Source organism: Psammomys obesus, unplaced genomic scaffold (assembly GCF_907164565.1).
Source record: "Psammomys obesus unplaced genomic scaffold, mPsaObe1.curated_primary_1811, whole genome shotgun sequence".
Taxonomy (NCBI): domain Eukaryota; kingdom Metazoa; phylum Chordata; class Mammalia; order Rodentia; family Muridae; genus Psammomys; species Psammomys obesus.
In genome coordinates, this window is record NW_026592666.1 from 14,410,378 (window position 1) to 14,481,298 (window position 70,921).

At 45.9% G+C, this 70,921-nt stretch overlaps 2 protein-coding genes across 5 annotated transcripts in view; one reads left to right on the forward strand and one right to left on the reverse strand.

Moving 5' to 3' along the window:
• The first annotated feature begins 22,370 nt into the window (after positions 1-22,370).
• On the forward strand, positions 22,371-49,057 carry Mx1 (MX dynamin like GTPase 1). Of its 2 annotated transcripts, none has more exons than XM_055614854.1 (14): positions 22,371-22,429; positions 25,629-25,755; positions 29,800-29,992; positions 30,954-31,091; positions 31,698-31,852; positions 32,085-32,223; positions 32,689-32,887; positions 37,525-37,603; positions 38,034-38,156; positions 38,559-38,700; positions 41,935-42,093; positions 42,659-42,735; positions 46,797-47,042; positions 48,484-49,057. In XM_055614854.1, the coding sequence occupies exons 2-14, from the start codon at positions 25,657-25,659 to the stop codon at positions 48,712-48,714; spliced, it is 1,980 nt and encodes a 659-aa protein (XP_055470829.1). In that variant the 5' UTR covers positions 22,371-22,429; positions 25,629-25,656; the 3' UTR covers positions 48,715-49,057. The 2 variants fall into 2 exon arrangements, with proteins under 2 accessions (XP_055470829.1, XP_055470828.1); XM_055614853.1 differs by having other exon boundaries at positions 22,414-22,492.
• Positions 49,058-52,274: 3,217 nt separating this feature from the next.
• The window catches only part of Tmprss2 (transmembrane serine protease 2), a 37,931-nt gene continuing 19,284 nt past the window's right edge, over positions 52,275-70,921 (reverse strand). For 2 of the 3 annotated variants that reach the window (XM_055614969.1, XM_055614970.1), the window contains exons 6-14: positions 67,706-67,832; positions 64,152-64,262; positions 60,082-60,125; positions 58,393-58,561; positions 56,762-56,937; positions 55,438-55,533; positions 54,654-54,796; positions 54,119-54,271; positions 52,275-53,106 (exon numbers count right to left, since the gene is read on the reverse strand). In XM_055614969.1, coding sequence (XP_055470944.1) covers positions 53,095-53,106; positions 54,119-54,271; positions 54,654-54,796; positions 55,438-55,533; positions 56,762-56,937; positions 58,393-58,561; positions 60,082-60,125; positions 64,152-64,262; positions 67,706-67,832 — 1,031 coding nt within the window. In that variant the 3' untranslated portion in view covers positions 52,275-53,094. The remainder of the gene's footprint in view (positions 53,107-54,118; positions 54,272-54,653; positions 54,797-55,437; positions 55,534-56,761; positions 56,938-58,392; positions 58,562-60,081; positions 60,126-64,151; positions 64,263-67,705; positions 67,833-70,921) is intronic. The other variant, XM_055614971.1, reaches the window with a different exon arrangement.

Here is a 70,921-nt window from a genome sequence, read left to right on the forward strand (position 1 = left end):
TGATGAGGCTGAATGTCACTAGAGGCCTGGTTTGAAATATGCAGTATGAGCCTGGCATGGTGACACATGCCTTTAATCCTGGCACTCAGGAGGCAGAGGCAGGTGGGTCTCTGCATTGAGGAACAGAGTGAGTTCCAAGACAGCCAGGGCTATTACACAGAGATACCCTGTCTGGAAAAATGAAAGAAAGAAAAGAAAAGAAAAGGAAAGGAAAGGAAAGGAAAGGAAAGGAAAGGAAAGGAAAGGAAAGGAAAGGAAAGGAAAGGGAGAAAGAAAGAAAGAAAGAAAGAAAGAAAGAAAGAAAGAAAGAAAGAAAAGGAAGGAAGGAAGAAAGACAGGAAGGAAGGAAGGAAGGAAGGAAGGAAGGAAGGAAGGAAGGAAGGAAGGAAGGAAGGAAGGAAGGAAGGAAGGTAGCAGAGGCAGTCTGGCCATTATGCAGAAAAGATGAGAGACTTTTTCTAAGGAGGAAGAACATGGGAGAGACTGACCTCACCTGATTTTCAGCAATGTGAAACAATGACTCTCCTGGTGTCTAGTTTGTCCACAGTTCAGCCCAGTTCCTAGCAGCAAACAAGGCATTGGGCAATCTGCCCAGTGGTTAGCGTAATCCAGGGTTGAAGGTATCTGTTGTTGCGCCCAAATCTTCTTAGAGACTTTGGGAATTACTGTTAGGATTTGGGAGTTTCTATCATAAGTTTAAACATATTTAATGCCATATTCAGCAGGTCTCTGATAGATTTGAAGGCTAGCATATTTGAGTTAAGCAATCTTTGTCTCTCTTTAGTTATCTGCTCTAAATACACCTTGAAAACATAAAACAGGATGTTATGAACTATAATTATGCCATATCATCAGATTAGTGTTTTAGGACCATGTCTATCTCAAGTAGAATAAAACTTTACTTGTTTCTAGTTATTCTCTGTCACATTAGTAACAGTAAAAACAAGGCTAAAATATTTCTAAGGCAGGGTTTTGTTTTGTTTTGTGTTGTTGTTTTGAGACAGGATTTCTCTGTGTAGCTTTGGCTATTTTGGAACTAGTGCTGTAGATGAAACTGGTCTCAAATTAACAGAGATCCTCCTGCCTCTGCCTCTAGAGTGCTGAGATTAAAGGTGTGTGCATAATAGATAGAACATAATAACCAAGTGCTAACATTTAATCAATTTAATGTCTTTAAAATTAACATATCCTAACTTAAAAGTATCTTTGGAATCATGCCACATGGTTTAAGATTATCTAAGCACAGGCGTTTAACAAGTTTAGCCATAGCCTTTTTTTTCTTTTTATTAATTACAGTTTATTCACTTTGTATCCTCCCTGTAGCTCCCTCCCTCCTCCCCTCCCAATTCCACCCTCCCATAGCCTGTTTTTGACCCTAGATTTTAAAACATGCCTGAGTCTGAGAAGGGGTGAACAATAACCCATTTCTAGAGTTGGCAATACATTAGAACAGTAGAAAACAATTTTAAAATTACATTTAAATTTATTATACCAAATCTGTTGGCCAGAAAGCCTGGAGGTGAACCCCAAGCAAAGGCAGCTGGAAACAGAAGAAAAAAACCAGCATTCATTCATGCATTAAAAAACTAGCAAAGACATAAGTAGTTAGATATACATTTTAAGTCTGAATAGACCTTTATAACCTTGAAAGTTCATCATCATATAAAGAACATTTTGAACCAGGGTTGTATCACATATACAGTATGTTGTAAAAAGTATAACTTTAAATTCCTATAAAAATCCATACCAATTTAAAATGAGATTTGTTACTTTCTTAGTCTAAAAGGAGATAAAATAATAGAGAGTCCATTAAGATTAAGAGGCTTTATAATTGGTGCTTTACACCACGTGGAGCTACATGGCAGGTTGCAAATCATGTGGTCAACACAGTTGCTATTTAAAAACATCTGTGCCCAATAAGCAAATTATAAATTCTAAGAGTTCACAGTATAATCATATATATATATATATATAGAGAGAGAGAGAGAGAGAGAGAGAGAGAGAGAGAGAGCACAGAGTGCAAAGAAATCAGAGACAAAAGATTTTTAAGAGCTGGGAGGTAGAGCCTCAGAGATGAGAGGCTTTGGTAGCATAGAGCAGAGAATCTCTTATCTGTGGTTGTAAGAATTTGGAAATTTGGCATGCCAATTTTTGGCCTTTGAATGTAACTACATTTTTGTAATAGAGAGATCCTTAAAGGGAGAGAAGAGGTAGAGCACACATTTGGCTTCTTGCAGAATGACTGCAGGAGGAGGGGGAGGAGGGGTGAGTAGGTCCACATGGCCAGGCTAAGAACGAGAGGCATGTGAAGGAATAGGACTCTAAGTAGAATTTAGAACCAAATTAACAGACAATTGGAACCAAGTTAACAGACAAGTGGTCCACACATACCTTAGGAGTACCAAGAAAGCTGCTTGCTGTGGAGTGGTCACTGGTGGGAGCAGTTGTCTGCAGCAGCTCTGACCCACTGCATGCTTAGATCACACAGTGTGGGAGAGCAACCAGGCAACATCAAAAATGGTTTGGAGAAAGAAAGGAGAGTTCTTCATGGTCCACTCGATCGCTTGGGCAGAATATCAAGACCAGATGTGATAAATTTAAATGCTAGGTGTAGGAGTGTGAGTTTCTCCAGATGGAGAAAGCATCCAGATGGAGCTTGGAGGTCTGAATGGGAACACTGTCCCATGGGTGAAGACGGAAATAAATTAGTTGCCAGCCTGACCCCAGGCATCCCTGAGGGTACAGAGGAACTAGAAACAAGCCAGTACAAATTGGTCAAGTGGGTTGTCACACATTTGCCAGGGATCGAGGGAAGACACACTATCAGGCACAGTTCCACCTAGTACTAAGATTTTTCATGTGTGAGGAAGAGAGAGAAAGGAAACCATGCTGAGGGAATCTCACCAGGGAAAACATCCAAAGGATGGTCAGTGAAAATAACCAGCTATTGTAGCTTATGCTGACCAGGAAGCGGAAATCTACAAATCAATCCAGATGGAGGCAACCATGTGACTGGCAGCCATCTACAGTTAAAGAGCACATGCCATGTGACTTTGCCATTTTAAGATGATTGCCGTGTATAAAGCAACATTTAAAAAACTTTTTGTTCCTACTGAGTCCTCTGCTTATCACTGTATCTTGTTTTAGACTAAGGAAACAACAGGTCTCTAAAATATTTTGAATTGAAATGGAATTTTTGTATGATGATAAAATTTTCACATTATAAAGGTCTACTCAGATTAACTTAAAGATTTACACCCACTTATGTCTTTGTTAACTATTCAACACCAGACTTTTAGAAAAATTAAATAAGTAACAATAGATGTTTAATAAATAAGATATATACAGTTTATAAATTCCTAAGGTTTACTCAGGTTCACAGTAATATTTGTCTAGACACAAAATGCCTTGTGCCAGACTCAAGAAACAGGCCTGAATAAAACCTTTCACCATCCCTTTAGCTAAAGGACAATAAATGTTCATAGCAGTCTCACCTATGTCTCATGGTACATAACTAGATACAAAGAAAAAAATGTTTGAGGGTCTAAAAAGTGTCTTAAGATTGGTAAATGCAAGGTATAAATGTTTGACCTCCATTTAGGACTTGCTCTTTCCTTTGGGAGAGAATTTTTCCTCTACATGCACAGTTCTCCCCTGCCGCCGCCCCCCCCCCCCCCCCACATACTCGCCTACGAAAATCCTAGCGCTAGGTAAACTGTGTTTCCTACGGCACCTGTGCCCTTGGTCTCTGGCCAAAGGTGATGAGATGTTGGATCAGGTAGGACCATTTCTACTGGTTTAAAACTTGCTCTTGGGACGCCTTGACAGGTCACTGACTCCTACCCTCCCAACGGGAATAGTCCATTCGTCTGTTCCTCCAGATTCTCCTCTGGGATGTCTTCTGGAGAATTTCAGGTTTCTACACCTAGTCCCTGCTTTAAGGTCCTCTAAGTTTACACACTTCTGTAATCAAACTTGGCCTCAAATTCCTTAGATGACAGATCCAAATCAAAGCCTTTTTAATTACTGCCAATGATTGAGTAAATGAAGGTATGCTCAGGTAAATGAAGGTTCCCATGTTCAAGTCTCTACAATCCAAACCTTCCACCTCCGTTCACTCTCCCAAAAGTTTTAAATGTACGGCTAAATTTTTTTTTCTCCATAACCTATTTAACTTTATCTTCTGCCTATATATGTTTCAGTATCCTGCCAGACACAGATGTTTCTTATATCCACAACAGCAGCACCAAAGCAGCTACAAGTCTGAACTCACAGACTTCCATCAAGCTGGACCTGCACTTTTCCTCCCAGCCATGGATGTTCTTACAGACCCTGGACAGCATCAAAACAGCCTGGTCTCCGTGGACTTGGCCAGCATTTCAGCCTTTTGACCTCCCTACAGCGCCCCCAGTGTCAGCAGGAAGTAGCCAGAAGAAAATCTATGCCTGTTATTCATTTATTATTAACAAAAGGTTGGAATGGTGTGCTTCAGGTCTAGGACAAGCAGCTCCAGGTTCTCCCAGCATTCCTCAGTCCCTACCTGCTGCCTTGCATGGCTGGCAACTCTCTACTGGCAACCTTCTACCCTAAATTTTCCAGGGCAAAGGCTTCTTCTCCTACTCTTGACCATGTAATCTGGACATTTTGTTGCTATTATTTTTTTCTTTCTCTCTTACCTCCTTGCAGAGTAACCAAGAGCTGCTTCCAATGAACCTAAATTTATATACTTTTGTATTTACATTATCTTTAATTTGCCCAAGTTCCTCATTTTTAATTATAGAAAAGGGGAGGAAGGTTAGTATTTAGGCACCTGCTTCTGGGCTGCCTACCAACCTATGATGTCATTATGTGTTGCCGGCCAGGTGGCACACCTGGTAGGCGTGGTTATGTTGCTCCTTAAAAGGATCAACCCAGCCACTTTGTCTCTCTCTTGGCCTCCCTTGCCTCTTGCCCTCTTGGCTCCCTGCCCTTTTCCCTTTCTCTGTCAGAGCACCTTCTCCCTTCCCCTACCATGTCTCCCTTTCTACCTCTCTCTCTTCATCTCCATCTAATAAACCTCTTTCATATAGAATCTGCTGTGCATCTCATCATTATTTAATTGGTCCCAACAGTCTTGGCACCTAAAGTAAACCAATCATTTCAAAAGTCAATTTCCCTTACCCAATCATGTAATGCCAAGGCATGTAACTCGCTGTTTGCATTTTTTCCACTTAAAAACCTTGTTCCCCTAGACCACAGGTCCACACGCCTCCTCTTCAATAAGGGAGAATGCTGTGACCTGGCTCTAACTTGTAATAAAAAGATCCTCCTGTGTTTTGCAGTGGAGTCGATTCCTGGTGGTTTTTTGGGGAGGGGGTCTCACAAACTGGGCATAACACAACCAATCTTAAATCCAGTGAGGTTTATTAGATGGAGATGGAGATGGGGGAGGGGATAGAGAGAGATTATGTGGGGGATGCCCTGACAGAGAGAGGGGGAAAATGCAAAAGAAGGGAAGAGCAAAAGATCAAGAGAGGGGAAGTGGCTGACACATCACTATGTACCTGGCCCAGACGATGTCATAGGACACAGATACTGACGTAGGATACTGTCAGAACCCTAAAGGTCCCTAAGGGAAGGCCAGTTGAATTGCCTTCACAAATAACAAAAAGGATCAAAGAAAGAAAGAAAAAAAAGAAAGAACGAAAGAAAAAAATTGCCAGTCACTCCATGGACTGCATTTATAGTTTATTTATGGTTTAATGTTTCATTTTGATGTTAAAGAATATTCAATTAAGTTTTCAATTCAGATTTTTTTCTTTTTTTAATTTTTTATTAATTACACTTTATTCATTTTGTATCCCCCATAAGCCCCTCCCTCCTCCCCTCCCGATCCCACCCTCCCTCCCCTTTCTGCATGCATGCCACTCCCCAAGTCCACTAATGGGGGAGGTTCTCTTCTCCTTTCTGATCTTAGTCTATCAGTTCCATTCAAAATTGGCTGCATTGTCCTCTACCATGGCCTGGTAAGGCTGCTTCCCCCTCAGGGGGAGGTGATCAACGAGCAGGCCAATCAGATTATGTCAGAGGCAGTCCCTCTTCCCATTACTATGTAACCCACTTGGACACTGAACTGCCATGGGCTACATCTGTGCAGGGGTTCTAGGTTATCTCCACAAATAGTCCTTGGTTGGAGTATGAGTCTCTGGGAAGTTCCCTGTGTTCAAATTATCTTGTTCTGTTGCTCTCCTTGTGGAGTTCCCATCCCCTCCAGCTCTTACTATTTCCCACTTCTTACATAAAATTCCATTCACTCTGCCCATCAGTTGGCCATCAGGCTCAGCATCTGCTTTGACAGTCTATACTGCAGAGGCTTTCAGAGGCCCTCTGTGGCAGGTTCCAAGGTTGTTTCCTGTTTTCTTCTGGCTTTAAGAGGCCCTCTGTAGCAGGTTCCGAGATTGTTTCCTATTTTCTTTTTCTTCTGATGTCCATCCTCTTTGCCTTTCAGGATGGGGATTGAACATTTTAGTTAGGGTCCTCTCTTTTGCTTAGTTTGTTTAGATGTACAGATTTTAGTGGGTTTATTCTAGGTTGTATGTTTATATGAGTGAGTATATACCATGCGTGTCTTTTTGCTTCTGGGACAACTCACTCAGGATGATCCTTTCCAGGTCCCACCATTTACCTGCAAATTTCATGATTTCCTTATTTTTCATTGCTGAGTAAGACTCCATTGTATAGATGTACCACAGTTTCTGCATCCATTCTTCAGTTAAGGGGCATCTGGGCTGTTTCCAGCTTCTGGCTATTACAAATAAAGCTGCTACAAACATGGTTGAGCAAATGTCCTTTTTGTGTACTTGCGCCTCTTTTGGGTATATGCCTAGGAGTGGTATGGCTGGATCTTGAGGAAGTGCTATTCCTAGTTGTCTGAGAAAGCGCCAGATTGATTTCCAGAGTGCTTGTACGAGTTTACATTCCCACCAGCAGTGGAGAAGGGTTCCACTTTCTCCACAACCTCTCCAGCATGTGTTGTCCCTTGAGTTTTTCATCTTGGCCATTCTGATGTGTGTAAGGTGAAATCTCAGGGTTGTTTTGATTTGCACTTCCCTAATGGCTAATGAGGTTGAGCATTTCTTTAAGTGCTTCTCTGCCATTTGATATTCCTCTACAGAGAATTCTCTCTTTAGCTCTGTTCCCCATTTTTTAAGTGGATTACTTGGTTTATTGCTTTTCAGCTTGTTTAGTTCTTTATATATGTTGGATATGAGTCCTCTGTCAGATAAAGGGTTGGTGATGATTCTTTCCCAATCTGTAGGCAGTCGCTTTGTTTTGATGATGGTGTCCTTTGCTTTACAGAAGCTTTTCAATTTCATGAGGTCGCATTTATTGATTGTTGCTCTTAGAGCCTGTGCTGTTGGTGTTCTGTTCAGGAAGTTGTCTCCTGTACCAATGAGTTCTAGGGTATTCCCCACTTTTTTTTCTAGCCGATTTAATGTGTCTGGTTTTATGTTGAGGTCTTTGATCCACTTGGACTTCAGTTTTGTGCAGAGTGATGAGTATGGATCTATTTGCATTTTTCTACATGTAGACATCCAGTTGGACCAGCACCATTTGTTGAAGATGCTATCTTTTTTCCATTGTATGTTTTTGGCATCTTTGTCAAAAATCAGGTGTCCGTAAGTGTGTGGGTTTATTTCTGGGTCTTCTGTTCGATTCCACTGATCCACCATTCTGTTTCTATGCCAGTACAATGCAGTTTTTATAACTGTTGCTCTATAGTACAGCTTAAGATCAGGGATGGAGATACCTCCAGAAGATCTTTTATTGTAGAGAATTGTTTTAGCAATTCTCGGTTTCTTGTTATTCCATACAAAGTTGAGAAATTTTCTTTCCAGGTCTGTAAAGAATTGTGTTGGCAATTTGATGGGAATTGCATTAAATCTGTAGATTGCTTTTGGTAAGATGGCCATTTTTACTATGTTAATCCTGCCAAGCCATGAGCATTGGAGATCTTTCCATCTTCTCATATCTTCCTCTAATTCTTTCTTCAGAGACTTGAAATTTTTTTCATACAAGTCTTTGACTTGCTTGGTTAGGGTTACAACAAGGTAATTTATGCCATTTGTGGCTATTGTGAAGGGTGTTGTTTCTCTAATTTCTTTCTAAGCCCTTTTGTCTTTTATATACAGGAGTGCTACTGATTTTTTTGAGTTAATTTTGTATCCGGCCACTTTGCTGAAGGTGTTTATCAGCTGTAGGAGTTCCCTGGTAGAGTTTTTGGAGTCACTCATGTATACTATCATATCATCTGCAAATAGTGATAATTTGACTTCTTCCTTTCCCATCTGTATCCCCTTGATCTCCTTCAACTGTCTTATTGCTCTAGCAAGGACTTCCAGCACTATGTTGAAGAGATATGGAGAGAGTGGGCAGCCTTGTCTTGTCCCTGATTTCAGTGGGATTGCTTTAAGTTTCTCTCCGTTCAGTTTGATGTTGGCTATAGGCTTGCTGTATATCGCCTTTACTATGTTTAGATATGTGCCTTGTATCCCTGATCTCTCCAGTACTTTAAACATGAATGGATGTTGGATTTTGTCAAATGCTTTTTCAGCATCTAGGGAGATTATCATGTGGCTTTTTTCTTTCAGTTTGTTAATATGGTGGATCACATTGATGGATTTCCGTATATTGAACCACCCCTGCATACCTGGGATGAAGCCTACTTGGTCACAGTGGATAATATCTTTGATGTGTTCTTGGATTCGGTTTGCAAGTATTTTGTTAAGTATTTTTGCATCAATGTTCATAAGGGAGATTGGCCTGAAATTCTCTTTCTTTGTTGAGTCTTTGTGAGGCTTAGGTACCAAGGTGACTGTGGCTTCATAGAATGAGTTTGGTAATGTTCCTTCTGTTTCTATTTTGTGGAATAGTTTGAAGAGAATTGGTGTTAGCTCTTCTTTGAAGGTCTGGTAGAATTCTGCGCTGAAGCCATCTGGTCCTGGGCTTTTTTTGGATGGGAGACTTTTGATGACTGCTTCTATTTCTTTGGGGAATATAGGACTATTTAATTGCTTTACCTGGTCCTGATTCAGCTTTGGTAAGTCAAATCGATCAAGAAAATTGTCCATTTCATTTAGATTTTCAAATTTTGTGGCATATAGACTTTTGAAGTAAGTCCTAATGATTGTTTGGATTTCCTCAGTGTCTGTAGTTATGTCCCCCTTTTCATTTCTGATTTTGTTGATTTGGGTGGTGTCTCTCTGCCTTTTAGTTAGCTTGGCTAAGGATTTGTCGATCTTGTTGATTTTCTCAAAGAACCAGCTCCTGGTTTCATTGATTCTTTGAATTGTTTTATTTGTTTCTAATTGATTGATTTCAGCCCTGAGTTTGATTATTTCCAGCCGTCTACTCCTTTTTGGTGTGTCTGCTTCTTCTTTTTCTAGGGTTTTTAAGTGGGCCATTAAGTTGCTTGAATGAGCTGTCTCGAATTTCTTCTTGAAGGCACTTAGTGCTATGAACTTTCCTCTTAGCACTGCTTTCATTGTGTCCCACAAGTTAGGGTATGTTGTGTCTTCATGTTCATTGAGTTCTAGAAAGGCTTTAATTTCTTTCTTTATTTCTTCCCTGACCCAGCTGTCATTTAGTAACAAGTTGTTCAGTTTCCATGTGTGTGTAGGCTTTTTGCTATTTCTGTTGTTGTTGAAGTCCAGCTTTATTCCATGGTGATCAGACAAGATACAAAGGATTATTTCAGTCTTCTTGTATCTGTTGAGGCTTGCTTTGTGACCAACTATATGGTCTATTTTGGAGAAGGTTCTTTGAGGTGCTGAGAAGAAGGTAAATTCTTTTGTGTTTGGGTGTAAAGTTCTGTAAATGTCTGTGAGGTCCATTTGATTCATGACCTCTGTCAGAGATATTGTTTCTTTGTTTAATTTCTGTTTTGTTGACCTGTCCTTTGTTGAGAGTGGGGTGTTGAAGTCTCCCACTATTAATGTGTGGGGATCTATATGTGGTTTAAATTTTATCAATGTTTCTTTTACAAATGTGGGTGCTCTAGTATTTGGGGCATAGATGTTCAGGATTGTGATGTCTTCCTGGTGGAATTTTCCCTTGATGAGTATGAAGTCTCCTTCCTCATCTCTTTTTATTAATTTTGGTTGAAAGTCTATTTTATCAGATATTAGAATGGCTACTCCTGCTTGTTTCTTGGGTCCATTTGCTTGGAAAGTCATCTTCCAACCTTTTACCCTCAGGTAATGTCTATCTTTGTGTCTTAGGTGTGTTTCTTGTATGCAACAGATTGCTGGGTTTTGTTTACGTATCCATTCTGTTAATCTGTGTCTTTTTACTGGAGAGTGGAGTCCATTGATGTTGAGAGAGATTAATGACCAGTGGCTGTTAGATCCTTTGATTTTGATGTTGGCTGTGTTCATAAGATTGTGTGCTTGGTTGCTTTTTGTTTTGCTGTAGTAAGGTTAATTATTTCCTGTGTTTTCTTGACAGAAGCTAATTTTCTTGGGTTGTATTCTCCCTTCCAGTGTCTTCTGTAATGCTGGATTTGTGTGTAGGTATTGTTGAAATTTGTTTTTGTCATTGAATATCTTGTTTTCTTCGTCTATGAGGACTGAGAGTTTTGCAGGGTATAGTAACCTGGGTTGACATCTGTGTTCTCTTAGGGTCTGCATGATATCTGTCCAGGCCCTTCTGGCTTTCATAGTTTCTGTTGAGAAGTCAGGTGTGATTCTAATGGGTTTGCCGTTATATGTTACTTGGCCTTTTTCCCTTGCAGCTTTTAGTATTTTTTTCTTTGTTCTGTATACTTACTGTTTTGATTATTATGTGGCGGGAGGATTTTCTTTTCTGGTCAAATTTGTTGGGTGTTCTGTAGGCCTCATGTATCCTTATTGGCCTCTCCTTTAACTTGGGGAAATTTTCTTCAATGATTTTGTTGAAAATATTTTCTGGGCCTTGGAGAAGGGAGTCTTATTTTTCCTCTATTCCTATTATTCTTAGGTTTTGTCTTTTCATATTGTCTTGGATTTCTTGGACGGTCTGTGTCAGGAATTTTTTGGATTTAACATTTTCTTTGACAGATACATCGATTTCTTCCATTGTATCTTCTACACCTGAGATTCTTTCTTCCATTTCTTGTATTCTGTTGGTTATGCTTACCTCTGTAGTTCCTGTTTTCTTCCCTAAATTCTTCCTCTCACTTATTTCCTCCATTTGTGTTTTCTTTAATTTTTCTAGTTCTATCTTCAGGTCTTGAGTTGTTTTGTTTACTTCCTTCACCTGTCTGCTTGTATTTTCCTCTTTTTCTTTTAGTTCCTTCAACTCTGTCTCTTTTATTTCTTTCAGTGATTTAATTATTTCTTCTCTGAAGGCCACAAGCTGTTTGGCTGCATCTTCCCGTATTTCTTCACGGATGGCCCTAATCTGCTTGTCTTTATCTTCCTCCATTTCTTTACGGTTAGCCATGATCTGTTTGGTTTTATCTTCCTCTAATTCTTTACGTATTTTTTTTTTCCTCTATCATCCTCTTCATCAACATAGATGTAAGGTCATCTTCTTGATTTTCTTTTATGCTGCATTGTTCAGGGCTGTTCGCCCCTGGATGGCTGGGTTCTGGAGATGCCATATTGCTCTGTCTTTTGTTGGTTGAGCCTTTACGCTGACCTCTACCCATTGGGCTGATTTAGGTGTTGGCTGTTAGTTTCTGTGCTTCCTGGAGTCCTGAGGTAGGGAGTATCCCCTTGGCCGGAAGATGATTTTTCCTGAAGGAGTCCTTCTCTGCTTTTTGGTTATGGTCACTGTATGGCCAGTGTTTCTCAGGAGTTGCCACTGCTCACCTCAGGTTTATAGCCCTGAGTAGTAGCTGTGGTCTATGTTAGGCAGGGGGGGGATCTCCTCTTACCCATAGAATTTCTCAAGACAGCTGCCCCACTGCTGGGTTTCTTGTTATAAATTTAGTGTCCTACTGCTCACTAAATTTCCATGTACAGTCCTCTTGAAGATACTGCTGATTCCCTAGCTGTGGGGTTTTCTCCCAACAGGGAAACTCAGTCTGTTATCCTGGGGCGCACAATTCTGTCCGGGAAAGTGGGAGGTGCACTCAGCAAGTCTCTGGGCCAGAGGCTGATTGCTCCGCTCTGGACCTGGAGAATGTGCACCTAGGTTGAGTTGGTGCCTGGGGGCACTGCTCTGGTCTGGAGGCTGGGTGCCTCACTCTGGACCAGAAGCTGTGTGTCTCTGGGATGGCGGCTGCAGGCACTGCTCTGGTCCAGACACTGTGGGTGCAGCCCTCTTGAAGGACCAGGGATTCACACAGTTTTGACAGTCTAGCTAGGGATAACTGGTTGATCCTTGGCACAGTATCTGAGGGCTGCTGTAATGGCTCTCTGGCTTTTGTAGGTCTGAGGATGCAGCTGTGTGTCCCAGTGCCCCAGGGGAACTCAATAATGGCGGCAGAGCACAGTGCTCCTGCCTGCACTAGAGTCTGCGTGAGTCCAGGAAGTGTTTTGGTGCTGGGTGTCCTAAGCGTTAGAGCTGCTGACCCCCTCCGCTGGGGGTTTCCTCCTGCCAGAGACACGCAGTCTGGTGCCCTGGTGCCCTGGTGCCCACAGTTCTATCTGAGGCGGCGAATCAGGCTCGCAGGCAGGGCTCTGTGCAGGCGCCTGTGTCCCGGCTCTGGGTCCGCGCTGGCTCTTGGGGCACCCGCGGAACCCGAGTCTTTTCCAGGGGATGTCTGGGTAACCTGAGGTTGGTCCCAATTGTTTCCTGCTCCGTGGGGTTATCTCTCGACTGGGAAATCCAGTCTATGGTGTTGTGGGCCCACAGTTCAGTCTGGGACCGTGACCAGATCGCGCTGGCGGGTAGCTCTGGGCTGGCGACCAAGCGCCTGGCGGAACGGGGATCTCTTCCGTGGTTTAGCCGGGTGAGTTAAAGCTGATTGAATCCCCCACCGTGGGGTATCCTCTCACCTGAGAAACACAATGACTGTGTTTTATGGCTACGAGTTCTGATTGCTGGTCACACCAATCCTGCTGTGCTGCTCCTCAGTATGAGAGTCCTCCAGGCGCCACCATCTTGCCCCGCCCCCCCTCAATTCAGATTTTTAAGGCTCAAATTTAACAGGGATAAAGTTATAAAATCCTAATCTTATAAAGGCTATTAACTGATAAACTGTTATGTAATTCATTTAGTGTCAACCTTTTTTAATCCTTCTGAATATGTTTTCAAGGTTAAGCCTAATATCACAATGATCCTCAAACTCTTAAGAGATTTGCTGAATATGGTATATAAAATGTTGAATGAGAAAGCTTCCCATTATAGAGAGAAATGCTCCTAGCAGGAACCCTATAGTCTACAAAGAAGGTAGATGGAGAATTAAGACAACTTCACCTGAATTGTGGTAAAACTAGCCACTGGGCAAAATTTTCCCATGCCTCACTTGTTGCCAAGGCTCTGCCAAGCTGTGGACACTTTGGGGTTCATTGGCCTACTTTGCCTGGTCAAAGTAAGGTCAGTCCCTCAAGTTCCTTCTCCACTGGAAAATCTCTCAGACTTGGAGCTGCCGGCCAAAGACACATGCTGCTTTGTGTCAGTTGAAGATTAAATGTTGTCCTGTGTGATAGCTAAAGACCTACGACCATGCTACAAACAAAGTCATCAAGACCATAGGAGCCTAGGACAATCATCTAGATAGTGGGTAAGTCAAGGCCATTTTAATTGATCCATAGGCCATGTCTATTGTACCTCTTGTTATAATAATGCTTAAGATTCCATACAACAGATTTGGTATGAAGGAGATTTATTGTGGGAAAGAGGGAGGGGGAGAGAGAGGAGAGTGCCCATGACAAAGAGAGAAGGAGACAGAGAGGGGAGAGAAACTGAGAGTGTAAAAGTATAAGAGAAAACGAGATAAGAGAAGCTGATGGGCTCTTTTTATCCGGCACACACCTGACGTGCACCTGGTGGCAAGTGAAGACAAAGCTGTAGGCTAGTGGGACCTGTCTACCACCACCTCTTGCTGTAATTTATCCTTTCCAGATCGCTGACATTGACTGACTAAATGTAGCTTTAACAGCAGCAAGCTTGCCAACTCCTTCCCCAAGGCTACGGCTGCCTTCTCTCTTCCTATGTAAAATCCAGCCTCAGGCCTCACTCAGCTAGGTCTCCAGCTAAGAAAGAGAAAGAGTTTACATGCTACCATGCTTTGAAATGAGATACTCACAGATGCTTTTAACATAAAATCATGTTTGGGTTCCCAAGACTTTACTATGACTCAGGTGGAAGTCTACTGCCTTGTCTACAGTGTGAATTACAAACAATGGTAATGTTACTATATCTAAAACTTTTATCTCTTTTCATGAACTTAAAAAAATTCTTGTAAGCTTCAGGGACTTGAATCCACCTCTTGCAGCTCAAAGGAACTCCAGATAAGTACTCCTAAGTTTCTTCACCTTCCTATTTCTGAGCTTGGGATTTCTCCCCTTTTCCCTGGGCTTGGGACTTCCCTCCCACAACTACCAGAACCATGGTCTTGAAAGTTTCAAATGCACATCCTGGATAAAAAATTTCCTGTAACTCCTTAACTTAATGCTCTTTCCCTCATCTATCTGTCCCAGCGGATTTCAGATCAACTATAGACTGCTTCAGCAGCTTGCCTGCTCCAGGTGGTCCCTTAGAATATGCACCCGAGAGGCTCCAAAGCAGCTAGCTAGCCCTATGGTCTAGACTCACAAACTGCTCCAGTGTGCCTGCACTTCCCTAACTCAGACAGTCCTAGAGAGCCTGGTCAGCAAGTAAATCAGCCTGCTCTTCCAGGCCTTGGCTAGCAATCCAGCTTGGGCCCCCAAAAAAGCCACACCAACTGAGAGGATCTGAGTAAGTCTATTTTGAGAGTGGGCCTAAAGCCAGGACAAAGTTCTTGCTACCCTTCTCCCTCTAACTGTCACAGTGCTTAATTATGCCCGAGGACTTTGCCCGAGGACTTTAACTGAGAAGCCACTGAGGGTGGCAAGGTATTGATAAAAGCCAACGCCAGAATGATTTTTGAATGCTGCTTTAATCACACAAATCACACAAATATCTAAGAGTTGCAAAGCACATTATACATCTTATGGGGAATACAACCTGGCCACAGGTACGGGCTCAGATACTTTGCTTCCAGTGTTGGTATCTTCTTGCTCCCAGAACTTCGCAGTTCCAGCTGGACCTCTGACTCATCTTCTGATGACTTGACAGGCCTCGGAGCTTCTCTGCTCAGGCCGGGCCTCAGATGTGAAGGAAGCTTCGGTTGCTCAGGAGCCGCCTTCCAGGGCCAGTCTGATAAGGTGGTCCTTTCAGAACCAGTTTGTTAAGGTGGTATGGGCTTTTCAAACAGCCATTCGGGAATTGGCTGGTTAGTGGTGGTCTCTCGGCGTATTCACCAAAGAGTCTGGCCTGCCGCACCTGAGTGGGCTCTGGCTCCAGTTTTTATACATTTTTCAGGGCATAGCTTTAACTTATCATTCTTTCACCACCGAGACTGAGGTAATTTGGGCTAAGGCCCTACCACCTGGCACTTCGGCACAGCGGGCTGAACTCAACGCCCTAACTCAGGCCCTCCGGATGGCGGGAGGTAAGAAACTCAACGTTTATACTGACAGCCGCTATGCCTTTGCCACTGCTCACATCCATGGGGAGATATATCGGAGAAGAGGGTTGCTAACCTCGGAAGGAAAACAAATCAAAAATAAAGTTAAAATATTGGCCTTGCTTAAAGCATTGTTTTTACCCTCAAAACTGAGCATCATCCATTGCCTCGGCCACCAAAAGGGAGACAGCCGAGAAGCCAGGGGCAACCGCTTGGCGGGCGTAACTGCCCGAGAAGCGGCGATGCGAGGAAGCCCAGGTACCTCCCAGCTCCTGGCTATAAAACCGGCCGAGGCAGTGGTCCCCTCCATTCAGGAATTCCCCTTCCACTATAGTGAGGAAGATCAGGACCTCCTAAAAGAAATGGGGGCCACTTACAATCCCACGCTAAGACTCTGGACTTTCAAAGAAAAACCTGTGTGGCCCCTGCAACAGACTCGTAACCTGATCAAATACCTCCACAGACTGACTCACCTTAGCTCCAGGAAAAGAAAAACCCTCTTAGAAAGGGAGGAAAGCTCCCACTATTTGCTGGGGAGGGATAAATTTCTACAGCAAGTGGCTGAAGAGTGCACAGCATGCGCCCAAGTAAATGCAGGACGCCATAGGGTAGGCCCGGGGACCAGGATCCGGGGACATCGCCCCGGCACCCACTGGGAGATTGACTTCACAGAGGTAAAACCTGGACTCTATGGATATCGGTTCTTACTGGTATTTGTGGACACCTTCTCGGGATGGGTAGAAGCCTACCCCACCAAACATGAAACTGCTAAAGTAGTCACCAAAAAGCTTCTGGAAGAAATCTTCCCCAGGTATGCCCCAGGCATTGGGCTCTGATAATGGCCCTGCCTTCCTCTCCCAGGTAAGTCAGTTAGTGGCCAAACTGTTGGGGATCAATTGGAAATTACATTGTGCATATCGTCCCCAGAGCTCAGGGCAGGTAGAACGAATGAATAAAACTATCAAGGAGACCTTATCCAAATTAACGCTGGCAACTGGCTCTAGAGACTGGGTGGTCCTCCTCCCACTGGCCCTATACCGGGCCCGGAACACCCCGGGCCCCCATGGACTCACTCCTTTCGAGATCCTGTATGGAGCCCCACCACCGGCCGTTAACTTCTTTGATCCCTATATAGCCTCCTTTGCTGACAGCCCCTCTCTAAAAGCTCATTTGCAGATTGTCCAGAAAGAAGTCTGGAAACCCATCGCTGCTGCATACCAGGAACAGCTAAACCGACCGGTGGTGCCGCATCCGTTCCAGATCGGAGACACAGTTTGGGTCCGCCGACATCAAACCAAGAACTTAGAACCCGCTGGAAAGGACCATATACTGTGTTGCTAACAACCCCGACGGCGCTCAAGGTCGACGGTATCGCAGCGTGAGTACACGCCTCCCATGCCAAAGCAGCTCATCGCGACGCAAAGCAAGATCAGACTCCAGCCTCCTCATGGAAACTCCATCGCACCCAAAATCCACTAAAGATAAGACTGGCTCGGGGGGCCCTAATAGGCTTATGTATCCTTCTGGGCATGAGGACAGCACTGGGGTCTCCACACCAGATTCACAACTTTACCTGGATTATTAAAAATCAGGCTGATGATATAGTTAACTCCAGCTCTCAACTCGGAGTCTTGCCACATTGGCCTACCCTGGAGGTTGACCTCTGCGCCCTTGCCCTTGGGGCTCACCCCGATTGGGGAACGGCAGAGGTCCTTTACAGTCCGGGATCAGCCACCCCTCAGTTACCGGCACGCCGTCCTATAGTCCCCGGCTGCCGCAATGATATTGAAAGAGCTGACTTACATGGCCAGTTGGGGATTTATATTTGCCCAGGAGCTCATAGAAGCAAGGGTCTCAATTATAAATGTGGATGGGCTAATGATTATTTCTGTGCCTCCTGGGGGTGTGAGACCACTGGGGATACTTACTGGCAACCTTCCTCCAGCTGGGATTACATAATTGTTAAAAGAAAAGACCGTGAGCCTGGTGCGACCCCCAATCACATCCCGGACCGTTTAAAACAACGGTGTCAAGCCTGGGGAACTGCGAAAGGGTGGTGCAATCCCCTAAGTATTACCTTTACCGCGCCTGGACAGCAACAAGATTGGGTTAGCCGGGGTTTCCAATGGGGCCTTAGGCTCTACATGGAGGGAAGAGACATGGGGCTTACCTTCCGGATTCAGCTCAAGAAAACACCCCCGGTCACCCTGCCTGTGGGGCCCAACTCGGTCTTACCAGACCAAAAGCCACCCTCTCCTCCGAAGGCTCCATCCCAGCCCCTAACAGCCCCTAGTGCTTCTTCCCCTCCTACCTCGCCAAGTACGAATGCCACCCACCGACCTCCCAGACCCGGCACAGGAGACAGACTTCTTGATTTAGTTGCAGGAGCCTTCCAGACGCTTAATTATACAGATCCTAGCAAAACCCAAGAATGCTGGCTATGCCTGGTCTCAACTCCCCCTTACTACGAAGGGGTTGCGGTGACGGGAGACCTTGTAAACTACACCACACCCCCAACATACTGTGCTTCGACCTCCCAACATAGGCTAACTCTATCTGAAGTGTCTGGCCGGGGAACTTGTATCAGGTCAGTCCCCAAAACTCACCAAAAACTTTGCAACTCAACCTCCAGGATCCACCCAGGCTCCTACTACCTAACGGGCCCCAGTGGGACCTATTGGGCTTGCAGCTCCGGCTTAGCGCCCTGCGTACCCGCATTAATTCTCAACCAGAACTCTGACTTTTGTGTCCTCATTGAGCTCTGGCCTAAAGTTGTCTACCATGAATCTGAATACGTCTACAAACATTTTGAGGGGATCACCCGGTACTCTAGGGAGCCTGTATCTTTAACTTTGGCCTTAATACTAGGGGGACTCACAGTCGGGGGTATCGCAGCCGGAGTAGGGACTGGTTCTGCTGCCCTGGTAGAAACTACTCAGTTCCGACAACTGCAACAGGCCATGCACACCGACTTGCAAGCATTAGAAGAATCAGTTAGTGCTCTGGAAAAATCCTTGACCTCCCTTTCGGAAGTAGTCTTGCAGAATAGAAGGGGGCTAGATATCCTCTTCTTACAAGAAGGAGGACTGTGTGCAGCTCTAAAGGAAGAATGTTGCTTTTATGCTGACCATACTGGATTGGTAAGGGATAACATGGCTAAACTCAGAGAAAGACTCAGACAGAGACAGCAATTCTTTGAGTCAGGACAGAGCTGGTACGAGAGATGGTTTAGTCGGTCCCCCTGGATCACCACCCTGATCTCCTCCATTATGGGTCCCCTAATCATAATTCTCCTGATTCTACTAGTTGGGCCTTGTATCCTAAATCGGCTAGTTCAGTTTATAAAGGACCGGCTCTCCGTCATACAGACGTTAGTGCTAACCCAGCAGTTTCATCAACTCAAGCAGCTGGAGATGGAGATTGACTCTCCCTAGACCCCTAGAATGAAGGATTCCATTCTAAGCTAGAAAAAAAAAATGGGGGAATGAAAGAATAAAGCCCTAGCATAATGCCGGCAACACTATTTTGCAAGACTGAAACGGTACAAGGTCAGAAGCAAGGCAGGACAGATGTCCAACAGCAGGATATCTGCGGTTGGGCACCTGGCCTATGAGGGGAAACGGAAAGCCCCTGATAAAAACACTCTGGGTACCCGAGATAAGGGCCGGGTACGTGACTCGGCTCACATCTGCCTTCCCGCCTTCCCTGTTCCGGGTACATGACGCAACTATGGCTTTGTTCAAACCACCCAATTAGATCCCTGTAACTATACTTCTCGCTTCTGTAACCGTGCTTCTTGCTCCTGAGCCCTATAAAAACCCGTCACCCCTACTGAGAGGCGCGCAAGTCTTCCGAAAGGCTTTGTCGCCCCGGGTACCCGTGTATCGAAATAAACCTCTTGCGGCTTGCATCCGAAGGCTGGTCTCGCTGTTCCTTGGGAAGCGGGGTCTCCCCGTCTAGAGAGACTCTAGCGGGAGTCTTTCAAACATGTGCCTAAAACTTGAAAATATAAGTTATAAGGCAGTTAAAGAAACATAGGTTACAAAGTTAGTCTGATTCTTTCAGGCAATTGAAACCTTGCCCCTCCTGGATCTTGCAGAAATCACGGCAGGTATTGGGGACCTGGACAGCAAGAGCGGCCACTTCACTAACCTTATTAACTTTCTTCCCAGTTTATCCAGGACCTCCAGCAAGTAGCTCAGACAATACTAACTCTTGAAGAACAGATTGAGTCACTGATAGCAATAGTACTTCAAAGCCAATGAGGATTGGCTCTCCTCATGGCTGAAAAAGGTGGCCTTTGCCACTTTCTCCAAGATGAATGCTATTTTTATGTCAACCAGTCGGGTATAGTAAAAAAACAAAATCCAACAACTCCAGACAGTTCTACAGAAGCAAAGAGAACAGCTCAAGGCCTCTAACCCTTGGGCCTTTGAGAACTCCATATGGAAATGGATTCTTCCCTTCCTCACACCTCTTCTGCTCATCTTTCTGCTTTTGATTTTTGCACCCTGCTTTATAAGCTTCTTCTCTATGTTCCTCCAATAACAAATCCAAACAAAATCCCTAACCAAACCATCAATCAGTTCCTCTTACAAGATTATGAACCTCTGGCCACAGAACCAAAAACCAGGGACCTTCCAATCCCAATCTACTCTGATGAGGCCCAGCTGTACCCCAAGAATGATTGGCAGCCTTAGGCAGGTCCTTGTTCCACCATTCCCAAGGCTAGCCACTGATCTCAGTCCAGCCCAGTTCTTCCCCCTATGTCTAGGCTTTCTCTTCTTTGCCACGCCTTCTTCTTAGGCTTCTTTCCCCCCAGCACTGACCACTAATCATATAGCTGTCCCTTCAGGCATTGTCACCTCCCTAAGGCACTTCCCACTGATTCCAGATTCCCTTCTGCTTCCTGCTGGGCCTGAGGCCTGAAACAGGCTTTCGTTTCTCAGAAAAGACTGAATTAATTTCCCAGGAACCAGAGAAATGAAACTGAAACTAAGCCTGAGCTGACTGAGAAACACAAAGGGAGGGGGAGTAGGAGAGAGAGAAGGGAGGGAATAAGAGAACAAAGCAGAGCATGGGGTGACATCATCTTAGTCAGTGACTCTGCCTTCCCCACACAGGCACTCTAGAGCCACAGAAACATTGTATGCCAGGAACCATGCTTGATCCCCCTGGCAAGAGCCACCAGCAAGGACCTTGTGCTAGCTAAGGACCCTGCCTCAGCCTGGGGACCAAGATCAAGACCTTGTGAGAGGGGTCTTGTTGGAAGGACCCTGCTGTTTGAGATGCAGTCCTCCCTTTCTGAGCAGTGTTAGATGGAGGACTCCCTCTCCCCCACCAGGGCTTCCTGCTCTCTGCCCGACCTCATCTGGACAGTGTCTTTAGGCATAGATACCTCTAACCAGGAATGGCACATGGCCTTTGACACTGTTCTCTGCTAGCTCTCCCCTCCCTGAACCTATAAGATAATTAGGTACTGTGTTCCCATTCATATGATAGGACCATGCTATGCTGTTCAGTGCAAACAGGTATCCTTGGAGTGCCTAGTTCCATCCAATTATGTACACATATCCTACGTGCCTCCACCCACTCTCCAAGGACTATATAACTTTTGTTCTCCTCAATAAAGTTGAACTATCTCTCTGAAATGGTTCCCAGAGGTCATTTCCATCATGCTTGCAGCCTTCAGAGCACTGCATTGTGCCTTTTGCTCCTCCTGCCTTCACGGGCTGTAGCCAATAGCCCCCACACCAGGGGAGGGCAGAGACACAGGGTCTATTGTTAGTATTTAGGCAGCCTGCTTCTGGGTTACCTAGTAACCTATGATGTCATCCTCTAGGTAGCTGCACCTACCAGGCATGGTTCAGCTGCACAGGAGCTATAATGGACCCCTGCCTCTTACCTCTCTCTCTCTTGCTCTTGGTCCTCCTCTCTTCCTTCTCCTCTCTGTCGGGCACCCCTCCCCTCCCCCTATCATGTCTCTTTCTCTCTCCTTCTCTCTCTCTCCCCACCTCCATCCAATAAACCTCTTTTATATAATATCTGTTGTGCATATCATTATTTCATCCACTCTTTAGGGGACACAACCAGACCCTGGTGTCTGTCCTGCCAGTTCCCAGGGCAGGCAGCTCAGGGAAAGGGCTGCAGCAAGCAAGTTCCTGGGCTCTGAGGAGGAAAGACACTTGCTTCCCTGAGCTGGAGCATGTTCTCTGCAGAGCAGTCTCTGCTGTGAAAAGTGGAGTAAAGTGCAGCAGGGCCCCTGTCCTGCCCCGTTTCTCCATGAAGGCCAGAGCCTGTCATGCTCACCAACCTTGCAGAAGCAGTGTGCTCAGCCCTCAGGACCTGCTGCCATAAGGTGGCCAGAAGGGCTGGCAGGGTTCCTTGGCGATTCTTGGGATGGTTTGTTTCTGGCCCTTCCTGGAGCAACTGGAATTGTCCAGAGAAAAGTGAAAATTAGTCTAGATTTGTGTTCAGCTGAGAGAAGGTCTGGCTGTTGAAGCAGAAGATGCAGCACAGAGCTGGGCAGGTCCTGAGGGAAAGGAGGCGGCCATCCCAGCTAGTGTCCATATAGCAGGTTTTGGTGGGTTGAGTGCAAAATATGCAATTTCTGGACCTTAGGACCCAGCCAAAGGCCCCTTAGGTTAAGTTTCATTTCTGATCTCAGTTTGTGTGTGGTGGGGGTGGGATGGAAAGCAAATTCAGGTCATTTCACTAAGTTTCAGTTTTCCCTTGGAAGGGGCGGAGTCAGCACTGCTTAAAAAGGCCTGAGCCCGGGCAGCTGCACACTCTGTCTCCAAACCAGGAGTGGTGAGTACTGCCCAGGATTCTGTGCAGGGATAAGGGATGCCTCCCGGTTCTTTGTAGACCCTGGTGAGCAATGCAGGGAATTTCTTGGTGCTATTACGGTAATGGGGACAGTGACAATTTGTGTGTGATGTGGTTAGTGGGGGTGGGGTAGCAAGCTTAGACAATCTCCTACATTTCAATTCTCCCTGGGAATGGGTGGAGCCAGCACCGTTTAAAGAGACAGACACTCTGTCACTAAGTGGGAGACTGGTGAGTATCACCCAGGACCTGGGGTACATCTTGTAGCTCAGGGCTAGGGGATGTCTCAGGTTCCTTGTAGATCCTGGGGGGCACTGTGGGACATTTCTTGGTGCTATTAAAATAAGAGGGTCAGTGACAGCGCAGGTGTAGCTGCTAGGCTAGACATAGTGCCCCACCCAGCTGCTGATTCTAAAGGCAGTCTGAAACAGTATTTCTGCTAGGAGGCAGCAGGAGAGGCTGGGGTCCTAGAGGTCTCCCAGGTTTGGGGCTAAGGCCTAGGTGAGAAGTTCCCTGCTGCATGGGCCAGGAGCCAGGGGAAAGCAGATGGAGGTCTCCTGTTAAGGATGGGAGGAAGCCAGGAGACCCAGGGGCAGGCTTTGAAGTGCAGGCAGGAGCCTGCTTTGGGGCCTTGCTGGAAAGGCTGATAGAGAGGATCTGTGTGGAGAAAAGCATTTGTCTAGGGTCTTCCCAGTCCCTAGGCAGGAGATGCTCTGAGTAGTCTGAAGACCCCTACCTCTGTCAGAGTTGAGGGTGTCCCTCAGACCTTAGATTCTCAAAGGCTCAACTGCAGGGGTACCTGGAGGGCAAAAAGCTGGGAGAGGTAAAGGCTCTGAGTCTCTCTGCCATTTTAACACTCTGATGGACCTGGGAAGGCTCCCACTCTTAGGATCTCAGAGTTTTTCAGGACAGGCCTGGTAGGGGCTTGTTAGGGGTTGTGACATTAAAAGGATCTGAATTCTAACCCCAAAGTTGTCTGAGAATGCATTCCCAATAGGGGAACTCTGACACTGGAATCTTTCTTCAGAATAACTGATAGATGGCATACAGAGTCCACAGGCAAATGCTTACTGCTTACTGAAAAGTAGAAGCATAGCCAGCCAGCCCGCCCAAGGACAGCAGGTATGAGCACAGGCCTACCTGGGCAGGAATGCTGTTTACTTGTGTGTGCCTGACCCTGACCTTTAGGTGAGGGAGGAGCCTGCATGCAATGTGGTGGGGCTGCCCTTAAGGTCTCTGTGCAATGGGATCTGCAGTGGGAAAGAGCTAGGAAGTGAGGAGACAGGAGCCAAGGATGTCCTGAAACTCCCCTGAAAAAAACGGTTGATGTAGTGCTGGGAGCAGCTTCTGCTTGACTGGACCAAGGTCCGGATGGGCAGATGCACCTCGGGTTGACAGTGCAGCTGGCTGCCCAGAGCACAGAATGAGCAGAAAAGGGTGACCCTTGAGGTTGCTCTGCTGCTGAGATCCACCAAGTCTCAAAGATGACTCAGCAGAATTGTACATGCTTATGATTTGCAGACAGAACATGGGGGTTTAGATCTCAGAAAAACAAAAAGAAAAGGAACAGGCTCCCTAAGCCCTGTTTTGACTGGTCACTAGGAATCTCTGCCATGGAACACAGGCCTGGGGACCAGTGGTATTCCTTGATTGTACAATGAGCCTAATCTAGACAGTCATGGATCAATAGGTGAGGTTCAAGCTGAGAGTAAGAAAGTGTTCACTCTGGAGCCTGTCTCAAAAAAAAAAGCACCAGATTGATTTCCAGAGTGGTTGTACTAGTTTACGTTCCCACCAGCAATGGAGGAGGGTTTCCCGTTCTCCACAACCTCTCCAGCATGTGTTGTCACTTGAGTTTTTGATCTTGGCCATTCTGGTGGGTGTAAGGTAAAATCTCAGGGTCGTTTTGATTTGCATTTCCCTGATGGCTAATGAGGTTGAGCATTTCTTTAAGTGCTTCTCTGCCATTCGATATTCCTCTACAGAGAATTCTCTCTTTAGCTCTGTTCCCCATTTTTTAAGTGGGTTACTTGGTTTGTTGCTTTTCAGCTTCTTTAGTTCTTTATATATACTGGATATTAGTCCTCTGTCAGATAAAGGGTTGGTGATGATTCTTTCCCAATCTGTAGGCAGTCGTTTTGTTTTGATGACAGTGTCCTTTGCTTTATAGAAGCTTTTTAGTTTCATGAGGTCCCATTTATTGATTGTTGCTCTTAGAGCCCGTGCTGTTGGTGTTCTGTTCAGGAAGTTGTCTCCTGTGCCAATGAGTTCTAGGCTGTTCCCTGCTTTTTCTTCTAACTGATTTAGAGTATCTGGTTTTATGTTGAGGTCTTTGATCCACTTGGACTTTAGTTTTGTGCAGGGTGATAAATATGGACTATTTTCATTTTTCTGCATGTAGATATCCAGTTGGACCAGCACCATTTGTTGAAGATGCTGTCTTTTTTCCATTGAATGGTTTTGGCTTTTTTGTCAAAAATCGAGTATTCATAGGTCTGTTTGTTTATTTCTGGCTCTTCTATTCGGTTCCATTGATACTCCTTTCTGTTTCTATACCAATACCATGCAGTTTTTATTACTATTGCTCTGTAGTACAGCTTGAGATTGGGGATGGAGATACCTCCAGATGATCCGTTGTTGTTCAGGATCATTTTGGAGATTCTCCATATAAAGCTGAGAATCTTTTTTTCAAGGTCTGTAAAGAATTGAGTTGGTATTTTGATGGGATATGTGTTGACTCTGTAGATTGCTTTTGGCAGGATGGGCATTTTCACAATGGACCTTTTGTTTTTAATATTTTTATTTTATGTACATTGGTGTTTTGTCTGCATGTATATCTGTGTGAAGTTGTCAGATCCTGGAGTTACAGACAGTTGTGAGCTGCCATGTGGGTGCTGGGAACTGAACCCAAGTCTTCTGGAGAGCTCTTAACCACTGAGCCATCTCTCCAGCCCCAAAGATTTTATTTATTTATTTTGTGTATGAGTTGTCTATTTGCATACACACCTGCACGCCAAAAGAGGGCATCAAATCGCAGTATAGATGGTTGTGAGCCGTCTATATATGTGTTTTCTGGGAATTGAAGTCAAAACCTCTGGAAGAACAGACAGTGCTCTTATCAGCTGATCCATCTCTACAGTCCTTTCCAGGGCTTTCTAACTTATAATCCTCATTTACATAGAGTGCCCAATTGTAAGAAGAACTAGAAGATGGTTCATAGCACAGAAGAAAGCAGAGGCCCTGCTTCAGACACCTCATGCATTGACCTATTGATCAATGGAGACACTGGCCCAGGAGAGAACAACCAGGTATGACCCATGTCCGTCTGAGGGCTGCTGCTTCATGTCATACCCCCTGGAGATGGGGATCTTCCTGGGGCAGGATGCACATGTGTGTCTTCTGTTCACTTTGCTTGTGCCAACATGAGACCAATGGCCCTCTCTTGTCCTTCACTGAATGTGTCCAGGATGCCATCTTTGTCTGGGAAAGGTGGTATCATTAGGGCCCCAGGAAGTGATGTGCTGCCCCCTGCCCATACAACCTGTTGGGACTCACTGCGACTACCTCCTGGAAGAAGCCACTTGGTGTCTATTTTCAGAGAGTTGAGATCCAGTGTTGCTGGAAATCAAACCTGGAGTCTGGAAGGAGGCCCATCAGCATGGTCCCACTTTGACCCAGTCACTGTCTTGTCCCACCCCGTGGGACTCAGTTATTCGTGGGGGCGAAGGGGGTCAATCCTGAAAAAGATGGGGGAGAGAGAGAAAGGACACAAGCAGACGGTTGCCGGTCAAGTGTCAGCTTTATTGAACTTTGGTGTTTCTTTTAAAATGTGGTTTTGGCAGGGCGGGGGAGAGGGGCGAGAAAGGGAAGTAGTAGTGGAAAACTACCAAGACCCTTGGTGGGAAGTTCCCAAGGCTAAGAAGGTGGGTTAAAGAGTTACAAGGCCCGAAGATAACATCGGTGGTCACATCGGTGGTTACGGATGTGTCCCAAAGCAAACAGTTTTGGGAACAATGGGTTGTAAGAAGCTATGGCCTGCTGGCGCCCGGTGCTTATCTGGCAGGTCAGGCCCTTAGGAAGGGTCCCAGGGCTTTGCTCCCAACACTGTCTGACGTTGGGACAATCTCCCTTCAGCAGAGACATTCTGTCTTCACATTGGGATTCTCAGCATGGCTATTGAAAAGAGTCAGTACAACTGAGTTGTTACTAAGAACTGTGTTGTCATTCCCTTTTTGGGACATTGGGCAGCGTAGCTGCCTGTCTAAGTAGAGCTTAACACTTTAAAAATCAGTATTAAGAACAGTGTCAAAGGTCACAGGCAATGAAAAGGGGCTTTGTCTCTCCATCTCCCTAAATCACTGTTTGTATTTCCTTCTTGCCAGGTTATAACCCTCAAAGTGAAGGGCAGAAGGAACTCAGACCCAATGTATCAGTCAGCTTTTTGTTGCTGTGATCAAGTTCCCAACAAAATCAACCTGTAAAGGGGAAGTTTTATTTGGTTCACAGTTTCAGAGATTACAACTGATTACAAATAACAATTAGGACTCTTTCAAGGCCCTGTAATTGGAATGAGCTAATGGTGAGACGAAGTTAAATTATATAAATGCAGGTTTATAGGGATCAGAGTGGGAGGGGAAGCCAGAAGGAGAGAGAGGTACATAGGTGCAGAGAGAGGAGTGGGGAGAGGAAGGGAGAAAGTGAAGAAGAGAGAGCAGGAAGGGGGAAAGGGTGAAGGACCAGGAGGAAGCAAAATGTCTGAATTATATAGTGAAGGACCTCTGGGAGAGAGGAAGTCCCACCTGTAGGTAGAGTGGAGAGTATGCCAGTCACACCCTGAAGCAGGTATGGCTCTAACAACAGCCATGCCTATTAGGTGACATTGGTCTACAATGCTGATGTCTAATGTCTGGGGTCCAAGTTCATTTCAAAGCCATGCAGCCAATGATGTCTACCGACCCTGTAGTCCCCAATTCTTCCAATCCCACCAAGAACAACCAGCTAGGAACCAAACCTTCACAAGGAGGTCTTTGGGGGTGCTTCATATCTAAATTCATATGTACTCACACCCCATGCTTTGGGAGCAACTGGCCTTTTCTGACCAGGAAACAGGCTACCTATGGTCCCTCAGCACAACTTCTAGGCAGATAGGATCTGATTTTAGATTTCCGTGTTTCCAGGCCTGCAGTAGCAGCGTAGCCTCCTCCTCTACACCCTCAGACACAATGAGTAAGAGTCCTAGTGCTGGAGCCACCTGCTCTAACAGGCACAGGTGTGCTCTGTTGGAGGATCAGGTGAGATTCTTGCACCTCTTGGGAGCACAGTTGTTGTTAGCAACAAAGCCCCAGGAACCCGGTGCACCGCTGCTGCAAGTCCTGGGGTGTGGAGCACTGTTGCTAAAATCCTTTCCCTGGTGGAGACAACATATGCATCTCCTTCCAAGGCCCCAAGGACAAACCAAGGTGAACGTGAGTAGGTTTATTAGGCTTCCTTGCAGAGCAGTAGGGAAGGGTTTACAGCAGGAATGTGGTGTCCTTAAAGTGACAGCAGAGAAAGGTCTGTATCAAGGCTGTGTGGAGGAAGTTCCCTCCCCTTACCCCTTCTCACATAATATCCTCTGGCCTTCCCAGAGGAACAAGTCCATGTGCAATTAGAGCAGAACTGCACACAACTGGGAAAAGTGGGCACTCTTGAAAAATTCCATGACCCTTTCCACCTTCCTCCTGTGAAGGAAGGTCAACAGTCTACAGAGCTGCAAAGGAAATGTTTATGTGACGGTGTAGAAAGCTTCAGCACAGGCTACAGCACAGGGAGCAGCTTGGGGAGAGACAGGCACATGGGACTGAAAAGCAAGGCTATGGTTGCCCAGAGCCTGGGGCAGAGGGGCCTGCTGGAAGGAGAGTGCTGGGTAGGAGGTGAGGTGTGTCCTGGGCCTGGCAATGGTTGTTTCCTTCACCTGCGGGTGGGGGCACCTGTACATTACTTTATTGCTCTTTCTATTTTATCAACTGTTGTGAATTGATGGTACAAGGGCAGGAAAACAATGTTGCCAGGACTCAGACTTCCTGCTAAACACCATGGGCATGGTAAGGTCTCAGACCCAGCCACCCAGCTGGTGTCCTGGGCATGCTCAGTGGAGTCAGACCAAACTGGCTAAGGAGTTCTTGTCAGTGTCATCTGTGTTAGGCTGAAACCCAGTTATCTTAGTTTGGGTTTTCATTGCTGTGAAGAGACACCATGACTAAGGCAACTCATATAAAGGTAACATTTAACTGGGGCTGGCTTACAGTTTCAGAGGTTTAGTCCCTTATAACCATGGCAAGAAAATGGCACCATGCAGGCAGACATGGTGCTGGAGGTGCTAAGAGTTCTACATCTTGATCCAAAGGCAGCCAGGAGACTGTCTTGACGCAGCCCCTCCAACAAGGCCACATGTATTCCAGTTTGGCCACACCCACCTCCTCACAGTGCCTCTCCCTATTACCAAGCAGCCAAACACAGGAATCTGTGGGGGCCTAACTTATTCAAACCAACATACCAGTATCAATCCTTTGTCAGATATATGCTTTGCAAACGTTCCCTGGCTAATGCCCTTTTTCTTTGTGCTGACTTTATGAATTTTTGTCTTAATTGTTCCTTTTGAGTCATTTCTAAGAAATCAGGACCTAACCCACATTTGTAGATTTTGTGTTGTTTTCAAGAATGTCTATTTTTATATCTTTTCCACCTAGGTCTGTGATGGATCATGAGTTAATTCTTTAGTTGCTCAGTTACATTATAGCCAGACCTCAGCTTTCCCTCCCTCCTTTTCTCTAAACCCTCCCCTTTCCCCATCCACTTCTCCATTTCTCTTCAGAAAAGGACAGGCCTCCCATGGGTATCAACCAGCCATGGCATATCAAGTTGCAGTAAGGCTAGGGACCTCCTCTTTTATTAAGGCTGGATGAGGCAACCCAGTATGAGGAAAGGGTACCAAAAACAGGCCACAGAGTCAGAGACAGCCTCTCCTCCCACTGTTAGAAGTCCCATAAGAAGACCATGCTACACAACTGTAATTTGTATGCAATTTGTGCAGAGGGTCTAGATGAGTCCCATGCAGGGGTCACAATTGCATGCTCCATCACTGATAACCAGGAGTATGTGGCACCTGCTTGGCCATGCATAGTAACATGGATCCTGTCTCTTTCACCATCAAGAGAGAAGAATCAAAGCTTTTTTATTTCCTCAAGTATATTTTTAATAATTTCTCACTGTTTGGGGATTCTAACAATATGTATATTGTTCTTGAACTCTGTTGGCCTTGCTGGAGCATTTCCAGGAGAGCATGTCCTCACTCTCACTTTCCCCTCATCTAGGACTCTGTGAACAATCTCTGCAGGCAGTATGAGGAGAAGGTGCGACCTTGTATTGACCTCATTGACTCCTTGCGGGCCCTGGGTGTGGAGCAGGACCTGGCCCTGCCTGCCATCGCAGTCATCGGGGACCAGAGCTCAGGGAAGAGCTCTGTGTTGGAAGCCCTGTCAGGAGTGGCCCTCCCCAGAGGCAGTGGTAAGAGCTCAGTGCTTATTGCCTTGGTAGGCCGTGGCGCTGGGATTTCAGAGATAGCAACAGATATCCTCCAAGTTCTGCATACACAGCAAGATGGAGATCAAGGCATAGCTTCCCATGAGGTCTTCCTGTTTGGCTTTCCTCTGTGCAGGCTTCTCCCTCTCACAAAGTCACCAGTCTCAGTGGTTAGGGCTCTGCCCGCAATGCTTCTCAAACCCTTTATCAGCCTAAGTGACTCCTTTCAGGCTCTGTATCCAAAAAGTCACTGCAGGTGTTGGGGCTAAGGATGTGTGCTGGAGTTGGGGGACCTCTCAGTCCAGCGCATTCTCCTATTTTACATTTTGTGAGTCACTTGGAAGCAACAGTTTGTGGAAGCTCTGACTGAATGGTTAGGTCCCTAGCCCCTTCCTTTGAGGTGACTGCTCCCTTCAGAGACGAGACTGATGTCCAGGTTAGTGTTGCTACTTAAACTCTATGGCTGAGAGAGCTGTTGACCACTCAGGGAGAGGACAGAGCCAATGTGGTTCAGAGACCCTGGGAAAATGCTGTGGATAAGGCAGGAGTTAGAAGGAGACCAAGCAGGGGTGTGATGAGGTGGCCTGAGGGACACAGTGACTAGGATGTGTAGGGGCTAATAGAAGGTGTCAGGCATGTTAAAGGTCTCTCCTAGGTCCCCATGGAGCTGAGGGGACCACAGTGGGAGGAACTCTCCCAAGGGCTCCTTAGCTACTAGGCCAAGGGGTTGGTAGCTTTTACCCCAAATGCATAAACATGACCGGGGTTCCTATTCCCAGAAGGAGGCCTGAGGTCACTCTGGGCAGGGAGCATCAGAGTGAGGCCAGATGTTTCCATTCACACACTGCTCTGATAAGTGTGTGAAGGTGTGAGCATTTTTAGCCTAAGGCCCCATACTGGGCTGTGTGCAGCCGAGCACTGGATTATCACAGAGCTCATCGCATAGGTATTGTCACCAGATGTCCTCTGGTGCTGAAGTTGAAGAAGCTGGAACAGGGAGAGGAGTGGAAGGGCAAGGTCACCTACGGAGATGTTGAAGTGGAGCTCTCTGATCCTTCACAGGTGGAAGAGGCCATCAACAAAGGTGAGCATACTGTTTGTCCCTTGTTCTCTGACAGCCTGTCAACACTGTACCTGGAGTCAGAGGGGAAGTGCTGAGTCATGCTGAGTGCTGAGTCAGCTGTCAGGACCTTGTTCCAGCTGAAACCCCCTCAGACCTGCTGGCACCCAGGACCCCTGGACAGAAGTAGCTTTGCATTCCTTCTCTGTGGCCGTGGCACAATTCCTCACAGAATGCCTTTTTTCTCTCCTGATTTAGAATATTTTGTCCTTGGTCAACTTTCCCTATAATACTGGGATATTATTGTGATAGAGACAAGGGGTGACAGACAGGAAATAGAATGCCACATGAAAGGGCCAAAAGTAAGACATATGGACCTGCCCCAGTAACCTACTTACTTCCTCCAGTGTGGTTCCACCTCCAAAAGTGTCTAGAAGCTCAAAATATAACCAGCCAAAGACCAACCCAAATGTTTAGTACAAGATCCTGAGTTTGAGGGGAGAGGTGTCACTGCATAGCTAAGGCATGCTTTCCCAGAGTTCCAAGGAATAAGATCCCTTCCATCTGCCTTCAAGTCTCACTATGCTACTCCACCAAGCTTGACCATGCTATCTTTTTCCTCCTTTCCAGGTCAGAACTTCATTGCTGGGGTAGGGCTGGGGATCAGTGATAAGCTCATTAGTCTGGATGTCAGCTCCCCACATGTCCCAGACCTGACTCTGATTGATCTGCCTGGGATTACCAGGGTGGCTGTAGGCAACCAGCCTGTAGACATAGGACACCAGGTAAGACTTTAGACTCTACTCTGACACATACTGCTGCAAGAGGCACTGGAGTATGTCAAGGGCGGGGTCTTAAGATGGACCTTGTGAAGGTGGGAATAAGACTGGATGACCAGCATTCACTACTGAGGGGTGCAGTCCATGGAAGCTAGGGCCTGAAGGAAATGGATGCTCAGGACCATTTCACTCTTGATCCCATCTTCATAACAAAGTGTCACTATCTCATTTCTTACAGATCAAGAAACTCATCAGGACATACATCCAAAAACAAGAGACCATCAACCTGGTGGTGGTCCCCAGCAATGTGGACATTGCTACCACAGAGGCCCTGAGCATGGCTCAGGAAGTGGACCCTGAAGGGGACAGGACCATAGGTGAGGAGAGTGGAAGATAGCAGTGGTGTGTAGGTACAGGTGGGACAAATCCCTTAGATCCAGATGGACCAAGCTTAGGGCATACTCAGGATCCCACTGAGAGAAAAGGACCCCTCATCTTGTCTCCCTGGTAGGAAAGGCATGAGGAACCAGAGGTAGGCAAGCATGGGCTGAAATCACGAGCTTAGGAGCCATGATAAGGTCCATACAGAGTGAAGGATGAACATTCACTGCCTCTCTGGGTGGTGGCCAGATGTGCAGGGGAGGAGTCTGCGGCTGATAGAGGGCTTCGTGTCTTCACAAGGCCACCTGCACATGTCTCTGTGGGTGGGTTTCCACCTCCATGGGTTTTGTATAGACCTTGTCTACCTCAGTCAAGGGTGGGTTCCTGGTATCCAGTGAGAGCTGCATTTCCTGCTATATTGGGGCAGTGTGTGTCCTCTGATTTCAGTGTCTGTCCTTCAGGGATCTTGACCAAGCCTGATCTGGTGGACAAAGGCACTGAAGAGAAGGTTGTCGATGTGGTGCGGAACCTGGTATGCCACCTGAAGAAGGGCTACATGATAGTCAAGTGCAGGGGTCAGCAGGACATCCTGGAGCAGCTGAGTCTGGCCGAGGCTCTTCAGAAGGAGCAAGCCTTCTTCAAAGAACACCCTCATTTCAGGTGCCTCTACCGTAATGCCCCATGCAGTGAGAATTGCTGGACAAGAGCAGACCTAACATGAGAGGTGTTTGTGTAAAAGCCTGAGGGCAAGTGCAGCTTGGGAACCACTGTAGAACTTTCCTGAAGAAAAGCAAAATGCACAAAGTAGTCCTTAAAGAGTAATAAGTAATGAAAAAGAGGAGGGGACTTGCCAAAGTACCACAGTCAAATGGCACAGGTACCAGAGTCACAATTAGAGCAGAGCAGAGGAAAAATAAGAGACCCAGAACCCAACTGTGCCTTTGACATGTCATAAAGGCAGTACTGAGCTGTGCTGGGTGTCAGTTTAGCATCCATGGTAAGAATGACTGTTCCATATCTGCAGAAATTATGCCAGGCCCTTGCTTGATGCACTACATCCAGGCAGCAACGGGCGAGACAGCAATAGACACAGGTGTAAGAGCTGGGCTTCCAAAAGCACCTGCTAATGAGGGCTTAAAAACCCCACCAAGACTTTTGGAACTCTAGACTAGAGAAACATTCTCCTTGAAAAGAAAAGACTGTCCTAATCTTAATGGGAACTCTTAGATTTTTTTCTATTTAGAATGATGATGGCTGTAGGTGTGTGTGTGTGTGTGTGTGTGTGTGTGTATCAGCTTTATTAGGTTGAGGCAAGATCTCTCCATTCCTAGCTTCTCCATGACTTTTGTCATGAAAAGGATATTGGATTTTTGTCAAAGGCTTTTTCTGTGTCTAATGAGATGATTTTAGGGTTTGTCTTTGAGTTCATTGTGATGGATAATATGAATTGATTTACATATGTTGAACCATCCCTACATCTCTGGATGAAAGCAATTGGTTGTGATGAAGATTAGATATGGTTGCCAGTATTTTATTGACAACTTTTGCATATTTCTTTATCCAGGAGAGTGGTCTGTAATTTTCTTTTTTTGTTTTGTTTATATCTGGTTTTGTTATCAAGGTAATACTGGCTTCATGGAGGAGAATCTGGGAGCTATTTATTTTCTATTTCATGGAAAATATGAACAGTGCTGATGCAAATTTCTTAAAGGTCTGATAGAATTCTGCAGTGAATCCTTCTGGTCCTGGCAGTGTATTTCTTACTGCTTCAATCTCATTCCTGATTAAGAATCTGTCTAAACTGTTAATTTCATCTTTGCTTAATTTTGGTATGTTGTATGCATCTAAGATTTCATCCATGTCTTTTAGGCTTTTAAGTTTCAGGAAATATAGATTTTTACAGTATGTCTTTATGAGTTTCTGCACTCCATTTAAATCTGTTGCAGTGGCTGTCTTTATATTTCTGATTTTATTAATTTGTGTTCTCTCTTTCCATTCTCTCTCTCTCTCTCTGTGTGTCTCTTTTGGCTAATTTGGCCAAGGATTTGTCAATCTTGTTTTATTTTTTCAGAGAACCAACTCTCATTTTATTGATTCTCTGTGTGTTTTTTCAATTCTATTTCTCTGATTTTGATTATCTCTTCCAATCTTCTGTTTGGTGGTGGTGTTTGCTCTTGATTTTCCAAGGCTTTCAGGTGTATCAGTAAGTTATTAATTTGTGCTATCTTTGATACACTTATGCTGTAAATGTTCCTCTTAAGACTGCCTTCACTATGTCCCATAGATTTTTATATGTTATATTTTTATTTCCATTCAATTTTTAGATTTAAAATTTCTATTTATTTATTATTTTGGTTTTCCAAAGCAGGATTTCTTTTCATACTCTGGCTGTCCTGAAACTTTGTGGATCAAGCTAGCCATGAACTCAGAGATCTGCCTGTCTTCAGCTTCCAAGTGCTGGGATTAAAGGCATGTGCCATCACCACCCAGAAAATTCTTGAAATTTTAAAATTTCCACAGTTCTTCCTAATGCAATCATTATCCAGTAGTGTGTTGTTCAGTGTTCTTGAGTTTGTGTATCATCTGTCATTTTTATTGCTGTTGATACATAGCTTAGTTCTGTTGTGATCATATAGAATAAGGATGTTATTTAAATTGTCCTATATTTGTTGAGACTTGATTTTGGAGAAAGTTCCATAGGCTGCTGAGAAGAATGTGTATATGAATATTCTTTAGTGTTTGAGTAGAATTTCTATAGATATCTGTTAGGTCCAATTTTTTTTTTGTTTTTATTTTTGAGAAAAGGTCTATCTGCTGTCCTGGAACTCACTATGTTGACCAAGCTGGCCTCCAACTCACAGAGATCTGCCTGCCTGAGGAGTGCATCACCAGGCAAAGCTCCATTTAATCTCTGACATTATTTAACTGAAATGATTCTGTGCTTAGCTCTTGTTCAGATGACCCTTCTATTAATGCAAATTGAAATAAAGCTGTAGTTTTACATTTAATAGAATTTTAAAATGAAATTGGTAGCCCTGCTTTTTAGTATCTGTATGTTTAAGATTGTAGTATCCTCTTAGTAGATCATTCCTTTGATAAGTATAATGTGCCCCTCCTTATCAGTTTTAGGTTGAAGTCTACTTTATCAGATATTAGAATAGCTAACCTGCTTGTGGCCTAGGTCAATTTTCTTATTATGAGGTTGTCTATCATTGATAGTAAGCTGTGTTTTCTGGAGGCAGCAAAGAAGGATTATGTTTTCAGAGTCAATCTGCTAGTCTGTCTTTATTGGGGAACTGAGAATTAAAATTCAGCGTTATTATTGATGGATGTGTGCTAATTCTTCCCATTGGTTTTGCTCTGTTAGGTTTGGTTTTGGTTTTTACTTTGAGACAGGGTTTCATTATGTAGCTCTGCCTGTCCTGGAATTCACTGTGTAGACCAGACTAGCCACGACCTCACAGAGATCTGGGTAGTACCATGACTGGCTTTGTTTTTGTTTTTATGGTATTCTTTGACCACTTTTGATAGACTATCATGATGTCCTTTTCTTCAGGTCCCAGTATTTCTTTCAGGATCCTTGGTAAAGCTGGATTAACAGCCTTAAATTCCTTAAATTTGGTTTTATCATGGAAGTTTTTATTTCTCCATCAATTTTAGTAGATAGCTTTGTTGGGTATAATAGTCTGGGTTGACAGTTGTGCTTCTTCAGAACTTGCAACACTTCTTTCCAGGCCCTAATGGCTTTAAGACTTGCCATTGTATGCAAGCCTTTAATCCCAGCATGTGGGAGGCAGAGGCAGGTGGATGTCTATGAGCTGGAGGGCAGCCTGGTCTATTGAGTTCCAGGACAAGCAGGGCTATGTAGAGAGACCCTGGTTCAAAAAACCCAGAGCAAAACAAAAATTTTCTTTGTTTCTATTCTACCACAGTTTGTTTGCTTGTCTATCTGTTTAAATAAATTGACCACTGTAGAAACTGAAGCTTCAATAAGAGTAAGATGTCACTTACAGGCAGGAGGATCTCTTACTCCCTCATGCCTTGTATCCTAAGGCATAACAGTATACTGTGTGAACAGATTTTGGTAGTACAGGAATAGTATAGCTTCATCCTTTAAGAGCTCATGGCTTAAATTCTTTCTTGGGGTAGGGTGTATCTCCATACACATCATACATATGCAAATAAATGTCAGTGAATTTGTGTAAAGACCTGAATCTATATGTAATGTATTTTCTTGTGTATTATGAATGTGTGTAGCCTATATGGAAGGATGTATACTAATATCATACTAATATGTATTATGCATGCATATTACAGGTACTTTCCAGGGTACTGCTTGAGGTTTTATAATAAAGACATGAGACATCTATATATAAAGCTGTACAAAGCTGTTAGCCTGTTTTCTGGGGCAGTCCCTCAGCTAGCCATCTAGACTCAACTGGCCTTCCCTGCCACTGTGTTTCTACTACTTGGCTCTTTCTACTACTTCCCTGTCCTGCTCCTGATCTCCCTCTGCCCCTGCTCCAGCCTCCAGCTCTTTATTCATTAAAAAACACACTCCTTTTTCATACCAAAAAAAAAAGCTCTTAGCATAGTGGGAGAAGCTCCACAGCTTACTCACTCTGAACCAGTCCACAACAGGACTATGTTCTTGCCTATACCACAGTGTTTTGGCCAGACTGAGGGCCATGTGACATCCCCCACAGCAGCTGTTTTTTTTAACATGGTAATTTCAGAGAATCATCTTTATGGACAAGTGAGGAAGTAACAAACATTTATATATAGAAAGCAGGTATTGTGGCCTACAGAAATGACAATACAATATGTCCTGCCAGCATCTGGAACTGTACAGCAATTAACAGTTGCGAATTCACGAACACACCTTCATATCTAGTTGATATGATATGTGTGGGGGCAGGTCACTCCAGGATGTGTGTGTGTTTACTCACATATCACACATGGAAGGATGTGTTGTAAACTTGTGTGTGTTCATGTGTATCACGCATGAAGGGGACATATGTGCTATGATAACATACCTGTAGCTGTGTGTACATTTTTTGGAGAGCATATTTTACTGTGATTATTGCGTGAGCTGAGGGGGACCATTGCAGCCCAATGTGGAGCTAGCTGAGCTGATTCCCTACATCATTCTACAATCCCATCTCTGAGTATTCCATGAGCATCAATCTCAAGGTACCTATTCACTGGCAGAACCCAAGCTGGCTCCTACCTCCCACAGCAGGCTGCAAACATGCTCCTGCACAAGTCTGATAGGATCCTCTCTCCTGTTCCCTCAGAATTCTTCTAGACGAAGGGAAGGCCACAGTGCCCTGCCTGGCAGAGAGACTGACCACGGAGCTCATCTCACACATCTGTGTAAGCCGGGTTGGCTGTGTGTTCCTCAAGCTGAGCTGGGACTGGGACAGTTCTAGGCACACAAGCTGGCCAAGAATTCTTTGCACAGACATGTTGTGTTGGGAGTTGGTGACTCTAGCATCAGGAGGCTTTGTGCTGGTTCCTGCTGCTGTCATCCTTAGGTTCTGGGTGGCATGGCTGTAAGTACCTCATTCTGGAGTTGATCATGAGAGCTTGAGTTCGAGACAGGCTCTTCATACAGAAGCCAAGTTCAGTTTTCTATGGTGGAGTCTGCATCTCAAACTGTCTTAGTTCTCCACATGGGAAAATTGTCTCAGGATTTCAGAATGTTACCCACTTATGGTATTATGGTGACTTTGTAGAATAGGCTTGGGGCCCCTTTGCATTCCAGTCTATATTTCTATGTTCCATTTACCTCTTTCCATTTCAGAAATCTCTGCCTTTGTTAGAAAATCAAATAAAGAACTGTCACCAGAGGGCAAGTGAGGAGCTGCAGAAGTACGGTGCAGACATACCAGAAGATGACAATGAAAAAGCCTACTTTCTCATTGAAGTGAGCATTGTCCATTGTTCTGGGCATGATGATTGCATCACTCTCTACACAGGAATCTCTGTCTGGTGCTCTTCAAAACTCATGCCTCCAAAACTTATGGAGATGCATTCTGACCATTTAATGTTAAAAAAAGGAGTCAAGACAGAGACCATGGTTGAGTGTAGGATAGAGATAGGGGGCATTTTTCTTTCATCTACACTGAGATAAGAGTTTGCTCTGAGGATTTCAAAGAAGAGGGGTAAGGGAGATATTTCCTACTGCAAAAGTCCCTTTTCCATACTGTTCTGCTGGGCTCATGAGGATGAGGTAGCTCTCCTGCCTTCAGGGGCACAAATGTCCTTTTACCACCTTGACCCATGCTTGAAAGATTTCTGCTTATATTGATATTTTTCTTCTTGACAGAAAATCAATGCTTTTAACCAGGACATCATTGCCATTGTACAAGGGGAAGAGAATGTGGGGGAAGGAGAGTGCCGCCTATTCACCAGGCTCCGAAATGAATTCTTGTCATGGAGTAAGGAGATTCAAAAGAATTTCCAAAAAGGTGAGTATCTTGGTCGATCTGTGTTGCCATTCTTAGCAGTCTGACACTCTACTGTTATAGACAATAAAAGTCCATCACTCACAGTTCTCAATGCTTGGAAGTCCCAGGACAAAGCACCAGAAGAAGATGAGTGTCTGATGGAGGGCTCCCTCTCTGCTTCCAAGATGGCACCATCTAGCCTGGTTCTTGTGAGGAAGATAAGAACCAGATTCCTATGGCCTCTGTTCTGAGAACACACATCACTGTATAAGGATGGGCCTATCATGTCCTGGTCACTTCATAAAGGCTCACTTTTCAATATCAGTACGATAGTAATGAAGTTCTACTTATGAACTTGGGTAATACATCAGATAGGGAACTGACAACAGACCAGAGAACATAGACATCAAAGTCAAACGGTGAACTACGGAGTTTTATTGGGTTTACTTGTAGGGCTATGGGTGATCACAGGCACAGAAATGACTCAAAGACAGCTATATCTTCAAAGCCCACGTGAGCATAGATGATGACCCATGAAATCTGGATCATACTGCATAGCCTGCAGGCAGCTAAACAGATTATACAGTGTTATTTCTTGGTAATTCAATTGGTCTGAGCCTCTACCAGGCAGCTTGACTTGTCTATGCTTCTTCCAGGCAGCCCAACTTATCTGAGAGTAACTCTCAGCAGTCCCTATTGTTTATATACACTTGAGAAGGAGGCCTAGTGATTCTCATCCATTTCAGGGACTTCCTAAAGTCACTGAGTTGTTTACTTCCCGAGCTTCCCAGAGGGATGTAGTATTTCAATTCCCTTAGAAGCATTCTGGTTTTTGTTTTGTTTGTTTGTTATTGTTTTCACCTCCTTTCTAACATCCTGTGCCTTATGGTACTTCCCTCCAAAATGGAAAGTTCTAATCTTGGAGGGAACTGCTGCCTATCCAGGGCCTTCAGCCTACAGCATCTTAATGTGTTTCATCATGGCAATGAGAAGATAATATGCAGCACTCTACCTCTGCAGTGTCCCACTTCTACATCTTCATATCTTTAGAATCTGAAGCAAGGAAAAGTGTTATAAATCTGTTTTTGATCACATTTCATTGTTGCTATGAATGATGTGAATTCCAAGGGACTTTGCCTTCCTTGAAGGGGCTCGATGAACCAATCAGAGGTTCAGACTAACAGATTCTCTTGCTTCTGAGTGGCAGATATAGAAAGTGGAATGTTCTGTCTCTGCAGGCCACACATGGAATCCGTCAGTCCCTAGTGGAGGCTGTGGCAGATGTTCAGGTTGGATAACAATGTGCTTTTGCAGAGAGACTTATGAGACACTTATTTAAAGGCTGTGACTCTATATCCCCACTGTGCCTACCATTTCTGCTGTGCACAGCACTACTAAGTCACTGAGGCCAAACACCATAGACTCTGTAGTGCGTCCTCACTCCAGGGAAGAGCCTCTGTCCCATTTCAAAACCGCAGAAGTGTCTGCCACTACATCTGAGAGAGCAGGGCCTAAAGAACAGAATATGAAGCAGCTTTACAACTCCAAGATGCAAGAACAAGATCCAGTCAGAAAATGGGCAAAGTACTGTAAAAAACACTCCAAAAAGGAAATACACAGATGACTAATAAAACATTTAAAAGATGTATGACCATTGACCACCAGAAATTCAAATTAAAACACAGGGATAAGTTGTGTCCCAACTCCTAGGGAAATTAGAATCCGAAAGGCAGATACTGGCTGGTGCTGGAGAAGAGGCAGGGAGAAAGCAAGCCCCGGTGCACTGATGGGAATTGCTGTGGATTGCAGGAGTCACCCCTCTGAAAGCTGAACACACACTGTGCACTTCCACTCCCAGTGGGAATTGGAAAGATGTCTACAGGAAATAGACAACAAACAAGTCCTCTTGCCTTGAACCTGACATCTTCTCCCCATGTCTTCACAAATCTTCTCTCTAGGTATTTCTATGTCCTTGTCAGTTCCTGTAAGGGCACAGACTCAGTGGATTAGAGACCACCATAACACACTCCTCTATATGCAGTAAGTTCTTCTAAAAAGATCACCTGTAGATAGTCCCACCCTGAGGTGCTGAGTGGTTATCCCACAGCACAAGGATTTTGAGGAAGGCAATTCATCTCTTAGCATCACTCAGTGGATTATTTCAACCCTCACAGAAGGAGTGGAGACAAAAGGTGCAAGGCTAATGAGCCTGGATGACAGGATGCTGAGTGAAAACCATCAGTCACAGGGGCCTGGATCATGTAATTCCATTTCAGAAGCACCTAGAGTGTACAGATAGTATAGACAGGAGGCAGAGCACAAGCTGCGGAGCTGGTGAAGGAAGAAAGGGAGGCACTAATTAACTGCTGGTGAGAGCAGTGCTTCCATGGGTGTCTGAAACTCTGCAGAATCAAGGATTAGGCTGTAGAGCTTAACTTCAACTCTCTGGATATATTTAGAGTCTTGTATATTGAGCTGATCTTTCTTTTAATTAAAAAAGTGTTCTTTGGAGACTGGAGCAATGGCTCAGTGGTCAAGAGCATTGACTGCTCTTCCAGAGGAAGGAAGGCCTGCTCTTCGGTACTCACATGCTGAATCACACAGCCATCTGTAACTCCAATCCCAGGAGATCTGACACTCTTCTGGCCTCTGGAGGCCCTGTGTAAACAGGGTACATACATACATGCAAGCAAAACACCCATACACATAAAATGATAAAACGTCAATATGACCAGTTCATCAGAGAGGCTGAGGCCATCTGAGTCTGCTGCCCACTTCCAGTAAGAGGGAAGAGGAACTAAGTATTTTGTCTCTCAGGAGGGGGTCAAATTGCATTGGGGACATCCAGGTACCTACTTGCCCTGTCACTCCTTGCTGAGGAGTGCCTCTCTACCCACCCAGCTCATGATGCTGTCTAAGGGCCACAGGGCTTGGTGAGCCATGTGCTCTGGCCCTTCTTCTATGGTCTAAATCCAGCTGGATTCCTAACCCTGCACACTCAAGGTCTTTGAGGCCGTGTCTTCCTCTGGTTCCCACCTGTTGGGCTCTGCCATGGTCTCTCGCCCTTGATTGTGTCTCGGCTGAGCGAAGCAGTGTTGAGACTGCATTCTTCCCTGTAACCCTGAGTATTTTTCAGTTTGCAGACATTTCTTTGCTTCACTTTATTTTGGTAAAATCAGAAAGTCTGAATGGGTTTGTTTAGAAAAATCTGCAAGAGCGCTGTATAAAACAACTAGCTGTCACCTCCTGCTGTAGGTTATGACGTTTTATATAATGAAGTCTGGACATTTGAAAAGCAGTATCGTGGCCGAGAGCTGCCAGGATTTGTGAACTACAGAACATTTGAGAACATTATAAGAAAACAAATCAAAGCCCTGGAAGAGCCAGCTATAGAAATGCTACATAAGATCACTGGTGAGTGCTACACTGGGTTGCTGCTGAGTGCAGTACAGGGTCTCACAGAGGAATGCTTTTACTGCGTTCGGCCATTTTATTTCTAGACCTCACAGCATCTTCCTGGGCTGGTTCTAGGTAGGTGGCAGGTTTTCTGTGCTCGAGATGACGTTGTGGTATTCAGGAATTTAGTCCATTCTGACCCAGTGAGCACAGGGATTTGCTCTCAGAAGGCAAAGTCACCTAACCTCTTAAGCCCTTAGCTTAAGCCTGTAAAGGGCACAGCCAGAGTCCTTCATGCAAGATGATGACCACCCTTCTGCAGATATCTATCTATCTATCTATCTATCTATCTATCTATCTATCTATCTATCTATCTATAAATATAGATAGATATGGAAAGATATAGATAGATACAGGTATTTGTGAAGCCTGGCTGTACCTCCCTCTTCATTGGGCAGGGAGAAGAGAAAGGAGAGAACAGGAGAGCACACACATACCTCATCACCCCTGCCCTGCTTTTGCATCTATGTGAACACATCTTACCCCTTACCATGTTAAACTCTTTTTTTTTCTCTTCAATCAGAAATGGTACGAGTCGCCTTTACAAGGGTTTCTGAAAAAAATTTTCAAGAGTTTTTTAATCTCCACAGAACTACCAAGGTAAAACCAAACATGTATTTTTTTTTATTTATTAAAATTTATTCACTTTTTTTCTTTTTTTTAATTTTTTATTAATTACACTTTATTCATTTTATATCCCCCCATAAGCCCCTTCCTCCTCCCCTCCCGGTCCCACCCTCCCTCCCCTTTCTGCATGCATGCCACTCCCCAAGTCCACTGATGGGGGAGGTTCTCTTCTCCTTTCTGATCTTAGTCTATCAGTTCTCATCAGAAGTGGCTGCATTGTCCTCTACCATGGCCTGGTAAGGCTGCTTCCCCCTCAGGGGGAGGTGATCAACGAGCAGGCCAATCAGATTATGTCAGAGGCAGTCCCTCTTCCCATTACTATGTAACCCACTTGGACACTGAACTGCCATGGGCTACATCTGTGCAGGAGTTCTAGGTTATCTCCACGAATAGTCCTTGGTTGGAGTATGAGTCTCTGGGAAGTTCCCTGTGTTCAAATTATCTTGTTCTGTTGCTCTCCTTGTGGAGTTCCCATCCCCTCCAGCTCTTACTATTTCCCACTTCTTACATAAAATTCCATTCACTCTGCCCATCAGTTGGCCATCAGGCTCAGCATCTGCTTTGACAGTCTATACTGCAGAAGCTTTCAGAGGCCCTCTGTGGCAGGTTCCAAGGTTGTTTCCTGTTTTCTTCTGGCTTTCAGAGGCCCTCTGTAGCAGGTTCCGAGGTTGTTTCCCATTTTTTTTGTCTTCTGATGTCCATCCTCTTTGCCTTTCAGGATGGGGATTGAACATTTTAGTTAGGGTCCTCTCTTTTGCTTAGTTTGTTTAGATGTACAGATTTTAGTGGGTTTATTCTAGGTTGTATGTTTATATGAGTGAGTATATACCATGCGTGTCTTTTTGCTTTTGGGACAACTCACTCAGGATGATCCTTTCCAGGTCCCACCATTTACCTGCAAATTTCATGATTTCCTTATTTTTCATTGCTGAGTAATACTCCATTGTATAGATGTACCACAGTTTCATTCTTCAGTTGAGGGGCATCTGGGTTGTTTCCAGCTTCTGGCTATTACAAATAAAGCTGCTACAAACATGGTTGAGCAAATGTCCTTTTTGTGTACTTGCGCCTCTTTTGGGTATATGCCTAGGAGTGGTATGGCTGGATCTTGAGGAAGTGCTATTCCTAGTTGTCTGAGAAAGTGCCAGATTGATTTCCAGAGTGGTTGTACAAGTTTACATTCCCACCAGCAGTGGAGAAGGGTTCCCCACTTCGTTTTGATTCGCATTTCCCTAATGGCTAATGAGGTTGAGCATTTCTTTAAGTGCTTCTCTGCCATTCGATATTCCTCTACAGAGAATTCTCTGTTTAGCTCTGTTCCCCATTTTTTAAGTGGATTACTTGGTTTGTTGCTTTTCAGCTTGTTTAGTTCTTTATATATACTGGATATTAGTCCTCTGTCAGATAAAGGGTTGGTGATAATTCTTTCCCAATCTGTAGGCAGTCGCTTTGTTTTGATGACGGTGTCCTTTGATTTACAGAAGCTTTTCAATTTCATGAGGTCCCATTTATTGATTGTTGCTCTTAGAGCCTGTGCTGTTGGTGTTCTGTTCAGGAAGTTGTCTCCTGTACCAATGAGTTCTAGGGTATTCCCCACTTTTTTTTCTATTTTAATGTGTCTGGTTTTATGTTGAGGTCTTTGATCCACTTGGACTTCAGTTTTGTGCATGGTGATAAGTATGGATCTATTTTCATTTTTCTACATGTAGACATCCAGTTGGACCAGCACCATTTGTTGAAGATGCTATCTTTTTTCCATTGTATGTTTTTGGCATCTTTGTCAAAAATCAGGTGTCCGTAAGTATGTGGGTTTATTTCTGGGTCTTCTGTTCGATTCCATTGATCCACCATTCTGTTTCTATGCCAGTATCATGCAGTTTTTATAACTGTTGCTCAATAGTACAGCTTGAGATCAGGGATGGAGATACCTCCAGAAGATCTGTATTTTTAAAGCACAGTGAATATGATGGTAGAGAATAGGTGTTTTGGATTGAGACTATTTCTGCTTTTCTGTGCTTGTTTGGAAAAGGCTTAAGCTCCTGCTTTAATCTTATTGATGAGATTTCTGGTGCTTTTTGGCTAAAGTGGGGGCAGGGAGAGGAGGGAGAAGTAGGCAGGATTCAGAGATGAATGCTAACACATGTCGGGGGGCGGGGCTCGCAGGCCTGTATTCAGGAAGACACTTCTGACGTTGAGTGAAAGATGTCAGATGTGGGGCTCAAGGGGAGCATTGAGATAAATTGTGGGAAGTAAGACATTTATTAAAAGAGTTGTTAGTGTCATGGACAGACAGACAGACCACCAGTAGCTCTGAGGAAAATCAGACCCCAGGGCCACAGGCACCCTGGCAGGTGTCTGAAGAGGGATCAAACCCACAGAACAGCCTCAGAGTCCCTATTTAATAAGTCTCTTAAAGGAGGAAGGTTTTATAACCGTGCAGCCAGGCTCTCTGATACCCCAGCAGGCAGAAGGGAAAGTAATGAGGGAAGGGAATCGTGGCCACTAGTAATCACCAGATAGCCATCAGTAGCCTGTTGATGTCCTTTGATATGTGTGATGTGTCTTTAACAACTTATTTCCCAAGGTGAGAAATCCAGGCATCTGGAAGCCTTTTGGCTTATTGGGCTAGCTGATACTCTGTGAGGTTAAGGAAGAGAAGAGCAGCTGGACTCTAAGGGCCAGAGTAGCAGTGTGTGCTGGATTCTAACAGTGAGGTGCTAAGTATGAAACTGTGTCTGCTGAGAGGGAAACACTGCAAGGGGAAAATGCCTCTACCTCCACAGGGACCGGCATGGCCAAGAAACTCAGCACCTGCCCAGGCAGACAGGTCCTGCACAGGTGGCTATTGGCTCTGCCGTTCTCCAGCCTGGGCTACAGCTAGGATGTCTGATGGGCCTGTTTCCCCAAAACAGGAAGAGTGAGGCCTCCCTGGAAGGTGTGGTAAATGGGAGATGCATCTGGGGCACAACCAGCTTTAAATAGATTTCCCCTGAAACGGTCAGGTCAGGATGCACTCTAGGTGAAGGTGGTCCTCTATGACTGTCCTGAAAGCCCAGGACATGACACCCATAGAATGACTGACCTTAAAGCAAGCCCTTCTAATCTGCACATTCTCTGGTGGAAGCTACCTCCTTACTGTAGATATCAAAGCTGCTCAAACAGCAAGGAGAGTGGCTGGGTCAGAGATGAAAGTCCATACATGTCCCCAGCCCTTGCCTAGCTGTATTCCTTCTCTCCTTGTTGTGATAAGAACAACTTGATAAGGGTTTATTTGGACTCATGGTTTGAGGGGGTACAGTCTATTACCCTGTACCCTGTACCCTATCCAGGAAGACAGGGAAGTAAGCAATGTGAGCAGATGGTCACTTTGCTCTGTTTGGGAAAAATAGATGAATGCTCATGTTCAGAAGCCCAAACTATAGGATAGCACCATCCGCATTAGGCTGGTTCTTCCATCTCAGTGAAACATCTCTGGAAAAACCTTCTCAGACATGCTCAGGGGCTCATTTCCCTGAGTGATTCTAAATCTACTCAAGGAGCTGGAAAGATGGTTCAGTGGTTAAGAATGCTTATTGTTCTTGTACAGGTCATGGGTTCAGTTCCCAGTACCCACATCTGGTGGCTCCATTCATTTGTAACCCCAGTTCCAGGGGATTCCAGCAACTTCTTTTGGCCTCTGTGGGCACTTACATGAATATTATATGCACAAACACAGGTAACACACACATAAATAAAATAAAGAAACAAATCTTTAAAAATAAAGATGGACAAGTGTCAAGTTGACACTGAAGATTGACCCTTGCAGAAGGGGGCTACACACAGCTGGCTCAGGCTTCCCCTAGTTTCCACCTTCAGTTCAGGAGACCTCTGCATAGATGAGCTGAGCAAGGGGGAACAGAGACTATTTCCAGGTAATGACTGCTTTTGTGTCTTCCAGGTGACCAGACTCCATGGACCTGCTGCGTGTCCTGTGTTCTTACTCCATGGTAAGCATTTCTTGATGATTGTCGCCTTGTGCTTCTCTGTCCTTGCAGTCCAAACTTGAAGATATCAGATTAGAACAGGAAAAGGAAGCAGAGAAGTCTATCCGACTTCACTTCCAGATGGAGCAGATCATCTACTGCCAGGACCAAGTTTACAGGGGAGCCTTGCAGAAAGTCAGAGAGAATGAAGCTGAAGACGAGAAGAAGAAGGCGAAAACCTTTACCGCCTCTCAGTCCCAAGATTTGCAGAACTCATCCATGGCTGAGATCTTCCAACATCTGAATGCCTACCGCCAGGTAAATGTGTGAACACATTTGAACTGGGTTTCGGGCTGCTTGTTCCCTTTGTGTGTCTTTCTGTGTAAGCTATGAGTCTGCAAGGAGGCTTCAGGACAGCTCTGTCCTGCAGCTCTAGGGGAGACTCTTTTATGGCCCATGTGACTCTGACTGCATGACTTAGACTCTCAGAACATCAGTGTTCTTCTCTGTAAGATGTGGTTTCCCCATCCTGAGAACAAGTGATAGCTAGGGGGCCATTAGCACAGTGATGGGGTACCATGCATTCATCAGGTGGAAGCCAGGTCCCAACACCTGTTTGGTGGACCACACATGATGTATAACCCAGGTACAGAGGGTCCTACTCAGTAAGAGCCACAGGGACCTGGAAACATCATGGTGACCCTATAGTGTTCAGACCTCTGTCCTAATCACTGGCTGCTAGAACCAGCCTTGTCATATGTCCAGTCCCCTGGCTCCTGGATCCTATGGCCATATACCTGTAGATATCAGGTTTGCTATATGTCTCTGGGACTCTGACAACTCCAGGACCTCAACAAGTGGGGTAGCAGAGTTTTTCTCCTTCCTGTCTGGCTTGTTTCTCAGAGTGTAATGTCTTCATTGTCCCTACAAGTCATAGCATTATCAGGGCTTTTTTTCGTCTGCAGACAACATCTATTCCTTTTTGCTAAGGCCGTATTCCTACCCAAGGCAATCATGACTGGCTACCTGGGGTCTCTGTGCCTTCTATGAGGCCCCTATCTCTGTACCTCACTCTTTCCCACTGTCATTTGGAGATAGGCCAAAACCCCGCTCTCTGTGGTCAGAGAACACATAACCTGTGTCCTGCTATGACTTGAAATTTGTGCCCTACCTGTGACCATGCACTTGCCTGGCATCTTCTTATTCTTGTGTTTTATGACACATCTATTACCATCTCCAGAGGGCTGTGGTCATGGTATTCTTGTATTCTAAAGAAGGAAATGAGTACCACAGAGGCACCTTGCGAAACCACCAGCATGTGTCATATAACTGAGAGTCATCCTGTCTCAGGACGGGGAGAATCGGGCTGACAGCTAGGAGAGGATAGAGCAGGCGGAGACTGACTTTCTTCAGCAGTTCATTTAGGATCTGCCTAGCCCTGCTTCCCTGCTGCCTACAAGTCTGGGTCTTAGGACAGGCAAGCAATGCTCTGAGCAGAGGGGTCAGCCATTTGGAAGTGGAGTTGGGATGTCTGTGGAGTGTGTTCCATTACATATTACTCTTTTCCATTGAAAGTCCATTTGGTAGTCAGAGAAATGGATGGAATCCAGAGCCTAGCTGCCATCTTAGACATGCTTTGCCAGGACACTGAGGGGCCTGAGGGAGGCCTGTATCTGCCGGTCTCACTACTCAGAAATGACATGGTAAGCTCAGGTTCCCTGCGCCTCTCCCTGAAGCTTTCTGTGTCTCCCTCTTCTAGGAGGCTCATAACCGAATCTCCAGCCACATCCCTTTAATCATCCAGTATTTCATCCTGAAGATGTTTGCTGAGCATCTGCATAAGAGCATGCTTCAGCTCCTGCATGAGAAAGATTCCTGTAGCTGGCTCCTGAAGGAACACAGTGATACCAGTGAGAAGAGGAAATTCCTGAAAGAGCGGCTAGCAAGGCTGTCCCAGGCTCGCCGCCGACTAGCCAAATTTCCTGGTTAGTCTGGCTCTGTCCTTCCCTGTGTCTCCTGGACACTGATTCCGGGACAGAAGAGCTTCTGCCTTTCTTTAATCCCCTGGCCTGGTATTGGTGTAGCAGTCAGATGGAAAGGGGAGCTCTCTACTCACTCTGAGATGAGGAAGAGGCTCTCCAAACATAGGAATTAGAAGGGTAGAGGATGCCATTTTTCTCACAAGATAATGGCTTCCCCCTCAGTATCTTTTCTACCTTGCCCTCTACCTTTTCAGAACCCTGCTTTTGTATATCCTCCCAGGAACAAGTATCTGATGAACAAATGGGCCATGGTTTTGAGAGCTGCATCACTAATAAACTGCTTTTCTCTGACTCATGTTGAATTGGAGGAATTAGTGGTGGTAGTTTTGAAGGTTAGAAGATACACAGAGTAGGTCCTGTTTGGGAGGGCACAGGGTGGCTAGTTAACTCTGCCCAGCTCCCACCTGGGAGCTGTGGCTATGCAGCTGGCCTCAAGGCACCCCCTCTGCATCCTTCCATCCCCCTCCACCCCCAATCCTCACCCCGAAGCAGGCAGTTCTTGAGGTCGTCAGTTTTTCTGGATGTCTATAAAAAGAAGCCTTTGCATACAAGAAGGATGCTAGGTAGACAATGGCCACTGCCTATGTATAATTCCCTAGCCTGGGCTTGGTGACAACAATAGTCCTTCCTAGTGCTGGTTGACTGCTTGCCATTCTCATGGTCATTGGAGCTCCCAGAGACTGACTATGAACTGGAGCTTGAAGTACCTGAGCCTCTCTCATCAACAGAGGATTCTGGGAGATTAAGGTGGGCAGGATGTGTAAACTCTCACTCAAGCCAACAGACGTGACCTCTGTCTCCTGAGAGCCTGGTACCTGAGGAGTTTTCCATGCCCAAGCCCAGAGGGGTAATATAGAGGGGCATTAGTTTCTGATGGACCAGAAATAGAGGCATCCAAATATCAGGTGGACCTTGCCAGGCTGTACTGGTTTCCTGGATATAGAGAGAGGGTGAGGGGACCAGGTGAGAGTCTGTACTATAAAGAAGGAAGCTTATGGGGAGGTAGCCTGCTGGGTGTGGTTCTCCCAGAGGGCCAGCAGGATGTTCCTTATGGGCCATAAAGAACAAGTGTCTGGACTCTATCTCCATGATCAGAACCCAGAGTGAGGCCCATGGGATCTCTCTACAAGATTCTAGCAGCGGGAGAGGCTAGGCTCAGGCCAAAGCTCATCAGTGCCTCCAGGATGACAATCATGCCCAAGCTATTGTCACTTGTTGTGTACCACCTGCCTGACATGGTGCTAGAACTTGTAGTTTATCTTCTCCTGGACCCTCAATCCAGGAAGGAAGAAGCAGCTAATGGGAACATGTTAGGGAAGGTTCGTTCAGGCTGAGCTATGAGGCTGATGGATGTGGCTTCAGTGATGAGGGATCTACAGGGTATATTAAATATAGTGATTAGGGACAGAGATGGCACTCACTCCATTGGTAGAGTGCTTACTAACACCCAGGAAGCTCTGGGTTCCACCCCCAGTACCACATAAAACCAGGTGTGGTGATACATGACTGTGATTCTAGCACTCTGGATATAGGAGAAAGGACAAGGTCCTCTATCCACATATCTACATATCTACATATCTATCTATCTATCTATCTATCTATCTATATCTAATTATCTACCTCCTGACCTACCTATGTAGTCTGAGGCTATCCTGGAATACAGAAGGTAAGACAAGAGAGAATGGTATCACAGCAGAAACACACGACTGCTAAGAACCCAAGCAGAGTGACTTTTAGCTGTTTTGTAGATCACATCCACCCTTCTCCTGTCCATAGTTCCATCTGCAGGGAAGAGGAGTGAACATTGTCAACATGAACCATCTGCAACTTTGGGAAGAAGCCACAGGATGCAGATGCTGAATTCAGTGTAGGCCAGGGTTGCCTGAGGATGTGGGAACCTGGAGCTAAGCACCTCCACATGACAGCTGACATAAATAATCTTTACCAGGTGCCTGATCTGCCCCTTTCCAAGGCCAAGGGGCTGTGAGCAAGGAATGAGGGTGAAGTGGTGGTGATAGTGATGCTTGGAGTTTGACTTTGGGGGCTGTGTTCAGGTCAGCAGAGGCAGCTGAAGCCAGAGAATAAGGAGCCAGATTAGAACAAACTGCCAGCCTGTTAGTGGTAGTGCACACCTTAAGTTCCATCATTTAGGGAGGCAGAGGCAGGTGGATCGCTGTGAGTTCAAGGCCAGACTGGTCTACAAAACAAGTCCAGTGCAGCCTGGGATACACAGAAAAACCTTGTCAAAAGAGAGAGAGAGAAAGAAAGAGGGAAAAAGAGAAAGAGAGAAGAGAGAGAGAGAGAGAAAGAAAGAGAGAAAGAAGAAGGCAGAGGACAAGCAGAACAATGCATTAAGGGGCTGAGAGAAGCCAGGTTGAATCAGGAAAGAACCCAACTGCACTGCACCCCCTGCGCTGACTCCCAACTGACTTTCCCTGCGCTGCTCTTAAAGAGCTTCTCTTTCCTGTGCTGTTCTTGTGAGAGTTGGGCATATCCTATCTCTGACCCATTCTGTCAAATTCTTCTCTGATTCATCACTTTGTTTGTCCCCCAATTAGAGGTAACTTTCAAGCATGGTTGTTTTCTTCTACTTTCTTAAAGATTTGTACTAAGATTGTGTCTGTATTCCAGCCAGAGAGATTAAATGTGTGTGGCATGCCTGCATTCCAACCAGATCACACAGACCTAGGCCTCTGGATGTGATCCCTTGCCAGAGCAGCCATGTTCATGGATTACAATTCCTCTATAGTGCTAGGCTAGAGCTCAGATACCATCTCTCTCCAACCCAGCAGCAACACTACCACCCTTCCCAAACTAGGAACTGTAGCTTGGCCCTGCCCCTCGGGCACAACTACAGAGCAAATGAATAAAGAAAAAAATTATATACTTTATTCATATATTTCACAGTGGAATCTCACAGTTCAGACACAAAGCAGGAAAAAAAACAAACAATAGCACAGACAGGAGAGCTGAGGAGAGGACATATTCTCACACCTCAAGGTGCTTGCACATTTACTCTGAAAGTAGGTACCATACAGCATTGCATCTGAGAAGGTCCCTAGGGTGCTGCTCCCAGAGGAAGCATGAGGGAATTTTCCACAAATGGAATGGCAACCCCTCCCTGAGTAGGAGACCCTCCCCAGTAAAGATAGAGTCTCAGCCATGACCCATCCACTGCCTTCTGGAGAACCAGACAGAGGGAAGGAGGCAGAGCATCACCATAGGTAAGACATTCATTCTTCATATTTGGTAATTCTGGCATGGTATACCCAGGGCTAGAAGAGGACAGAGAACAATGACCTCTTCTTTTTCATCTTTGCCCCAAGCTGGGAAATTGTAGCCTCATCCCCAGTTGACAGAGCAACCTAACCATCTGGAGGAGGTCTAATGTCTGAGGCACAATCACACAGTCCAAATGAAGGTGAGCTCTGAATTCCAGACATTCATCCAGGCTAGGGCTCCAGGTTCAGTGAGGTAGTAAGAGAAGAAACATGACCCAGAAGCAAGGTGACTGGAATCAGTGCCCCTGATTCTGACGGACTCAGCCTCTAGATGTCTAACCAAAAAAATGCAGGCTCCATCAGGTACCAGGCTTTTCCTGTTGCTAAGGCTAAGAAGTAAGTTTCAGGCTCTGAGAGGCTGAGAGAAACAGTAGTGGGGAGCCAAAACACAGAATTAACCACACTGTGTAGAGCTCACCCAAGAGACAGGTAGCCAAGAACATGCCATCATTAGCTTCTTGCTCTGAGGGTTCCGCTTAGGCCCTCAGCCTGGCAAAGGCTCTGTCACCCTTGGAAGAGGGTGTCATGAAAACATGCAGGAGAGCAAGCCCTTTACTCCTAGCCATGTTCACCCAGGCTGTTAATGAAATCATCATAGCATGACCAGCCCAAACTGCACAGGAGATCTGGGCCACAGGCTAGGGAGAGGTAGCTCTCTCTCAGGGTGTCTGTCCCTGGGCCCCTGGCCTCCCTACTCTTTCTCAGGCCATCAGGCTACTCAGAGGTCACAGTCCTTACTCATCCAAAAGAGGCCTGAGCATGAGCCAAAAAGGAATCCTACGAGAGTGCCACTCTCTTCTGCACTTGGCCCTGTGTGCCCAAAGCCATTGGTATCCAGACTGATGGGAGCTGCAGAAGTGGCCTGGGGGTGGGGCGCTGAAGCCCGCACAGGATCAGCGAGCACAGAGAGTCACTGTTTAATAAAAGTGAAAGGCCCTTTGAATCATCTCAAAAGGTACATTGTTCAGGGAGTTAAAAATCAGCCCCTTGGTTTTCTTGCAGAAGGATGTCGAAGACGAAGGCAGTCAGGGACAAAGGCCACGTGGATTAGCTGTTCGCCTGTGCAAACAGGAAGAAGAGAGGAGGTTACTCACCTAAGACAGACGAAGCTGTATTTCCCCCTGACAGTGTGAGAGATCCAGAGTCTGAGCACTGGCCTTACAGACTTCTGCAGCTGAGCTCAGGCCACAGGTGCAGAAGCACATGGGCCTCTGTCCAGAAGCCTCGATTGGCTCAGACCACGACCTACCTCAAGATGTCCCTCATGAGGTGCTCCATTCTTACCTGTGGTATCCCCAACCCATTCAGCACTCTCCTTCCTCAAGTTCATGCTGAGCAGCCTTCAGGCTTAATTGCTCAGACCCCTCCATTCTGCCACTCCCTCCAGCCTCTTCTTTGTACCCCTCAGCATAGTCTGGCTATGTGTTCTCAACTCTTCCTCTGCCAGGAGAGGACTTCCCTTCAAGAGGGGACATACTCTTTCTCTAGGAACCCCTCCTAACGAGTCCATTTCTAAGCAGACCATCTTTCCCATCACTGAGATGGAAGAGGCTGGAGCTCCAAAAGATTGTTTTGCTGAACTAGGAGAGTAGGACCACAGGAACTCCTGGGCTTGTTCTTGCTACGCAACCTCCCCTGGACCCGGGCTGGGTCTCTCCCCCTCTGAACATGAACACAATGCCCCTCAAGAAACCTGTTTGAGGAAGACTGCCATTCTGACTCTTCCTCACCTAAGTATGCAAGTGAGTAAAGGCTGGTTGGGTGCCTGGCTCTGCTGACCCCGCGCTAAAATGTGGAGCCAAGATTGTTCTCTGAGTTCAGCTCTGCCATCAGCACTAGAAGGAAGGCCAATGAGTACCCCTCCCCACATGTATGCAGGCACCATAGGCTCAGGAGAGCATACAGAGGGGTTGGAAATTCCAAGGGATGGGGGCATCTGGAACAGAGGGGTGAAAGGTGCTCCAGGAGCAGCTCAGGCCATGGAAGTGTCTGCTTCCTGCCAGGATGCACCACTCCCAGAGCTGTGACTTGAATTCAAGGAAATGGACAGCCCAGGAGTTGAGGAAGTTACCCTCATTTGTTGATAGATCCAGTCTGTAAATACTGTCACATTCCCGTATACTCCAGGTCTGTATGCCTTGGCACATCCTGAGCCCCAGCTTGTGTCACCAATCAGCCACCAGATGCCATTCTTCAAAGTAACCAGCGGCCCTCCACTGTCTCCCTGGGGAACACAGCAAGTTACTGAGAAGAAAAACACACCAAAATACACTGGCCACCATGAACTATGCAGAAAGGACACAGAGTCTCTGGACATGAGAGGGGGTATAGGTCTGTCTCCCCAGCAGAAGTCAATGGTCACAGAGACATAATCCAAAAGATGACACTGGCCCATGCCAGCTAGCTGTTAGCAAATGCTTGGCAGAACACACCTCAACTACACCAACACTTGCCAAATAAACACTTCTCTGGAGAACATAGTGTGTGCAGCACTGGCTTCTGCCAGAGGGGCCACCCCTCCCCACAGCTGTTCCCAGCTGGCCCTCTGTCCCTGGGAGATATCTCTGATCCCAGCACTCAAAGGTTGAATAAAAATTCACAATTACCTGACAAGAGTCGACAGAGCCCTGCAGGAAGCCGGCACAGATCATGGCTGGTGTGATAAGATTGTTGTATACGTATTTACTATTACATTTGGAGGGTTCGATCAAGGGTACCATGGCAGCATTCAGCACGTCCGAGGTCTTTCCTAACAACAGAGGCATCAGCCAGCAGCTCTTTGGGCATCTTCCTCAAGAAGCCAGCACTCCATGGAGATGATCACACACCCTCTCCCTCCTCCCTCCCTGTAAAGGTTAACACTGACTGACAGGATCTAGAATCTTCTAGGAGACAAACCTCTGAGCATGACTCTGAGGGAACAGCTAGAGTGGGCAAACTGAGGAGGGAGAATGCTCTAAGGAAGTGTGGCACCATTCCACGGGTGGGTCTCAGGCTGAGTGAGCTTGAGTCTCAGCATTCACCTCTCTGCACCTTCACTATGTATGCGTGACCAGCCATCTTCTGCTCCTGATGCCATGCCCTTCCCACACTGATGGACTCCACCTTCAAACTGTGAATACTCAGTATTTCTTCCCTTGAGTTACTTGTGTCAAGAATTTTGTCACAGGAATGAGATAACTAGTATATTCTCTTAGTCCACCACAATACCAAGCCCTCTTTCTATGTGCTAGGTAGGGCTAATTTGATGTTTTCTGTTACTCAAATGAGAAAAGCAAGGTACATAGCTTAGGTACATTGTCGAAAGTCACTGAAAAACTGAATTGGGATCCAAATGAAGAGGTCCTACTGTGGAATCAATGCCCCATCCTGTGCACCCCGAAGCCTCACCTTTTTCATAGGTCGCCCCCCACCCTGAAATCCAGCACTCCTGGGCTAGGTCCAACATCATTCCTGGGTTTGGCAGACACACTGGCTTCACCACATCTGTTTAAATAGCAAAGGGTGAGTTATCCAGGCCTAGAGGGCCTCTGTGAGAGTCTCTCCTGGTTGTCCCATGCAATTCCCCTGCCCAGACAGCTAGACCTGGACCTCTCCTTCACACCCTGGAAGGCCTACTTCTTGATAAGTAAGGCAGATCCTCATTTGCTACTCATATCTGAAATTAAGCATTACAGCACAGCACACAGGCCTCCAGGTGACAGAGAATAGAGAGGACTTGTGATCACTGAAGCTGACAGCTTCAGCTTGTCCCAAAGCCACACCATCTCAAAGAGCTGCCATTTTGTGTGTGAGTTGCTCCCCAGCTTGAATATAAGCAGTTCAGGAGAGAGGAAATCTGTTATCACTTGTAGATTCTAGAATATTCTGTGTTATTGCATGGATTAGGAAGAGGGTAATCAGAAGCTAAGGAAGGGACTTACATACACAAAGGCCTGGATTCTATCTCTCAAAAAACCAGACATTATAGGCATGGTGGCACATGCCTATAATCCCAGAGCTCATGAGGTGGAAGCAGGAGGATCAGAAACTCGAGATCGTACATGGCTACATAGAATGACCAACCCAAGCTACAGAGCCCATTCTCTCTCTCCCCAAAATCAAAATGCATTGTATACATTATCAAAATCTCAAAAAAATGAATTCTAAAGTATATTTTTAAAAAAGAAAATAGTTTGAAAACAGACTATTCTTTAATGGAAGAATTTATTAACGTTCTTTTTAAAATATACTATTACCATTTGAGTGATTCCTATATCCTTATAAAATATTGGAGGAAACACATTTTAAAAAGCTATGAGTCTACATTTTAATTTTAAAGTATCTTGCTTTTAGAACATATTTGTTGAAAAGAAAAACAGTTGTCTTGGGAGGGATGGCTTAGTGGTTAGGAGCACTGGCTGCTCTTCCAGAGGACCCATGTTTGAGTCTAGCACTCACATGGTGGCTTACAACTGTGCCAGGCAATGTGGCACCTTCTTCTGACTCCTGTGGCCACCAGTCGCACAAGTAGTGCACAGACATACTTGTGAGCAAAACACCCATACACATGAAAGTTTAAAAATAACTTAAACATTGTCAAAAGCAGTCATCTTTACAAATTATCAACCAGATGGCCTCACCCCACAGGAACACTAAGCCAATCTTTGAAGCCAACTCCGACAAGCGCAACTAGGAAGTGCTACTGCCCTCTAGTGGGCTGGGGCTCACATACCATTAAACGCCAGAGGCGTCTGCAGCTTCAAGAGAGCGATGTCATTATTCTTGGTCTTAGAGTCGTAATCTGGATGGGAAATCACTTTTTCTACCTGGTGTCTACTTCCATAGAACATGAGAGTCTGTCTTAAAATTCCCACGAATGCTGTCCAGTACCTTGGGCTGCTGAGGGGTCTGAAAGACAGAGGGACAGCACCTGGAAACCGGGACCACCGCTAAGAGGTGGTCCCTTCAATCTTTCAGACACTTGTGCTGAATCTGGGGCGGAGGGTAACATGACCACCCCAAGCCACAGACTGAGACTGCGCAGGAGGCTTCCCTCCCACCTTCCCACAGCCCCCTGATGCTCATTAGCTCCCTGAAGGCTCTGTTCCTTCTCCTGTCTTCTGTACCAGCCCACAAGTAGGGCTGGCACCCTTCTGTGAGACTTAAAATCATATTTCTGACAAGACTGGGTCTCAGTAATCTTAACATGCCAGAGCATTTACCGAGACACAGTGAGGGCTTAATAACTGTGCACCAGTGAACTTGGAGTCTAATACCAGTCCTGTTCTTCTTTCATCTGGGGTTTTCTTTGGGATTTTAGGAAAATTTCAGCTACCAGAGGGATCTCAGAATCTGGGATATAAGAGGAAGGAAAGAACACTCCCAGGTAAGATGGCTTCCCTAACTTCCTAGCAGTGCTGGAAGGAGGGGGAGGAGAAGGAGGAGGAGGGGGGCACTCCTATGTGGTGCACCAGGCTGAGAGACACTGAGTCACCTGTCCAAGGCCACACAGCCAGAGAATGGCTGGGCCAGGAGCTGAGCCAGGCTGAGCCTCACTTAAGACAACAAGTGCCCCAAATCTGGCTAATAAAGAAGGTGTGATATGGAAATGTGGTACACCCCTGTACTCCGGAGCTGAGGTCAGCTGAGCCACAGAACAGAACCTTTGCGAAGGAAGGGAAGAAAGGAAAGAGGTGGAAGAGAGAGAGGGAGACGGATGGATAGAAGAAAAGAAGAGAGGGAGTGATGGAAGGGGGAAGGAGGAATGGCAGGAGGGAGGGGGAAGCATAAGGGAGGGAGGGAAGGAGAAAGGGAGGAAATGAGGGAGGAAGGAAGGGAGAAGGAAAATCAGAATGGGAACAGTGTTTTCCAAAAGAGCTGATACTACACAGTATGGCTGTCCTCACCCTTCTTGCCCATCTGTAAGAGCAATACCAAAACTGAGGGTGTCTATACAGAGAACCTACTAGGGCAGTGTGAGGTTGTCAAAGTGGGCTATGCCCTGAGATAAGCATCCAGGAGAAATAAGACTGATAGAGCAGTCTGTCAGAACTTGTAGACAGAGTAAGAAGACAGCAGCTGGAGCACATCCAGTCACAGTGCTGTTGATAATCATCCCTATGCCAGGCTGGGATGCAGCAGCAAGCAGGAAAGACCATGGGCACATTTGTCTGATATCGGGTGAGGCTGTGCACCTGCAGGGCATACGTCCCCCACCCAGCAGCAGTCACCCCATTACACATTGGGCATAGGCGCTTCCACACAGCTTGGCATGGGTTACACGGTGGTGGAGCCATACTGCAAACCCAGAGTCTGGGCCTTATGACTCCACCTTATTATCCCAGACCTCATAGGAGGACATACTCTTCCACACAGTGGGCAGCTGTCACAATCCACTCAGGGGTGATGATGGAGCCTCCGCAGACATGGACTCCTTCAACGTGCAGGCTGACCTGCCAGGGCCAGTCTCCAGGTGATGCAATGGATCCACCCACAATCCTGCTCTGACGTCTCACTGAGCGAATCCCACAATCTGAGGGTGACAAGCACATGTCGGGTTACAGCCAACAGAGCAGAAAACACCAGGACTAGCACAAAGCCAACCATATGTGCTCTGCTCAGCAGTCTTTCTCTGGCCTCACCAAGTAGTGGGGCATTGGAAGGTGATGCTTGCTGCTTCTCTTTCCCTATTATTGGGATTCTGAATAAGCAAGTGGCGGCTAGATGCTCTCCTAGGTTCCCAAGGGCCACTCCTTCCCTGGCTCGACCACAGGCTAATTCTTACTGCAACCTGAGCTCATCAGATCTCTGGCAGGATTGGGAAGGTCCCGGGTAACAGGTTTCTCAAAGAGATTGATATACTCAGCCTCCCATCCCCAGACTTCTGAGCAAAGAAGAGAGAGGTAGATGAAGCTGAGAGTGGGTGAAGAGGACAGTGAGGACTTCAGTGGTGGTAAAAAGGTGAGATGAGAGGAGGTGAGGTCATGTGTGAGGTAAGTGAGGAGGTGGGGCCTGAGCAAGGAGGTGGCAGCAATTGGGGTGAATGAAGGTTGAGCTCCCCCCCCCCAAATAAGAAACAGATGTTCTTTGCTGACCAGTTGTTTCACACAGAGGGAGACCTACTCCAGGGTGAGCCTGGCCCGAAGGTGGGGGTGGGGTTCTAGAAACTTCACAGGTGTGGGGCAAGTTCTCTGTTGAGAGACATCAAGGAAATATGAGAAGTAGATGTTGGAGACTTCCTGATATGCTGAGGTCCCCAGGCTAGAGACTGGTGTAGGGTACTAGCTGAGCAGGTACATCTCAGCACAGGACTCTGGAAGCATCCTGTAAGCATCTCCTGCACCGCTTCAAGTGACTAAGAACCCATGAGGCACATGTGGGCAAAGGGCTGACAGTTATGCTCTCCTGGCTGCGCAATAGCCACTGGGGACCTTGAGCAGACTCAGAGCTCCTTTGCGAAAAGCTGGGCTTCAAGTCCCAAGTTTGGGTTGGCCATCTATACTTACCTAGTGTGTGGGCCCATGAGTAGTTCACACACATGCACGTGCGCACACACAGAGGAGAGAGAGAGAGGGGGGAGAGACAGAGAGAGAGAGCCCATTTAGCCATCATCCAAACTCCTGAGTGAAGGTAGAAGGCATGATGCCTGGTGGTAGCTCTCCTCAGGAAGCTGTGTACCCCAGTAGAAGACTACACAATACTGTTCTAGCTTTGGCCTAGGCCAGGTTACTGCTGCAAAAGCTTCAGGCTCATACACAGCTTGCCAACTATCTCTCTGCTTCATGGAGAAGGAGCCACTAAGGTCCCCCACTCATGGTGGCACCTAAAAACAAGGCCTGTCAATGTTCAGCCATCACCTGCCCTCAGTATACACTACAGAGCAGCAAAATTCCAAAACAGAGATCCTAGTGTGAGCAAGAGGCCCCTAGGCACATCCCTGATGGCTCCTGGGTGCCTTCCCTCACCATGTCCCAAGACCCAGGGACACTTTCCCAAAGCCACAAACTGGATCCTACTCAGAAGCAGGGAAAAGCACCCTTGGGAAGTACTCACCTATGCAGCGCAAGGAAACCACCATACCGGATGAACAGGAGTCACTGGAAAGAAGGGATGTTGGTCACCACAAGCAGGGAGACACTGGTGCCCTCTCCTAGTGTGGCCTCCAGACTATCACTAATGACCCTACCGATGTGACTAAACCTACACGGAGATGGTGGCAAAGAATTGGCACAGTCAGAGCACCAGGCTCCAATGCAGCTTTGGGCATGATGCTTACTTTCTCTCTGCCGCTTCCCAATAAGAATAAGAAAATATCCAGGTTGATTCCTGGTCTGCATGTGCCAAAATCTTAAACCTTTGGAGCCCCTACATGATACCACACATGGAAACTTTCACACCTAAGCACATGTGAAGTTTCACAGACAAACCATAGTCATGCTAGAATGTAACAACCTTCATTTTATGCATATAAGATATACACAAGAGCTAGAGAGATGGCCCAGTAGGTAAGGGTACTTAGCCTCAAAGTCTGAAATCTCAGTTCAATCCCTGGAATCCACATGGAGAGGACTAATCCCTCTGACCTCTCCATGTGTACCATGGCAGCACCTCCACCACATACACAGACTAAATAAATTTCAATAAACAGATGAATACATGAGATATATGAGTTCTGTCCTTGATTCAAGTCCTAGCCCCAAGATGTCTCATACAGGAGTACTGTAAAAATCTAAACTCTGCAGGGGCACAGGTGAGCCGGCCCTAAGGGCGTGAGTGTGGGAGAGATGGCCCATCACAACTTGTCTGCCATGCGTGGGTGAGGGAGAGATACCCTTCCCCATCCCCTTGCCCCTTGCCACCTACAGCCCTGGGGTCATGAGAGAGACCCTGGGGTCATGAGAGAGAGAGAGAGAGCTGGTTCTTCCCATCACCAGCTGTAGCACCTTGGGAGAAAGGGCTCTGCACCTTGCCTGGGCAGCATAATAGAGCTGTGGGCATGGGCACATGTGAGCTGGCCCTGAGGGCATGACAGCAGAAGAGCTGGCTCTGCCCCTTGCCAGCTGCAGCACTGGGTGAGCTAACTGGGCAGCGCTGGAGAGCTCTCCCTGGCGGTGTGGGTGCAGGAGAGATGGAGGGCTGGCCAGCTCAGCTGCCACCCAGTCCCAGCTCCAGAGTCTGGGTTGGCACACCCCAACATCTACCCCATCAATGAACTTCTGGAGCACATGAAGGGGCCAGTCCTACAGATCCAAAGCTGTGAGCTCTCCATGACACAGGACAACAACAGAATATCTAAGAGGAGTCCTGGTGAGGTGCCAGTATTGATGGAGTAGCAGAAGCCAGAGACCTCTTACCAGATTAATGAGTTATTGCAATGAGCATTTGCAAGTAAGAAGTGTGGACAAAAGAGTATATTATGGGACACCCTGGGACATGCTACAGCTGCCACACCAAGAATTTTTTTTTTTTTTTTGAGGGCAAAGTTGCAAGGGTGGAGGGCAGGTACAAACAGATGGGAAGATGAGTGGACTGGGGAACATGATGTGAGATTCACAAAGAATAAAAAAGTTAAATAAGAAAATCTGAACTCTGAAATTCTTTCTGCCCCCACCATTTCAGACAAGGGGGTTCAACCTATGGCACCGACTAGGATGGTGGTGTGGGGTGAGGGCACAGCTGCACCAGTTGTTGCTTGTCTCTGTATAATTTAAAATCCCCCTCTAGTCTGGGTGTGATGGAAAACCCTGAAATTTCAGCACTGGAGAGTCTGCAGCAGGAGGATCACCAGTCCAGAGCCAGCCTGGGCTACATAGCAAGGCCCTGTTACAAACAGATGAGCAGCCATCCACTAGTACCATTAGGAAGTGGTCTGGAAATTTCTGATTTCCCTGGATGGGTTTACATGTAAGCCACAGATGGTAACAAAACACAACAGTCACTTGGTTGGGAGTTAGACTTCCCATGCTGTGCATGAGAAAGAAATACTCAATGCATTCCAGCCTATCCACACTGTCCCTGGTGCACAGAAGAGGCCACAGCCAGAGGCCCCAATGGCATCACCTGCCAGGTATGGTTCTTTGGAGAAGTGAGAGCCCTCCCATCAGTGTCCCATTAGAGCCCTGGGTAGATGAGCCTCACGTGCACCAGCTCACTTCACTGTCACTCATGCGCACACTGAATGGGGACATTTCCAACCTCTCAAATGAGGCAATCCCATCACCTGTCCTGCCTACCTTGTGCTCCCACCAGGGTGCCAGCTGGGAAGCCTCAAAGAGGGAGAACTGGAAAGAGGGTGCCTCTGCATCATAAGACTCACTAAAGCCCTGGATCAGAACGCACACCCTGGGTGCTTTGTACTGGGCACACAGGCCATATGCACCAATGAATGCCTCTGCAAATGCCTCACTTGAGCTTCTAGACGTCTGTGTATCAAGCTGTAGAATGTTACTGTAATGCCTCATTTCTGTGTATAAAATATTCAGGTTTAATTGCAGAAAACGAACCTGTGTTAACTTAAACGGACCTTTTTAAGTTATATTGTGCTACACAAACAAACCGCATCCATCTGATTCATATACAAGTTTGCTTCAATCTTTAAATCATATGCATACCGAGGAGCTCTTTGAAGATAAATTCTTCATGATCTGTTATCATTCAACACTCCTTTGTGTGTATCTCATAGTCCTATATACCTGGGGTCACATACAATTTCCTCAGGTGCAAGGGGTCACAAAGCCCAATCCTAGACAAAGCTTTCCTGTCAGCCTGTAGCTGGGAAGGGCTTCACCTAGGCTGATGGCCTGGGCCTAACCCTCCTCTGCTGTGCTCTCTTCTGCACCAGCAACCTGCACCTCCTCTCTCCTCCCTTCCACACTTGCTGACTCTCCTAGGCCTGAGTCCTTGTGGGAGATAAAGAGCCAGTCAACTCACAAAGAGCACCATGCCACCTGTGCTAAGCCCAGCTCTGTGCATGGAACACCTGGCAGGCCGCTGCTCTCCAGCAAGGCCAGTCCTGCCACATTTTCAGGGACAGCCAACCTAAAGCAGACCATCCTGGCTGCTACCAGGAAGATAAGCCACTCAGTTGAGAGATGGAGAGAGTGAGTAGTTCTCCAGCCCTGACACGCAATACCTGACAGCTGGCCCTAAAGGCAGCTGAGTCACCTGGAAAAGAGCAATGAGGCCCTGTGGGAAGAAGTCTCTGCACAAAGACATCATGGGTCCCCAACATCAAAAACATCCAGAGAAGAGCAATGGCCCTGTAAACTCACGCACAAATGATGGCTGTCTATGCCCCCTCTAAACTCCCAACAGCTCAGCCATCAGCCCTATAATCTGTTGTTTGGGTAGAGCAAATGTTGTAGCCACTTGCACCAGAGCCATTATCCCATGGCATTCCCTCACTGCCAGTCATGGGTTGAAGCCAACAGCCAGAAAGTCTCTTGGACTTCTGGTGCCCAATGCTACAGTGTCATACGATTTGTCCCTCTGAGCTTATGCCACAGAATTGGCCCCAGAGTCTGTGCTAATGGTAGTGAGAAAGCAGGGACTTGACATAACTGTGGGTTCCTTGAAATTAAGTCATGGAATGGGGGAGTCTTTGTGACAGACTATAGTGGCTTCATAAAAACAAAAAGAGAGGACACACAGGGCTTATGTTCCTGACATGCTGAGATGTGGCTCTGGGACCTTGTCAGGCCATATGGATCTTCTATCTGTAAAAGCATGAGTCAACAAAACCAAAATGCTTTTCTCTATAAACAGACATTTTGTTATAGTAACAGAAAGCCAACATACAGTCTAGCACAGTAGAAGTATCTCCTAGGGTCTGGTGAATAAACAAACAAACAAACAACAACAAAAGTCTATTCTCACTTCACAATGTTAGCCATTACTAACAGCAGCCCGGAAAGTAGAGATTGAAACCAAAATGGCAAAGTGGCAAAACAGCATGTATGTCCCAGATAGTTGCTGAGAATAAACTCATGGTGGCTGCAAGTCTTGTTTCTAACCTCCACCAGTGTGAAGATCGCTCCAAAACCCCACCTGGAACACAGGATGGCAGTGTCTGTGGGATTTCCTCATCCTTCACAAATTCTGCAACTCGAAGGAGCCCTCCGTACCTGTGGTAGAGTTTTCTATAGAGGTCGATGCTGCCTGCGCTCACATTCAACTTCATAAAGCTCGTTGCCCCACTGCTGTCTCGTATGCCTTTGCTAGAATGAAAACTGTTCCTAGAAAAAAAGACCGAAAATCTTACTGAAAACAGTGCTTTGGGCATAGCCGCTCACAGAGTACAATCCGCATCATAAAGCCACCCTTGGATGATGTCTGCAACAGCAGGAACACCTGAGTACTCTAGAATCAAAACCCAGGTTCAAGTTCAGCTGTGTGAAAGCCATTGTGCAGTCCAGAAACCTAGACTTGCACAGTTAGAGTCTCCCATCAACAGTGTCTCAGAGCCGAGGTGAGCTAGGGCAGCAGGGTGTTGAGGGCACCCAGCTGCACGCTGTCTAAGAAAATGTACAGTCTGCCCCATTACAAAATCCCCAGCTGGCTCTGGGTACGGAAGAATCGCTACCTACCCCAAAACTCTGAGTCACAAGATGAGTCACCAGAGGTCAACACTGAGCATCTTCCTCAATTGCTCTCCACCTTATTTTTTTATATTTAAAAAAGCATTTTGTAATATACGTGTGTCTACCTGCATATATATCTATGCATCATGCATGTGCTTAGTGTTCTCAGAGGCCAGAGAAAGGCACAGGAACTGGATGGTTGTGAGTGGTGGTGTGGGTGCTGGGGGTTGAACTTGGTTTCTCTGCTGAACCGTCTTTCTAGTCCCCTCTACCTTCTATTTTCAGCCTGGGTCTCTTACTGAATCTGGATCTCACCCAGATTGGCCAGCAGGCCCCAGAGATCTTCCTGTGTCTGCCTCTCCATTACTGAGGTTACAGTTTGCCTCCATGGCTAGCTTTTACATGGGTTTTCCAGCACCCATGTGGCAAGCAGTGAACCTATTAAGCTACTCTGCAGTTCCATAGGGTAGCAAAGAAATCCTCATTAAAATCACAACTCTCTCCCCTGGCTTAAGGCCTGTAATTCTTCATGAGAGCTATAGTCTAGACATGGTTTGTCTGCTCCAAATGCACACTGATGTAGCAGTGTTGAAGAGATAGGAACTTTAAGTACATTTGTGTCACAGCAACTCCACCCCCAAAAGGGAGTAATTCTCTTCTAAGGAGTTGACTGGGAGGGTACGAGGGAGGGAGCTACAGCTGGGATACAAAGTGAATAAGCTGTAATTAATTAAAAAATAAATTAATTAAAATTTAAAAAAATGTCTGTGGAGAGCAGGTTGTCCCATGCAGATCCAGCCCGCTCAGTCCCCTCCCCCATGTGCTCAGCAGCTCTCCCACTTTTCTCACCATGAGATGAAACAGCACAAGGCCTTTACCGGAAGCCAGCACATGAGCTTTGATTTCCTTCAGAATGGTGGGCTAAAATACAGAACCTTACTTACAAAGTACCCACCCTCAAGTGTTTTGTGATAGCAGAAGACACTAGGCAATGCTGGAGCTCCTGGCCAAGAAGTGATGGCCGTAGATATTCTTTCTCAACCCTGCCCACTGTCCCCTTTTCTTTCTTTCTTTCTTTCTTTCTTTCTTTCTTTCTTTCTTTCTTTCTTTCTTTCTTTCTTTCTTTCTTTCTTTCTTTTCTTTCTCTCTCTCTCTTTCTCTTTCTTTGTTTCTTTCTTTCTTTTGCTTTCTCTCTCTCTCCCTCCCTCCCTTCCTCCCTTCCTCCCTTCCTTCCTGTCTTTCTTTTTCTTTTATTTAATTTTGAGATAGGGGTTCTCTGTGTAGCCCTGGCTATCCTGGAACTCACTCTGTAGACCAGGCTGCCTTTAAATTCAAAGCTCCCCCTGCCTCTGCCTCCTGGGTTCTGGGATTGTACTACCACCACCCAGTAGAAAGGAATTTTTTTTTGCAATTTAATTTTATTTATATTTTTATTTATTACAATGTATTCACTTTGTATCCCCACTGAAGCTCCCTTCCTGTCTCCTTCCAGTCCCACCCTCCCTCCCTCTTCTCTCTCTATGCCCTTTTCCTAGTCCCCTGATAGGGGAGGACCTCCTCTTCTTTTTTTAATTAAAATTTTATTTTTTATATTAATTAGTTTATTCATTTTGTATCCTAGCTGTAGCCCCTTTCCACATTCCCTCCCAATCCCACCCTCCGTCCCTCATCTTCTCCCATGACCCTCTCCAAGTCCACTGATAGGGGAGGTCCTCCTCCCCTTCCATCTGACCATAGCTTATCAGGTCCCATCAGGGCTGGCTGCATCATCTTCCTCTGTGGCCTAGCAATGCTGCATCCCCCAGGCAGAGGTGATAAAAGAGCCAGCCATTGATTTCATGTCAGAGACAACCCCTGTAACCCCTACTAGGGAACTCATTTGGAAACTGAGCAGCTAATGGGCTTCCTTTGAACAGGGGGTCTAGGTTCTCTCCATTGCACGGTCCTTGGTTGGAGTATCAGTCTCTGCAGGGGCCCCTGGGCCCAGGTATTTTGCCTCTGTTGTTCTCCTTGTGGAGTTCCTGGCCCCTCCAGGTCTTTCTATTTCCCTCTTCTTCCATAAGGATTCTGGCACTCTGCCAAAAGTTTGGCTATGCGTCTCAATAATTCCTTTGATACCCTGGTGGGCAGAGTCTTTCAGAGGCCCCCTGTGGAAGGCTCCTGTCCTGTTCCTTGTCTTCTCCTACTTCCGATGTCTATCCTGTTTGCCCTTCTGAGTGAGGATTAAGTGTCTTCCCTAGGGTCCTCCTTGTTATTTACCTTCTTTAGGGCTATAGGTTTTAATATGTTCATCCTATGTTGTATGGCTAACATCTACTTATAAGTGAGTATATATCATATGTGTCTTTCTACTTTTGGATTACTTCACTCAGGATGACCCTTTCTAGTTCCCACCATTTGCCTTTAACCTTGAACAACAACTTTGGAAATCAATCTGATGCTTCCTCAGAAAATTAGGAATAGTGCTAACTCAAGATCCAGCTATACCACTGCTAGGTGTATATCTAAAAGACGCCCCACCATTCAATAAGGACATTTGTTCAACCATGTTCATAGCAGCTCTATTTGTAATAACCAGAACCTGGAAACAACCTAGATGTCCCTCAGTGGGGCAATGGATACAGAAAGTGTGGTACTTTTATACAATAGAATACTACTCAGCAATTAAAAACACGGAAATCATGAAATTTGCAGGAAGAAATTTTTAAGTGTGACTCTGCTTAGGTCTGTTCTGTGTCCAAAGCCTTCAGTTGCTCCCACCTACAGTGAACAGAACAAAGGTTCAGCTCATCTGACAAACTCCAAGGACAGAAAGTGAACAGTTAGCCTTGTTTTTTTGTCTCTCCTCCTGGCACCCCAGCACTACACGGACATTCCCAAGCAGCCAAGAAAGATGCAGAAAGCTGGCAGTTAGCCTAGGTCAACAGTGTCAGGGTGATGAGGTTTCCCTCTGGTTGTAAGACCAGCTTTTGGAAGGTGACAAGTGTTTGCAGCATCCAGTGCCTGGCACATACAGAGAGCTGGAGAGGTGGTCTTTAAGTGTCTACTGTCAGTGTTGTTGTGATGGCACCATGTCCCTTCTGAGGCACTGTACTCACTTGTATCCCATGTCTTTACATGCTGCTCTCCCGTAGCTCTCATTCCAATCATCCTGGCACACGGGATACCAAGCTTTCCTCTGAGATGAGTAAACCTGTAGGGTGAAGCTTGGTCCGTAGAGACGAACTGCATAAGGAGAAAGATGCTCCATGAGGCCTTAACTCTTAATCCATATCTTCCATATGCTGCCTTACCCACACACTGCCCACATGCCACAGCTTCTTCCTAAGGCCATGGCTGCACACAAAGAGGGACATGAATCTATGTTTCCCCTATTAAAAGCATTCTAAAAGAATTCCAAATGGATATTCAGACATAAATTTTTCCCAGTGGCCCACAGCCTGATAGTGACCACCATGGATGAAACTATGCCACAGCCAAGTGACATAATGAAAAGTCATCCAGCTGTCAGTGGGAATGAAGCTCTCACAAGAACCATTACATGACTTGGCCTTTAAGGCATGGCACAAAGCGAAAGAAAATCACAGCAGCCCACAGACTAGGCAACCTCAAGCATATGAAATGTCTAGGCTAGAAAACCTAAGAAAGGACTGGAGAGGCTACTTGGCCATTATGAGCACATACTGCCCTTGTAGAGAACCCAAGTTCACTTCTCAGCACCCATGCTGGGTAGCTCAAAACAGCCTAGAATTCCAGCTTATGCCCTCTTGTTCTAGCCTCCTGGGACACTGTACTCACATGGCATACACACACTGAGAGGTACACATACACAAACTTTTATAAATTTATTTTAAAAGAAAATCTAAAAAGAAATGATATTAGTAATTTCTTGGGGCCTGGACAAGGCAGACAGAAGGACCTAATCAAGAACATGGAATACTCCTTAACTGCCTATAGCAGGGACTGCTCATGTTCGAATGTATAAAAACCACAGCTCAGACATTCATCAAGAACAGCTTTGGGGATATAGTTGATAGCTCGCTGGTTTAAAAAAAAAAAAAAAAGAATGAAATACAGAACAAAACAAAGTCCCCATCAAGCTCTCATTTTGAACAAATTGACCTCACATCCAGATCCTAGACCCTGGCAGAGCACCCATGGCCCTGATAAGTGCCCCAGTGCATGAATGCCGAACTGTTCAGTACATTTTGCTCTTTCACTGAAAGAACAAACATTTAAATGCAGCGAGGCACTTCCTTACTCAGCTCTGGTCTCCAGAGAGATCTGTATAGCCCAGCATTCAAAGAACTTGTCATCTGATAGAATGCTGAGAGTGGCCAACTCAGAGCAGACTCCCAGGAAACTGGTGGGTCACCAAAGGGTTATGGAGTTTACAAGAAGAATCTTGTAAAACAGTGCCACACCAAAGAGAGTCAGCTGCTGAAAAACATATTCTGCATAGTATCCCATCTGCACATCAACATGGCTTTGTGATCAGGGGAAACAATAGGGTCCAGTCAAGCCTTGGCTCACTTCTCACCTCCATCCTGGCCCTGACTGATTGGACAAATGACCTGACATCAGAAAATCTCCTCCCAAAGAGTGACCGCTCTGGAGCCCAACTGTCTTCTATGGCTCCAGGGATGAGTGAAGCCACAAAACATGCATGTTTTGTGAACAGATAAAACTCTGCTATGAGCTAGGCTATAGAGTGTCTCTCAGTACCCAAGAGAAACCACAAAGACATGAAAAGCCACATGAAAATCCCAACCACATACTGCAAAAAGAACGAACACAACCCAAAAGGTCTGTATCCACCACAGAACATTCTAGAAAAGTAAGCTATGGAGACAACCAAAGATCTGAGGCTGCTAGAGGACACTGCAGGGAGAGGAATGTGCGGGGCACAGGAGGCTTAGGGTAGTGCATTCTGGGTGCAGGCATACAGCCACTGACATGTCTTTGTCAAAACCCATGTGGTCACAAGCAGGGAAAAAGATAAAATTCAAGACAAACTCACAGTTCTGGCTCTTGGGAACAGGTCCAGTGACCAGTGTGAGTTAGTGCCTGGGTGATTTCTAGAGGCACAGTGGCCTCTCTCTGCAGGTCTAACAGTGTTTTCAAAATTAAAGTGCTTAAATGCAGCTGAAACTGTATGTTTCCAGTTAGTGATGGAACTGCCTGCATGGCAGGGTAGGGACAGTGATAAAAGAGTTAGATATCCTTCCTCCTGTCTGCTTTCCAACATTGATGAGGAAGCAAGAGGGAGGCAGCATGATGAGGACATGCTCCCAGGGAGATTTTTTTTTTTCTGTAAGTGTTAGGCTTTTTCCTAAGTCTTACAGAGCTATAAGTGATAAGTACATACTTGTGGTGTCCAGGGTGATGATATGGTTAACAAAGCATCGCCACTACCAATGGAGGATACTTGCCTCCCTTCCTCATGCTGGGTCCCTTCTCTAGTCTGTGGTGAGGACACTTAGGGCTGGATCTGTCTGTGACTCCCAAACACAGGGCTGTTGACCACAATCACATCACAGTTCTTTTTTTTTTTCTTCTTCTTCTTCTTCTGGAAGTTTTGAGAAAGCCTCGAAATTAATCAGATGCATCAGGAACTGTGGGTTCTGATGCATGTTCACACACTCCCTACCCTTGGGAAGAAAGTACCATGTACATCCTCCTTTCTGTTGCTGTTGTTTTGTTTTCCAGACAGGGTTTCTTAACGTAATAGCCCTGATTATCCTCAAACTTGCTTTGTAGACCAGGCTGGCCTCAAACTCACAGAGATCCACCTGCTTCTACCTCCTGAATGCTAGGATTAAAGGCATGCTCCACCACACTCAGATTCCATGCACATTTTTAAACATGTCACATTTAAAAGCAGACATGAACGACAGAGTGAAAGTAAGCTATTCTCATCTATACAGGACACACCTTGCCAGGTCACCTGTCCTTTCTACATGAAAACTGCAAACTGCACAAACTCAAACCTCAATCAACAGAGATGCCTTTCCAGCAGCTCAACTCCTAAGAAGGCATCCTACTGTCTATTCACAACCTAAGCACTGCATCCTGGACACACAGTGGGATTGACCACCAGAGAGTGACCAGTGACAGCAGCATGTCAACACAAGTGGTCTGCTCAGCCACGAACCCTGTGGACAAAGTACTTGGGCTCAGATCCCCATGAAAAATGAAATGGCATCTTTGCAAAGATGCCACCCAAGGAGGTATGGCAAACAGGTATAAATAGGTATAAACACACACACACAGTTTGTGTGTATATGTGTGAGTGTGTATGTGTGTGTGTGCCT

Coding starts and splice junctions, on each gene's coding strand:
- Mx1 (XM_055614854.1), top strand. CDS start 25,657: ATGGTTCATAGCACAGAAGAAAGCAGAGGCCCTGCTTCAGACACCTCA. Junction 32,224..32,688: donor TGAAGGGGACAGGACCATAG/GTGAGGAGAGTG, acceptor TCTGTCCTTCAG/GGATCTTGACCAAGCCTGAT. Junction 38,701..41,934: donor TCAAAAGAATTTCCAAAAAG/GTGAGTATCTTG, acceptor CTCCTGCTGTAG/GTTATGACGTTTTATATAAT.